The 72,089-nt window shown below is 36.7% G+C and overlaps 3 protein-coding genes, 2 long non-coding RNA genes and 1 pseudogene across 5 annotated transcripts; 4 read left to right on the top strand and 2 right to left on the bottom strand.

The window, feature by feature from the left end:
- Positions 1–4,397: 4,397 nt before the first annotated feature.
- LOC140816473 (uncharacterized) lies at positions 4,398–6,873 on the top strand. Its single transcript, XR_012114596.1, has 3 exons — positions 4,398–4,469; positions 5,998–6,098; positions 6,601–6,873. It is a non-coding gene; the product is annotated as an uncharacterized lncRNA (long non-coding RNA).
- Positions 6,874–8,640: 1,767 nt separating this feature from the next.
- Positions 8,641–9,890, top strand: LOC140816470 (probable ribonuclease P/MRP protein subunit POP5). The gene is given in 5 exon segments (XM_073175766.1): positions 8,641–8,965; positions 9,127–9,314; positions 9,445–9,582; positions 9,740–9,853; positions 9,856–9,890. Coding segments are annotated over 4 exon segments (462 nt in total). The 5' UTR covers positions 8,641–8,965; positions 9,127–9,136; the 3' UTR covers positions 9,888–9,890.
- Positions 9,891–10,127: 237 nt separating this feature from the next.
- On the bottom strand, positions 10,128–13,293 carry LOC140816057 (transcription factor TGA2.2-like; annotated as a pseudogene).
- Positions 13,294–43,804: 30,511 nt separating this feature from the next.
- On the bottom strand, positions 43,805–45,596 carry LOC140816475 (uncharacterized). Its single transcript, XR_012114597.1, has 3 exons — positions 45,471–45,596; positions 44,617–45,322; positions 43,805–44,206 (listed from the first exon to the last, which is right to left on the bottom strand). It is a non-coding gene; the product is annotated as an uncharacterized lncRNA (long non-coding RNA).
- On the top strand, positions 45,339–46,602 carry LOC140816469 (pathogenesis-related thaumatin-like protein 3.5). Its single transcript, XM_073175765.1, has 3 exons — positions 45,339–45,847; positions 46,020–46,281; positions 46,396–46,602. The coding sequence occupies exons 1-3, from the start codon at positions 45,373–45,375 to the stop codon at positions 46,541–46,543; spliced, it is 885 nt and encodes a 294-aa protein (XP_073031866.1). The 5' UTR covers positions 45,339–45,372; the 3' UTR covers positions 46,544–46,602.
- A 3,300-nt stretch (positions 46,603–49,902) lies between these two features.
- LOC140816855 (chloroplastic import inner membrane translocase subunit HP30-2) lies at positions 49,903–52,650 on the top strand. Its single transcript, XM_073176335.1, has 6 exons — positions 49,903–50,305; positions 50,765–50,880; positions 51,824–51,950; positions 52,078–52,226; positions 52,300–52,362; positions 52,450–52,650. The coding sequence occupies exons 1-6, from the start codon at positions 49,991–49,993 to the stop codon at positions 52,487–52,489; spliced, it is 810 nt and encodes a 269-aa protein (XP_073032436.1). The 5' UTR covers positions 49,903–49,990; the 3' UTR covers positions 52,490–52,650.
- Positions 52,651–72,089: the final 19,439 nt, after the last annotated feature.

Here is a 72,089-nt window from a genome sequence, read left to right as displayed (position 1 = left end):
CTTTTAAAAAAAGATAGCTTTGCTTGGTCCCTAGCAGCCCAAAATTCTTTTGACCAGCTCAAACACGCTCTCGTTCATGCCCCTGTCTTGGACTTACCAAATTTTTCTCTACCTTTTCAAATTCAAACAGACGCGTCGAGCTTGGGCATCGGAGCTGTTTTGTTGCAGCAGGATCATCCTATTTCTTATTTCAGCAAGAAACTTCCTTCACATTTGCTTAATGCATCCACTTATGGCCGGGAATTGTTCGCCGTTACCCAAGCTGTTCTTAAGTGGAGCCAATATCTATTGGGTCATCATTTTTCTATTTTAACCAATCACCATAGCCTCAAAGAAATATTAAACCAAGTTATTCACACTCCCGAGCAACAAAAATAACTCGTTAAACTCTTGGGGAATGATTTCGATATTTCATATCAATCGGGAAAAGATAATATTGTGTCGGACCCCTTATCTCGAAAGTTTGAACGCGATCCTTCTTCCCATCAGAGCACCGCTCAAAATTTTTCTATATCAATACCCACTTTTCTATTCATTTATCAACTTAATGAGGAAGTGATCTTTATTATCATAACCTTCTTTCCACCCCTTCCACCTCGATACACACTCCGTTTTACAGTCGAGATGGGTTGGTCTATAAAGGCCATAAGATTTGTCTCAGCCCTTCTTCACCCATTATCCGCAAAGTTTTGTTCGAATTCCATAACACACCGGTTGCGGGTCATGGAGGGGTGCGCAAGAAGCTGGTTCGTATTGTTCCTGGGTTCTACTGAGAGAAGATGAAATATGCTATTAGGCAGTATGTGGTAGAATGCGTTGTGTGTCAAATGACCAAATATTGCACAGACAAACCTGGTGGGTTATTACATCCTTTACCGATTCCAATGAACGTGTGAGACAATATTTCTATGGATTTCATTACAGGGCTTCCTTCTTCCAATGGGTTTATTGTCATTTTGGTAGTGGTCGATCGACTTTCCAAATATGCGCATTTTGGCACCCTTGAGTCCGGTTTTACAGACTCGACAATGGCCTCATTGTTTGTTGAAATTGTGGTCAAACATCATTCTTTTCCAAAGAGTATTGTTTCGGACCGAGGCCCCATCTTCTTGAGCAAGTTTTGGACTGAGTTGTTCAAGTTCAGTGGCACTTCTTTGGCTATGTCTAATGCTTATCGCCCACAAACGGATGGGTAGACGAAGGCCCTTAACCGATGTTTGGAGCAATGCTTGCGTGCATTTGTGATGCATCAACCTGCAAAATGGTCTCGCTACTTGATATGGCTAGAACTTTGTTATAACACCAAGTTTCTTTCTTCAATCAAAATGACGCCTTTCAAAGCTATGTTTGGTAAGCCTCCACCCTCTATACCAGCGTATGTTCCCGGGTCTTCCTCTATTGAGGTTGTAGATGCGTTGTTACGGGATAGAGATGAATTACTTTCCACTTTACGTGACACTCTGTCAAGGTCTCAAGAAAGAATGAAGTTCCACGCTGACAAACATCGCTTGGATAAGGTTTTCGAGGTGGGGCAATGGTGTAATGTAAAGCTACATCCCCACAAACAATCTTCTCTTGGCAACCAGAAGTTTACTAAGTTGAGCAAGCGTTTTTATGGGCCTTTCAAGATCATCAAGCGTGTGGGGGTGGTGGCATAAAAATTGGATTTACCGAGGGAAATCAAGATACATCCGGTTTTTCACATTTCCGTCCTTAAGTTTTGCCCGAATGTAGAGATGGTTACCTCATTACCACCGCCGGTTACTCTCGCCAATAACCAACCCCTACCGACTCCATTGGCTGTCTTAGATCATCGCAAAATTTGTCTTCCGACTTCGTGCTCTTTGCAGGTATTAGTGCAGTGGTCGGGTCTGCCGTTGGAAGAAACTTCATGGGAAGATGTAACTTTCGCCAACTATATCCGGATTTCCGCCTTGAGGACAAGGTGAGTTTTAAAGAGGAAGGCAATGATACGATACTAGAAGATGAGAACCAACAAAGGCCAACACATATGAAAGGAGCACCGAGACAATTGGTGGATTTTATTAGCCATAAATCATACTAGAAGGAAATGTTAAACCTCACTGTGTATGCAAACAAATAATTTTGTAAAGCGTAGAAGAAAAACATGATTTTACTTGTAAAGCAATTAAAGCAACAAACTTGTACCGAAGTATAAATAGTCAAATAAAATGAAGGAAAAGGGGACCAGAATTATTGACTCGACTCTCTGTTCTTCTTGTCTTCTTCTAATTTCTCTACTCTCTCTGTGAAGTCTCTTTTCTACTTGTGTAACCGCTCGAGATCGAAACAAAGGAAGGGGTGCTCTAACAAATACAGTCATAACTCTTCAATCAATTGCAATGGCATTATGCTATCACGTAGAACACCTTCATTATGTCTTTCAATGGTTAAGTTCATGTTCATATAAGTTCATATTCATCCGAGAACTAACAGGGTGAATTGAGATGCATACATGTACGCGGAAGAACCCATTGAACCCTTTAAACAAATGATACTGGCTAAAGTTATATACAAGGGAAAAAATGGGTTTTGAAATTCAATATGTGAAATTTTCAATCCACACCATGCCCTAAAGAAACCAACGATGCTATTGTATGTGCAAAGAAAGCTGGAGTGTAAATAAAATCCAGCTTTCACAACGATTTTGGTGGATAATGTCTCATAATTTTCATACAAAAAAAAAATTACTTGACTACATCCAGGGGCGTAGCCAATATTTTAAAATAGGGTGGGCTAGACATTGAAAATGTGAATATTATTTAATGTATTTTTTAATTTTTTTGTTATATTTTGTATATTATGAACTAGAGAAATTTTAAAAATCATCTCAAGAATTTAATATATCAAGATATAGGATAAATATCATTTAAAATAATGAACTTTTAAATAAATTCATAGTAAAGTAAGAAAAAATTGAATGTACATATGACATTATTCATTCAAATAATTTAGTAATGCAATTTTGAACTCTGATAATTATCACTTAATTTTATTATTATTTACTATTTATATATTTTTAGTTTATTCAATATATTTATGTAAATACATATTTATAATCAGAACAACACACACAGACAGACACACACACACACACACACACATATATATATATATATATATATATATATATATATATAATATAAAGTGTAAAATTAGAATGAATAAATATATAAATTAAGATAACCACATAAATACCGAATAAGTTCAAATGCTAGATTATTTAAAACTCATAGAAATCCATATATAAAAATTTTGCTCAACTAAAATTCCTAAAATACATAACTATATATACATATTAATCACGAGACTAGGCTGCGATAAAGCCAACCCTAGTGAAGCTATGCCCCTGACTACATCTATTGTCGCATACCTAAGTAAGAAGCCGAATCGAGAATCAACGCAGAAAAGCGATGGGTTAGACTGGCCGTAAGATGATCTACGAAGGGATGACAACTGACAGAGAAGTTTCGTCCCGCCGTAGAAGAGATTCAACACAGATAAATGTGTCTGGACGGAAGGCCCAAACATATAGGCATATAATAAGACCAATGAGATTCTAATAATGAAGCTCTCAAAACCCAATTATCTATTTTCATGCGAAAATTTATATCTCGAAATCCTTCGAATATATATTTAAAATAAATTTTTTTAAAAATTTTGAACTTTAAATCTTTATTCCCTGAAAAATTATTCTGAATAATTACTTAAAATAAAGAAATGTAATTTAGCAAATACCGACATACATAAATGTATAAATTAATTATATATACATATATAAAAAGAGCTGCTTTGAATTACCATCCCTATTTTTTTTAGGACATTGGAACCCACAACTAAGGGTGGACACGGGTTGAGTTATTCCGATATGGGTACTACCTGATTTTTTTTTTTTAAAATATTTATAAATAAATTTTTAAAATATTATTTAGATTGTTAATTAATATGTGATTGAATATTTATTTTTTAGTAGAGTGAAGAATAAAATATTTATATTATTTTCATAATATAGGGTATAATATTTTTAGATTTAACTTATGTTCATGTCTAAGTATATTATATATAAAAAAGATTCATTTATTATTCAAATAGTGAAGATCAGTGTTGAAAATTGTAATTGGAAGTCATTTACATTTAAATATCACCAGTTTATATTATATGAAACTATTTATTATTTTTATAATATGTAGTCATTATTAGAGCAACTAAATAACTGTATTTTGATTTATAATAATAATAATAATAATAAAAATATAAAATTTTGTAGACCTAATTTATAATATGATTATTACCTATCAATTACATAGTTTTCAACCTAATTTAAATACTCCCGTTTTCTCGTTCCTCGGACTCCAAAGTTTGCTCGGCGAGTGTGAGAGAGCTGCTGTGTGTATGCGTGAGAGATATAGAGGGAGAAGCGGCTGCAGTTTGGTTTTCCGATAACCGGAGTAAGTGTTCTTTTACTTTGATTTCTCCGCTTTTTCGTTCTCTGGTATGGGGATTTTTAGCTGATTTTGCTTTGGAAATTACTGAGATGTGATTTTTACGTGTGACTTGTGTGTGTTTTCTCCTGTTTGAATGGAGATTTTGTGTACTTTTGTATTTGTCGTGATTTTTTCCCGTAGATCTGACTCCCAGTGTTTGAGTTTTTTTACCCTTTCTGTTTATTATTGATGTTTCTTTTTGGGGGAGTGGATATATTTAATTGATTTGTGTGTATTTTTGTTCGATTTGGATAAGCTCTTCAATTTATTTATGTATTCCACCACGTTACAAGTGAGATATTTATACTTATAAATAAATAAATTTCTAGATTAGTACAAGTTTGGCACTTTTAACTTTTTTCTTTGAAAAAAATGTGGTAGTCCGAACCTTCATTCTTTACAGATCCACAAATTTTGGAAAATATGCATTATTTTTCTTTACGATGAGTAAAAAATATTAAAGAAATGGAAATTGAGGTCTGAGCGCAGAGTATTTATGTAGTTGATGGAAGGAAGAGGGAACAAAATTCACTTGGCTTTACTTATTTTGTGTTTTAGAGTTTTTTTTTTGTCTTCTGCAGCTTGTTAACTTAGTTGTATCTTCATTTTCAGATAGTTGTATCTTCATTTTCAGAAAAAGAGACTCGTGGAACTCAAGTTTAGATGTTCCCGAGTTTCCAAGATTTCAATGGGCTGGAGAATAGCTAATATTATAGGCATTATGAGATTTGAGAGCATTATGAGATTTGAGAGGAGATGTGTTAGAAAATACTAATATACATGGGTCAATTAATGAGCTTGTACAAGGACAAGCCCATTGACTTAAAATGAGCCTAGTCTATTGACTTGAAAATGAGTCCCTAAAACTAGTCTCTTGATTAAAATGGTCCATCCAATAAATAAAATTTCAAAAACTACTCCTTGTTTTTAACATCCCTAGCAGCGCCTAGGTGAGTGCTTAGTCCCTTGCCTAGGCGCTAGTCTAACGGTCGATCAGAGCCTAACGAATTTTAGAACCTTGGTTGAGATTATATGTGAATAAATCATCTTTGAATTATTAAAATAATGTTATGGGACGTGGATAAAGTATGAATAACCAATAACATGTTTAATTTAATTTATTAGTTTGTGATTGAAATTACGATTAAGAGATGAAATGCAAATTTACTTTCTGAAAATAATAAATGTAATAGATTAAACATGACCAGTGATCTATTTATATCTCGAGATCCTTCGAATATATATTTAAAATATTTTTTTAATTTTTATTTTGAACTTTAAATCTTTAATTCCCAGAAAAAATTATTCTGAATAAAATATAAATATTATATATTTTGAGCTTCTTATTTAATGAAATAGATTTAACTTGACCAATAGATTATTCGGCTCTGAGGGCTTCATTATTGGAATTTCATTGGCCGTATTATATCCTAACTATTTGGGCCTTTGGTCCGGACTCATTTACCTCTGTGTTGAATCGCTTCTGTGGCAGGACGAAACCTCTCCTCCGCTGTCAACCCTTTGCAGATCGTCGTACTGCCAGTTCTACCCATCACTTTTCTGCGTTGGTTCCAGATTGGGCTTCTTACTTAGGTAAGCGATAATAGACGTAGTTAAGTAATTTTGTTTTTGAAGAAAATTATTAGACATTACCACCAAAATCCGTGTGAAAGCTTTATTTTTTAACTATCAAGCTTTCTTTGCACATACAATAGCATTGTTGGTTTCTTTAGAGCATGCTGTGGATTGAAAATTTCACGTATTGAATTTCAAAACCCATTTTTTTCCTCGTATAAGCTTTAGCCAGTATCAAAGGTTTGAAGGGTTCTTCTGCGTACATGTCTGCATCTCAATCCACCATGTTAGTTCTCGGATGAATATGAACTAATATGATCACGACCTTAACCTTTGAAAGATCTAATGAAGGTTCTATGTGAGAGCAGAGTGCAATTGAAATTGATAGAAGAGTTATGACTATGTATTGGTTTATTTTTGCTTTTTATGTTGAATATGCCTAGAATTTGTTTTATTTCATTGTATGTGCAGTGTGCTGAATGTGCTATGTCTGTATAATTTGTTTTTGGATTATTGCAAGGTGTGCCAAGAAAAGAGGTGTTATGAGCTTGTTTTGGGCTCATATGGTGTAGGTAAACTAAGAAGTGCTAGCTATATTTTGTATGTATCTCTCGGTTTTCTAAAATTGACGATGGCTCATCTCGAGTACCGCATGAGAACAATACAATAATGATAACACAAAAATACTTACATTAGGTTGTGCTCACTTGCTATGATAAGGATAAAATTATTCCAATAATAATATCAATCACATGTTTACTTGTTGTTGATGGTCTGTACTAACTCATCCAAACTTATCTAATTTAGACTTTGAAACTCGATGATTTATCATAATTGAAAGATGCGATAAATAATCATTGTTTAACTCAAACTCTTTTCAATGAGAAAAATTGTATTAATATCTTATTCTCCAAAGTAACATATGAAAAACACATTTTAAAAAAATTATGAAACATTAATAAAAAATTAAATAATTTAAGATATTATACATTTCATTTGATGAATCATACATCAAATATCCTTACTAATGGAAAAAATATTTTAACTCAATTTATTAATATTTTTTTTTGAAAAATAAATAATATTGATACCCAAAAGTTTTGGTGAATGAAAATAACTTGCATGTGAATTAATAATACTTTACATTATTCAATAAAAATAACAATCTCGATTTTACAAATTCAAACTAAAAATAATATCATTATCATTTTCACCAACTTGATTTAGATGACACAGTGAACTCACATAACATATTATACAAAAAATTTATATATACAGCGAGTCAATTTGTGGGCTGTGGCTTGAACTTTATTGACTCTTATGTAAAAACAATTATTATTTTAATAATATTTTAAGATTTTATCCAATTATGACATTTACTTTAATTGCATACTCATGCAAACTGCATAAGTAAAGTCCTTGAATATACTCTAATACCGTGAGTTCTATCTTGCATCTTAGATCATGAAATTTATTAATATGTGTACAGTAAATTCTACATTTGTTCATAGTCTATTCAGCCGCATAAATAAGAATAAATGTCGTTCGAGACTAGCATTTATAATATTAATGTCATGTTTCATTGGTATGGATGTAATATTTTAGATGCTAGAATTTTCTTCTCCCTCACACAACTCAAAAAGCCGCCTCTCCCTCTTGTTAGACAAGCCTCGGCCATGAAACTACCACAACATCACCAGCCGACCGCATCTGGTTTTTGAAAAATTCCAGCAATCATCTCGACACAAATTTCTCCTAGTTTCTAATACAATCTTGGAGAAGAACAAAATTTCTGATCATAGATCTGATTAAAATGTTGAAGAAAGTTCATAGTGATTTACAAGAAGAGCTATTCCCACCTAAACACCGGGATAGTTGGAGCCAACGTTAAATATGCAAAGATAAATAAAATCTAAGTATCCTATTAATGATCTTAACTCATACAACACCCAAGAATATTTTGAATGTCAAAACAAAATTTTACAAATTCCGCTACATCTTATATACGAGAAAACGATATACTAACAATTCATATATCTTCGTTGGATTGGAAAAGGAGGTTCACTTAAGTTTAAAGAGAGGAGTGCACATAAGTAAAAATGTAGTTTTAGGGAGTTGTGACAAATAAATGGATGTGTCTGGCAGCGGGAAAGTAATTCACTTGAGTTTTGTTTTCAGAGGATAAATTTGTAATTCATCAATTAATCATAATTTCAATCACAAAACTAATAAATTAAATAAACATGTTATTGCTTATTCATATTTTATTCCACGTCCTATAAAATTATTTTAACAGTTCAAAGATGATTTATTCACATATAATTTCATCCAAGGTTCTAAAATTCGTTAGGCTCTAGTCGGGCATCGGACCAGAGCCTAGGCTGCTTAGGCGGGGACTAAGCGTCCGCCTAGTCGCCCCTACGGTTGACAAAAATAGGAGTAAGTTTTGAAATTTAAGTTATTAGATAGATCGTTTTAATTAAGAGGCTCATTTTAGTCAAGAGACTTTTTTTAAGTCAATAGATTATGCAATTTTTTACCAGTTTTAAGTCAATGGGCTTGTCACTATTTTCCAGCCTGTTGAAATCTTGGAAACTCCTGAATACCATAGAAATAACAAATAGAAAAGAAGACAACCCGATCCCCAACCCTTTTGCAGTCGCCTCTTGATTCCAGCCATATCCTTTTTTTTCTCGTCGTGGCCGCAGGTTTTGTCGGAAAGTGTGCGCCGACCCATCCTAGCCCAACCCAATCTTGCCAAAGCGATGCAAGTGGGCGCCGACCGTAGCCCAATTGTGCTTGGCCGACACTCGTTTGTGTGCATTTGAGTTTGTTGAGATCGTCATTTGAGTTATTTTTATATAAATTGTTGTCCGAGTTTTTAGGTATATTTTTAAACGTTTGTACGTTGCTTTTGATAAAAAAAATTAATTGCATGTTAATTAAATGTGATTGGAGGACGTGGCCTGACAAAGAGGAATCTAAATCTACGAGGGATTCTTATGGAGTTGTATCTTAAGTTTAACACTTATCTTTTTGCCTGAAGGTGGATCGACATGGTGGGGTTTAAGAATAGATACATGTTGATGGAGGTGTTTCTTGATCCTAATAAAGATCTTATGTTGGATGAACCCATTATAATCACTCAATTCAATCTATCAAAAGCAATCAAAGATAGCATTCAAGCGAACTTTGGCGAATGTGGTCTAGCATTGTCTCAGAATTCTTTTCAAGGTGTCTGCTCTTCCTTTGTTTGTTTAGTTCATGAATGAACAGTAGTTGTGATTATTATATCTTTAGTTTACATGCCTGTATGCCTGTGACTTGCCATCTTCAAGCCTGATAAGTTTTTGTTATTCTGCAGTGAAGTATGTGAATCCAATTACAAAAGTCTGCATTTTTAGAACTTCCAGAGAGGAGTACCAGAAGGTTTGGGCTGCGACGACGATGGTTAAGAGTATAGGAAACTGTCCGGTGGTTTTCAACTTGCTTGATTTAAGTGGTAAGTTGTGAATCCATTATCTTTTGAATCTAACGGTAATCCTATAATGTCTGGTGGTATTCAAAATATGTTAATTTTGTGATTAGAAGAATAGGGTCGATCTGAATGCACCATATTATACTTGCATAAACCTTAATTCAATTTTCGTCTCCATTAGGAAGCATCAGGGCCTGCAAAAACATTGCTTTAAAGTGCGATGAATTGAAGTTTGAACAATATAAATTATCGGCCGGTGATCGCGTGACTGCTGATGTCCACCAACATATGCAAAACTGCTGGAGAAAATCAGAGTTTTGGAGCACTGACACCGAGTGTTGGCAACTGAAGATTCTCTTTATTTTGTTCCTTCCGTGGAAGTTCTTCCATAGCCTTTGATTTTAATGCCAGGCAAGTTATGATATTTATTTAGCCTTTATTTGGTGAATTTAGGTACTGGCATCAATTTTGAATTACTGAAGCTAAACTTCATTGATTGTTTAATGATGCAGAGATCACAAACTAAATCGAGTCGAATTGATTATGCCAAACATTCTCCCAAAAATTACATTCACAACGCTATGCTAGGGAATTCAAGCTTATTCACACTTGAACCGATGAACATGTAGATTCATTTTTCCAGTATACAAGTGGATTGCAGTATTAAGAAAACAATATCAAAATGGCCCCCTTCACAAAATACAGGAGTCTAGACATATTAATAATCAGTCTCTTTACACCACCTTTTTTCTTCTCATTCAAATTTCAAGCACAAAATTACATTTGAATCATCATTTCCAATGAGAATACATTCAAAGTACCTATGTACTCAGTATCAAACTAGACCGTAATACAATCAATACAACTAACAAATTCGAAATTACACATACACCACATCGGAGTTGCACAAAGCAGTCTCCTACATTAATTCACCGAAGAACACTGCATCGGAATTCAACACCGCGTATTGGTAACATGGCTGCAATTAGAGAACAATGTTACTCTCGAGGGCGAGTAAGCCAAAGAGAGCTAAGGGCTCTAAGCCGAGAGATATAATCGCTAGTAGCAAGGAGGGCACAAGCTGACTGGCGAGTTGTCAGTATACGATGCATTTGTCTGTTGCCGCAATTTGTCAGCCTGAAACCAACAATCATGTTGCTTAAACGCTAAGTTGTTGAAGACTCACCTTAAAAGCATGTTTGCACAAAGACTACAGCAAAATAACTAACTTATTTTGCTGGTCATTTAAATAATTTCATCCTCATTATCCAAGCATAAAGTGCAATAAACTTTATGTTAGGTCAACAGATAGATAAATAGATCCAAAGATAGGTTTTATAAGACTATATTGTATTTTTGTCCTACACATTCCCCTATTTACCTAAATAAGATTGCAAAAGCAATAAGGTTTAATGTTCTCAGTAGAAGTATAAAACAAATCAAGCCTGACGAATGAAGCCCTCGAGAGTTCCCAACTTTCCCATGGACATGGACATTTGACCCATGTAGTTGGCAACATTTCCGGATGAACTCGATGGGCAGAGAGAACCGGCTAACGTCTCTGCCAAGGAGTGCTGCAATGTCTCCATTCCCTGTGACAATGCATCTTCTGCCTGTTGAGAAGACTGTTGCAAATTGTTCATGGCCAATAATTGCTGCTCAGTTAATGGTTCCAAATGATTTATAAGAAGCTGCAACCAGGAAGGCCAATATCCTACCAACCAGATATTAAGCAAATACTGAATCGAGATGTATTTATATATTGTTCGGGAAAACAAACCAAAATGAATTAAAGCTCCAGGCATTTACAAGGAGGGATTCAGTACAAATGAAAATCAGCTTAATGATGAAACTAGGGGGATACGCAAAAAACTAAAATAAACAAATGTGACACCTTTAGAAGTTCAGATGAACGGAAACCACAAAGCCAAAGGAAACACCTTTCAGCAGGTGTCTTCCATATGCTTGACAAAATATGAAAGATGTCGGTCGTTGCAGCATCCTCTTTTAACCTAAAAATGTCATCATATTATGTAGTGATTCCCTCCACTATTACGCGAAGTTCACCATCGCCAGCATGTGAATTGACAGCGCCTCTAAGCTCACTAATCTGCCAGTTGTGGTCCTCCAGACACCTTACATATTCAATATCAAATGTCAAACGCACCTAGAAACATGAGATTAATATTTTCATGAAACTAAAAGTTGCTCAGAGAATGAGACAGAAAAAACACAGAACAAATTCAATCTAATGTGTTCCGAATCCAGCCACTGAGCAAGCGATGATATACCCACTTCTCCTTTTAAAAAAAGTGATACAACCCTCTTGAGTTATTTCCTTTTTCTTCTTGAGCAACACGAACGCATTTAGCAGAAAACACTTCGATAGATTTGAATGAAACACCTCCCTAAGCATCAGAGATCAATATGAGATAATCACACCGTTTCCTCCAATTGATTGAGCTTGATCTCCTGAACTTGAAATAAATACCCCCTTCAACAAACGAAAACTCATTCACTAAGTAAAAAAAAGGCAACCTAGAAAAAACTGAAAACATTTATAAAATGAACAAAAGAAAACAAGGAAAAACCTGCTGCCTAGCTCACTGGAGTGGAGCTCTTGCTCAAGTTGCGTCAAATTCATTTGCTGCTCTCTAGTTATTGAACATATGCCTATATGCCAATATAAAGAAAAAAGAGACAAACAGATGTAAGATAATGTTAAATTCGACATGTGAAACATATCGATCATATTACATCATCAGAGGATGGCACTCATATGCTAATACGAACAAATCTTTAACTTTTTAAATTTCCAACTGCTGTATCAAAATGCAACAAAAGGATGCTAAACAGACAATATTGGTTCATTAATATGTACAAACTGACCACCAAATCTGGAATTTACGTACCAAAATGCCACGGGAATCCAAGTAATTACATCCGACCACGCTACAGGGAGGAGTCATTTACCACTTGTAATTTAAAATTTTAAAAGAAGACAACCCAGTTATGCAGCTTATGACCAGAGGTTAGTAATAGAAGAAAACTACATAAGACAAAAGGAACATTTGAAGCAAAAATGAGATGCAAATGATTCGCTTACTAAAACATATATAATCTTTTCAAATCTTGCATCATATCTTCTCGTATCAATCAATATAATATGTTTCTGCACATCTTCAACGATCAAAAGATATATATACACCAAAATATCTCCTTCAATTATCTCCTTATCTCCAAAATTTTCAAATCAATATTTCAAATTTTCTTATCAAAATAATTTCAAAAATTAAGCCAACAAAACGTAACATCTAACAGTTTCTAAAAAAATGGTCACCATTTCCCTTAAGATATTTCTTGTTGCAAAAACAAACATAATCAATGCATAGTTTATTTATGAACATCAAGAATTGTGAGTCGAGTAGTGGCACATCTGTTGTTGACATTATATTATATAATTACCATTATTTGATAATAAAATATGCATAAAACCGTCATCAAATTATGTATAATAATAGTTAATTCACACATATTTCAGTTGTTAGCATATATTCCAAAAAGAGCTAAATAAAGCAAAGTATTTGTGAGCCATAAGTCCGACAAAAATCCTTTTTGGAACAAGAAAAACATCCTCCAACCCTAATAACTACCTTCTAAAACAAGGCCTCCCACTTTCCAAACAATATGCCAGCCGAAAAGATCGTCCACAAACTGGCTCCCATGTACCAACATCTTCACACTTATATAAACTCCACCCTCTCCTTTTTCAAGATTCAGCCTCAATATCGAAAAACAAGGAAAAAGAAATGCATTAAAGTAAGCAAAAGCTTTTTGTGCACCACCCTCTTTGCTCGCTTAGCTCAATCGTCCCACCAAACCCGATAATAATCATGGGAGGCTGCGCGAGCAAACCCAAGGACTAGGATACCAAGGAGGACAAGCCAACTTGTAGCTAGGGCTTTTATTGACTCTAACGTAAAAAATCTTTATTTTAATAATATTTTACGATTTTATTCGATTATGACATTATACTTTATCTGTATATTCATGCAAGCTGCATAGATAAAGTCCTTGAATATACAATAGGTACCATGAGGTCTGCGTCGCAACGTAAGATCATAGAACTCATTAGGAAGTATACCGTATATTTTAAACAGATTCCTAGTGGAATCAGCTGCCTAAAATAAGGATAAAGATTGTTCGAACTTGAGACTAGCATTTGTGATGTAAACGACATGTTTCATTGGTAAGGGCATGGAGATGTCCATTCACACAGATGGGTGATCATATGATGACGCACTGAACAACTCTCCATCGGACTTTCCAAGTGGTTCTCACTTATCGAGTGGAATAGTCCGCAGTTATGGTTGTACACCATTAGTCCTTTGACCCGGGACAATGTAGGGGCTATATGTACTAGCATGCACTTTGATCCGTTTACCGACTCCATCGAGGGTCATCAGGTGGCGAGGTTGGGTGTTGTTTCGAAATACGTAGGAGCAAATGCATTGTAGTCAGTGATTCATCGTTCGCCTACGGGTGAAGTTATCCTATGTGATTTGATAGTGCAAGGAGTCTCTGGCCAGAACAAAAAATGTGCTTTAGGAAAAGGTGTTTTCCTAGTTGCACATACAATGCCACTATTACTACTAAAAGATAAACAACATCGTTATCGAATTCACATGAAACTCTCTATATACCAATGGTTGCAGATTCGATCGGGATATATGTATTGAAGGGACCGTATTGTACGCTAACCATGACTAAAGGTTCTTGCAGGCACTATCAGTGATACCTAGGAGATCATGGGACGATGCTACTAGACGCTCTTACCATGATCCAATGGGTGCAATCAAAAATAAGTTCTCACATTCTTGATCAAGGAGTTGATGAAAAGAATGAGGTTAATTAGGGTAAACCCGAATTAGAGTAAATGTTATTCTAAATCACATGGAGATGAGAACCCACAGCTAGCTGTATCCCTAAACCATTGAGGGTCATACAAGTATCGGGTTCTGTGTTCCCGTTGAGATAATCAAATTTCAAGGAGTTAGAATTTGGCGACTATAGTTTAATAGAGATCAAACAAGAAGTTTATAAAAGAGTTTATGAGCTGATTCCATAGGATAAAAGAAATGGAAGTTAGCTTGGTTGCTAAGGAAGGAGAGTGGAACTGCCTGTTTTTGTAAAGGAGTTTACAAAACTGGCAGCTACCAAATATGGTAACTGCCATATATGGTAAGTTTCAAATTTGGTAAATAAAAATTTTGATACTCGAATTTTCATTATATGAACAAAATTTGTATCCTTGGTACATCGGTGCTTTCGGATCATCGATCGGTGTTATAATGAGTTCGGAATTATCTTTTTTGTGAATTTGGAATTTACTAATTAAATGATTATGTTAGCATTGATGACTACTAATATGCTCAAATTCTCATATATGTTCTAGAGGGGTCTAGAATTAAATTAACCAAGGAGTTAATTTATAAATTAAATAATGATTGTTTAATTTAATTAATGTACATATATATTTTATACGAAGATATAAAATATGTGTATATGGTATTATTATATCATGTATTATTAAAAATTAATAAATACATTATATATTAATTATATGAGAAATTTAATATAATGAAATTATTAGAGTGCTTGTCGGAGATGGACTCCTAATGGGATTAGGAGTCCACCTCTATACATACCCCGCTAGAACTCATAATTGAATACCATTATTTTTTTACACAAAAACCTCCTCCCTCCCATTGAAACTCTCGGCCACCTCATAAATTTTTTAAGAAAATGGTACGGCCATATTGAATTGAAGAATAAGATTCATATCAATTAATGCAAGTCATTTGGGATTAATGGCTTAATTAAGCTTCACATTAATTATTGATTAACTATCAATAATCTTCCATCAAGAAAACACACGGCCACTTGCAAAATTTCAAGGAAAATTTTCGGTCACTTTTGTGTTCCTTCCACCGCCGTGCCGCCGTCGCTGCACCGCCTCCGAATTTTGGAAATTCGGAGACTACAGTCTCAACACACAAATTGTTTGGATTTTCTGGTGCAAACCAAACGAAGAAGACAATCTTCGATCGTGGACCTAATTAGACGATCCAAGGAGAAGAGTCGTTCGTATGGACTTACAAGAAGAGCTATATCCGCCTAAACACTGGTATAGTTTGGAGTCTAGCGTTCAAAGGTATAATCCTAAAACGTCCTATGAATGTTTTTAAACACGACGCCCAAGAACAAAAATTTTAAACTTCCGATTCGTCTTGGGTGTGAGAACACGATGTCCCAACAGAAAGCACCCGCCCCTGTTGAAGCACCTGCCTCTGCTGAGGCCCCAGCTATTGCTGAGACCTTGGCTGTCCCAGAAAAGGCTGAGGCAGAGGCTGTTCCAGAGGTAAGCATTCTTAATCTACATGGATCATGTCAATTACTTTTAAGAGTATCTCATGGCTAGTTTCTTATTTTGCTTTGCGATAACCGAGCCGAGATTTACTCTTGGAGGGAAGCTAGAATTCTATGTCAGCCTCAAAACACATTTGTACATTGTGTATCATATAACCATTCAAATGCCAAAGAAAAATATGGAGGATGGTTCTACCACCTCCACCTCTGTTGATCACAGACATAAGAGATATTCTGTGCCTTCCTCTTTATCATTAAATTACTGACTCTTAGTCCTCCTGTTTTTTGCATTGATTTACATAGGAAAACAAAGATGGAGATGAGAAAAAGGAAGGAACTTCGGTAGATCTGTCTGAACCAGCTCCAGTAGCCACCAAGGAGGAGACAGCAGCAACCGAGGCTGTCGCCATGGAGGAAAAGAAAGAAGAAGCAACAACTGAGGAAGCTGCCCCAAAATCTGAGAACTAAGGTGATGAAAAACCAGTAGTGATACCCCATGGAAGACAGGCCCATCAAAGGCCCTACTACCCTTGGCCCATCTCTAGCCCAAATGGAAGACAAGCCCATGTATCCTCCTATAAATAACAGGTTTGAGTGTTCAGTTGATTTATTCACTATATTGTTTTCAGCAGCACCCTTAGCTGCTCCCCTCATATATTCTCAGTCACTGACTTGAGCGTCGGAGGGGCTACTTCAGGACACCCTCCTGGCCCCCTCTTAACGGTCTTTTTCGTGATTTCAGGTTTGGGACCATTTCAAAACCCTGCGTCTGTATTATTGACACTTGCTGGGAGCAGCGGACCCTAAATTTCCCGTGAGTATCTAGTAGTTAAAGCTTAAATATATTGATGAAATAATAAATAATAATAATGAAGGTTAGGAATGATTCTGTATTGCGTTATTTATCATTAGGTGAAATAAATTCATAGAAGCTCAAGGAATAAAGCTGTACCGACAGAAGAATTATGGTAGTTATCGAATTCATTTGAGAGTTTTTTTTTTGGGTCTTCTACAGCTTGTTAGCTTAATTGTATCTTCATTGTCAGAAAAAGAGACTTGCGAAATTTGAGTTTAGATGTTCCAGAGTCTCTCTGCCTCTCCATCCAATTTGACACGTCATCTTGTTTTGGATGTGCAGAACTCTTTTATAAATCGGGGTTCGGAGGAACTAACATTTAACTAAAGCAATGGAGGTATTTGGCAAATCTATGGTTGCTGTTCCTACAAATGTTATTTATTTGTTGAGTATTCTGGGCCAAGATGGACCAAATTCTGTTCACAAATTGTGACTGGAAGTGTGAAAATGAACATGTTTGTGGGGACATTTACGGCTGCAGAATAACCGGGCTGACACATATTTGTGACAAAAACTGTAACCCAAGAATTTTGTATGTGTCGATAAATCAGAGGATATAATTATTGATTTTGTGTTTCAGTAATATCAATTAATTTGAGAGTACAATCTTATTCTTTTAGTGGAGTAGAATAAGATTAATAAAATATTTTGATTAATCATGAGTTGATTGGATCAAATTAATTTATTGGAGCTTAATTTAATTGAATCCGAGCAGGTCCTTTTGGTGGCTCTAATATAAACTCGGATAAATCATATGAGTTATAATTTTTGGTATATGTGGGATAAATTTATCCGGACAGAATATTACATGTAAGTTTATCATCAAATCTTCTAGATATGGAATAATATATTATGTCTATTTAAATTTATATTCTAAAAGATATTATTATCTTTTTGTTACAAGATATCACAAATATTTTTTTATATATATGTGATATTGTAACTTGTGACCACAGACAATCCTACGTTAAGAGTTTGAGAGAACACCGGAGAAGGCTTGGAGGTTTGGAGCGTAGATCTAGTGCAGAGAAAGATCGGAAACACACTTCAAAGGTAATCTCTAATTTCTGTGTGTTGTAATTAATCAATTCGTGTTAAATACGTAGAACAATCGATCCTGTGAGGAAGATATTATTGAAATCACAATAAATTAATTTTTGTGATCTGATCTTCTCGATCTTGGCTAACATATGGTATCAGAGCCACGGGTTTTGATATTGTTTTGCGTATTTCGAATTAATTAATTATTTATGCATGTTTGGTGTTAGATTTATATGTTTGTGGTTTGAATTGATTTATTTAATTTTTGAACAGTTTATGGGCTTAGTTTTTGGTGAAATTGTATTTCGTATTTTCGAGTCTGTAACTAAGGGGGTGGATTACGTCTCCATGTTTCCCATTGTTATTTTTCGTGCAATTTTGTTGTATTTTCCGGATTTGGGCTTTTCTGATTAAACAATTGGAGGGCCGGATGCAATTCAATTAAAACCATAAGGACTAGACGAAAATTTCGTCCAAAGGATTTCAGGGACCAGAGTGCATATTCTTCAAATCGTCAGGGACCTGTCTGCAATTCGAAAACCACCATGGAAATTGCAAATCTGGATCGCACAATCTAGAGCACGCGGCCACGAGGATGAGGAATGTATGCGAAGGTGATTTACGGTGCTTCTCATGTGTCGTTCTTCATGGTGGAGCGGGAGCGATTGAGATGCGAAAATCGCCATTTTTTTTGCACTGGATCTGGAAAAATAGGGCACCGATTTTCGTTTTTCGAAATGGATATGGTGTCTTGGTGGTTTCCCGATGACTGGCGCGGTGGAAATCTTCACATTCACAAGTTCCCGGTGATTCCAGCAGCGGCGGCGGCGTTGGCGGCGTTTTTTTTAGGGTTGAAGATGGGTCACGAGTTCTGGGTCTCGGGTTCGGGTTCGGGTTCGGGTTCGGGTTCGGGTTCGGGTCATGGGCTTTCGGGTCGGATCCAAAAAATTATTCATGGGCCAACCCAAATTGCTGGATTTATTATTTGGGCTGAAATTTTTTAAAATTGAAGTATTGGGCCAAATTGGGTTCAATTAGATCTTTAATTTTTTTGTGTGTCTAGGATGAGCCATAAATTTGTTCTTGTTTAATTATTGTTTATATTTTTCATTCATGATCATGTCATGTAGATTGCATAAACACCGCTTTAGGTACTCTATTGTCATGCATAAAATTTTTTTTATTCTATTCTTTAGAGAATAAATATTTTGATTAATAATTGAACTATTTTAAGAGTTAAAATAGTCATGATTTTATTAATCGGATAAAACCCAAAATTAAATTTAAATATTAAGTGTGAGAGGGTATATTTTAAATAAGCCCACGGTCTCCCTTATTAGTCCATTAGTAAGAATATATATATGCATCGTGCCAATTTTATTGGTCTCCCTATAGGAAGACTACATTTTTTTGGTTACTTGATTGGACCCATTATTATTTTATAGTAAAATTAATTGTGACCACCCTATAGGTGACATAATTAATTTGGTATTTGATAAATAATTAATTTAAGGGTATACACTTAAGTCAATGATATTGTGAGAATTTCCTATAGAATATTTTTACAATATCTTTTGATGACCAAAATCAAGCAATACTAAATTAATATTGCATGAGTTGCTAGATATATCGAATTTAGTGGGAGGGTCTCAGCCTAGCTATAAATAACATGTTTTTTCCTAAAGAAAAAATTATGTATTTTGGAGTTTTAGGTAAATTGCTGTGTTGTAGTAGTTTTTGTGATCTAAAAATGCATTTCATGCATAACACATAATCTTATTTATTGCATTACTCATTTAAATTTATTTTAATTTCAGAAAAATGACTGGAAATTCACTGTCTATGATATTAACCAACAACCAACTAGTCGGAGAAAATTACATTGATTGGAAACATAATTTATTGATTGTATTAACTGCGGAGAAACACAAGTTTGTGCTCAATGAACCCTGTCCATTGGTGCCTACGACGGAGTCCAAAGTAGCTCAGAAGTAGGCTTATGATAAGTGGACCAGTTCTGATGAGATGGCCCGTTGCTACATTTTGGGATCCATCTCAAATGTGCTGCAACAGAAACATCAGAACATGGACACTGCTACAAATATCATGGATAGCCTCCAAGAAATGTTTGAGCATCAAGGACGTCAGGCACGACAAGCAGCCATTAGAACCATTATGAACATGCGCATGAAACCTGGGATGCCCGTGAGAGATCATATGCTTGCATTGATCGCTCAGTTTAACGTGGCTGAGGTGTTAGGGGCTGAATTCAAATCAGAGACTCAGGTTGACATAGCACTTGAGACTCTCCCTGAGATGTTGTCACAGTTTAAGGTTAGCTATAACATGAATAAGCTAAACATGTCCCTGACTGAGTTGATGAAGGAAATCCAAAATGCTGACAGTGTTCTTAAGATAAAACTGGTGATGCATTTGTTGTTGCTTCTGCTGGGCCATCTTATTCCAAGCCGAAAGGTAAAAATGGGAATAAAAGGAAGAAGCCCAACAAAAAGGGTCCACAACAAAATGAAAAAAAGATCAAGGTAGATGGAAAGCCTAAGGGAAAATGTTTCCATTGCGAAGAAAATGGTTATTGGAAAAGAAACTGCCAAGGATATCTAGCTTCCAAGAAGCAGGCTAGTAGTGAGTTATCTTTTATTGAGTCTTGTTTAGTGGTTGATTCTACTGATACTTGGATTGTAGATTCTGGAGCCACTAATCATATATGCAATACTTTGCAGGGGTTCCAAGTAACCAGAAGCCTCAATGAAGGGGAACATACTCTAAAAGTTGGCACAGGAGCTGTGGTGTCTGCAAAAGCTGTTGGAATTGTTTATCTTAATTTTTCGAATAATAAACATTTGGTTTTATGACATTGTTATTATGTTCCGGAGATTACTAGAAATTTGATTTATGTTGCTTTATTTTTTAGACAAGGATATTATGTCCATTTTTCACAAATGGTGGTTGATATTACCTTGAATAAAGCCCTTATTTGCAAGGGACATTTGAATAACGATTTGTATGTCTTAAAACAAGATGACAGCTCTTTGCATCACATTGAATCCAACAAACGAATTAAATTGTCTCCCACTAATGAAACTTATTTGTGGCACTTGAGACTTGGTCATATCAACCTTAATAAAATTCAACGGTTGGTAAAGGATGGTCCTTTAAGTAATTTAAAGGTGGAATCCTTGCCTGTATGTGAATCTTGTTTGGAAGGTAAGATGACTAAGAGATCTTTTAAATTTAGAGGACATAGAGCCAATGAAGTTTTTGAATTAGTGCACACTGATGTATGTGGACCAATTAGTGTACAAGCTAGAGGAGGATTTGAGTATTTCATCATCTTCACTGATGATTACTCTAGATACGGTTATGTTTACCTAATGTCCCAAAAATCTGAATCTTTTGAAAAATTCAAAGAATTCAGAAATGAAGTGGAAAAACAATTAGGTAAGAGCATAAAAACACTTCGATCAGATAGAGGTGGCGAGTATCTATCCAATGACTTTATAACATACTTATCAGATAATGGGATCATTGATAAGTGCAAGATTTGCACTTAATTTACATTTAAATCCATTTTGAATTATGCTTGTTTCGAACAGAATTATGCGTTTTTTGGTTTGTTTATGTTGTCATTTCAGAAATGGAGAAAATAGCGAACACGAAGCCAAGGGGACTAAGAAGCGCACGACCACGAGCACGTCACTGGACAGGAGCTTGCGCGCCCCAGCGCCACTTCACGCGCACCCGCGCGCACACCCATACTTGTGCATGAAACAGAGATGCGCGCGCGATCGCGCCAACTTCCGCGCAGCCGCGCGCACAATGACACCCTTTCGGACAGAAGCTAGCGCGCCACCGCGCGAGCTTACGCGCACCTGCGCGCGCACACAGAAGCTTGCGCGCGTCAGCGCGAGTTCATGCGCCACCGCGCGCATACACCCGAGAGGAGCACGCCATCGCGCGACTTCATGCGCAACCGCGCGCAAGCCAACACAGCAGATGGCAGATGCTTGCGCGCCTCCGCGCCACATTTCACGCCACCGCGCGCACGCCGCATCCAGAAAAGGTATAAATGCACGAATCGTCTAGGTCAGAAGGGATCGGCCGCCGCAGAGAGAAAACACACGATCATCAGCCGTCACAGGAGAAAAAGACGAAGAAACGGAGCGCCTACAGGAGATAGAGATTCAGAGTGCGAAGAACCATCGCAAATACGAAGAACGACGGATCTGGGGACAGAGACGATACTTCGATTTGTTATCTTTTCCTTTGTTTCTTTATTTTATTGCGTAGAAATGTCCAGAATCACAAACATGTCTTGTTTTCTCTTGGATTTCGTGATGAACTAAACTCTCATTCTGGAGAATGACGTAACTCTGTTGAAACGATGATTTGACACCGTTATTTATTGATTGAATTCTGCTTTCGTTTAATTGTGTTCTCTGCGTTTACTGCACTGCAATTTACTGGCCATAAATTGTTTGTTGTTTGATTAATCTTATAACTCGGGAGAGGTACTAGGGTTATAGATCATTAGAGACACATCGTTGAATGTTTATAGCGTTCGGAAGGCGTATAACTTTAGCGAGGCTTAGTAAGAACATTGTATGCGCTTATCTATGAAACGTAGATTCTAATTAGGAATAATTGAATCGAAGTTGATAGATACACTTTATTCGTCACTTGGGAAAGGGGGAATAAAACAATCTAAGTGTTCTTGGCCATTAATCGATTGGAATTCAAGAATATAAATTAAACTGTGAATGATTTTCGTGGAAACTTTGTGAAATCATTTCTCTAGATACTTTCTCTCATTATTATCTCTCAATCCGGTGATTTAATTTATTCATTGCTTTCAATTAATTCGTTTAAACAAACAAATCTGATTATTGATTTTTCTAGATAAAGTCTTGGCTATTTTAATTACAAGAATTGATATACATTTTTATACACACTCCTCGTGGGATCGACACTTGTACCCAAAAGTACATTTTACTATAACTTGACATCGTGCGCTTGCGAGCAGTTAAGAAAACGCGCAACAAGTTTTTGGCGCCGTTGCCGGGGAGTGTCAAATTTGAATTTATATCAGTATTGTTACCAATTAGTCTAGATTTTAATTTAGAGCTTTTATTTTTGTTTCATATTGAGTTAGTTTTTCATTTTTTCTGCTTGACAGTGTATGCTAAGATCGCAAAGCCCTGACTTGCTTATTTTTGATCCGGAGATCGAAAGAACTGCAAGAAGATTAAGAAAAGCAAGAAGAGAAGAGATCCAAGCAATGGCTGAGAACAGAGAAAATGACAGACACATCCCGCCAGAGGCTATTCCTATCAGAGATCACTTCCGACCAGTGATCAACAATCACTACTCTGGTATTGCAAGAGGGACGATCAACGCAAATAATTTTGAATTGAAGCCCGCCCTAATTAATATGGTTCAGCAAAACCAGTTTGCTGGGACTGCCACTTCTGATCCTCACGTTCACTTGAGGACATTCTTGGAGATAACTGATACGGTAAAGATTAATAATGTTCCTGATGATATAATTAGACTGCGTTTGTTTCCGTTTTCTCTCAGGGATCAAGCTAGGGGATGGCTCCAATCGCTTCCCTTGGGAAGTATCACAACATGGTAGGAGCTGGCGATGAAATTTCTAGCAAAGTACTTTCCCCCTGCAAAGTCTGCGCAGTTGAAGATTGAGATTAGCACGTTCAGGCAGACTGATTTTGAACAATTGTATGAGGCATGGGAAAGATACAAGGAGTTGTTGAGAAAGTGCCCAAACCATGGTTTCGAAGACTGGGTGCAGATTGAATTATTCTACAACGGTCTAAATGGGCAAACAAGAGGAACAGTGGATGCTGCAGCTGGTGGCACGATTTTTGCTAAGTCTCCCGAGCAAGCATATGACTTACTTGAACAGATGACAATAAATAGCTACCAGTGGCCGTCTGAAAGGGCAGGAGTAAAAAGGACAGCTGGAGTTTATGCGGTGGATCCTATTACGTCACTCACTGCTCAGGTGTCTGCATTGACCACTCAAATAGCCGCGATGAACAAAGTGAGTACATCTGACATCGAGGGTCCATCGATGGTTACTGAGGAACTATCCACCCCTGAAGAAGCACAGTATATCAACAACAGAAATCAGGGTGGATATGGAGGATATAGAGGTAACCCTCCCCCTAACACTTATCATCCTGGATTAAGAAATCACGAAAACTTTTCTTATGCAAACAATAAAAATGTGTTGAATCCTCCACCGGGGTTCAATACATCAAAGGGGGAGGGAAAGCCTTCATTGGAAGATTTGGTAGGAACATTTGTTACTGAGTCTGGAAAAAGGATGGCGAGAACCGAGTCTCGTCTGGACAACATGGAGACTCATATGGGAAATATGGGGGCCACAATGAAATCTCTGGAGACACAAATCGGACAGTTGGCCAACGCCTTGAGAGATCAGAACAGGGGTCAATTTCCTAGTAACACGGAAGTTAACCCAAAAGAACAGTGCAAGGCAGTCACTTTGAGGAGTGGGAAGGAATTAGAGGTACAGAATCCCAAAGAGAGAGTGGACAGTGGGAAGACAGTTGAAGAAGGTGAAATGGAGAAATCCACGGCTGAAATCAAAGTTGAACCACCTCCAGTGTATAAGCCGACTCTACCCTACCCTCAGAGATTCAAGAAGAAGAGCTTGGATGATCAGTTTGCAAAGTTCTTGGAAATTTTCAAGAAGATACACATCAATATACCATTTGCTGATGCTTTGGAGCAAATGCCGAACTATGCCAAGTTTATTAAAGATGTGATGTCTAAAAAGAGGAAGTTGCAAGAGTTTGAGACAGTGAAGCTTACGGAGGAGTGTAGTGCCATCTTGCAAAAGAAATTACCACAAAAATTGAAAGATCCAGGGAGTTTTACTATTCCTTGTTTTATTGGTGGTTCTCATTGTAGTAAAGCTTTATGTGATTTAGGAGCAAGTATTAATTTGATGCCCTTTTCTATTTTCAGGAAATTGGAGCTTGGAGAAGTTAAACCAACTACTATCACCCTACAGCTTGCAGACAGAAGTCTCACATATCCACGTGGGGTCGTCGAGGATGTACTGGTAAAAGTAGATAAATTTATTTTTCCTGCTGACTTTGTGATTTTAGATATGGAAGAGGATCATGATGCTCCATTGATCTTTGGGAGACCATTCTTGGCGACTGGAAGGGCATTGATCGATGTTCATAAGGGTGAACTCACCTTGAGAGTTGGTGGTGAAGAAGTTATTTTTAACATCTATCACGCCATGAAGGGATCCAATGAGGTAAGCACTTGTAAAAGCATTAATGTTATAGACTCATGTATGTCTCTTGATTGTGCAGGAATGAGAGATCCCTTGGAGAGCTGTCTGATAGGTGCGGCAGGAACTGTCGATGAAGATAATTGGGAAGTGAAAGAGCAATTAGTGGCTCTTGACGCGCTGCCAAAAGAAAAGAGAAAAGATGCACCGCATGATGAGCTGAACGTGAATGAGAAACTAGAGGTAAAACCACCTTCCCCTGATTTGAAGGAGTTGCCAAGCCACCTGTGCTATGCATTTTTAGGTGAGAAGTCGACGTATCCGGTAATTATCTCTTCCTCCCTTTCATGTGATGAAAAAGATAAATTATTGAGAGTGCTGCGAAAGTATAAAACTGCTCTAGGATGGTCGATATCTGATATTAGGGGAATTAGCCCCACTATATGCATGCATAAAATTTTGATGGAGGAGGCGTATACTCCTTATGTGGATCACCAGAGGAGGTTGAACCCAGCAATGAAAGAGGTTGTGAAGAATGAGGTACTGAAATTGTTAAATGCTGGTGTAATTTATGCTATTTCTGACAGTAGCTGGGTATCTCCTGTGCAAGTTGTACCAAAAAAGGGTGGGATGACAGTGGTCAAAAATGAAAATGATGAGTTAATATCTACTCGTACTGTAACTGGTTGGCGAGTATGTATTGATTATAGAAAGTTGAACAATGCCACACGAAAAGATCATTTTCCATTGCCTTTTATTGATCAGATGCTTGATAGACTTGCAGGTTATTGTCACTACTGTTTCTTAGATGGATATTCAGGTTATAATCAAATTGCCATAGCACCAGAAGATCAGGAGAAGACAACATTCACATGCCCCTATGGCACGTTTGCCTTTAGAAGGATGCCTTTTGGACTATGTAATACACCTGCTACTTTTCAGAGGTGTATGATGGCCATTTTTGCAGACATGGTGGAGGACATCATGGAAGTCTTCATGGATGACTTCTCGGTATTTGGCTCTTCTTTTGATCACTGTTTACATAACCTATCCCTTGTTTTGCAGAGATGCCAAGAAAAGAACCTAGTTCTTAACTGGGAGAAGTGTCACTTTATGGTCCAAGAGGGCATTGTTCTTGGACATAAAGTATCTTCTAAGGGATTAGAGGTTGACAGAGCCAAGGTGGTTGCAATTGAAAAACTCCCTCCGCCAAAGAACATCAAGGGAATAAGGAGCTTCTTAGGGCATGCCGGGTTTTATCGTAGATTTATCAAAGATTTTTCTAAGATTACTAAACCTCTGTGTAATTTGCTTGAAAAAGAATCCACCTTTATTTTTGATGATGATTGTCTGCAGGCATTTGAGAAGATCAAGAAAGCATTGGTGACTGCACCAATCATGATAGTGCCGGATTGGGAGCAACCCTTTGAGCTGATGTGCGATGCCAGTGATTATGCAGTGGGTGTGGTGTTGGGACAGAAACGTGATAAATTCTTCAGATCAATCTACTATGCAAGTCGTACCATGGATGCTGCACAGCAAAACTACACAACCACCGAAAAGGAGATGCTCGCAGTAGTATTCGCCTTTGACAAGTTCAGACCCTACTTGGTAGGTACAAAGGTAATAGTTTTCACTGATCATGCAGCTATCCGATACTTATTTGCCAAGAAGGATGCAAAACCAAGCTTGATAAGGTGGATCTTGTTGCTCCAAGAGTTTGATTTTGAGGTAAGGGATAGAAAAGGATGTGAAAATCAAGTGGCTGACCACCTGTCAAGACTTGAGCGAGAGGAGAAGGAAGAAGAGGGAGCTATACAAGAAACTTTTCCAGATGAGCAGCTCTTTGAGGTAAACTCTGTACTTCCTTGGTTTGCTGATATTGCTAATTATTTGTCTTGTGGAACCCTTCCCCCAGATATGAGCTACCATCAGAAAAAGAAGTTTGTCCATGATATCAAGTTTTATTATTGGGATGACCCATTTGTGTACAAGAGGTGTGCTGACCAAATGATCAGGAGATGCGTAGAGGGTCTCGAAGCGCAACAAATTCTGGAGAAATGCCATTCTTCACCATATGGTGGACATTTCGGAGCATCACGAACATCAGCTAAGGTATTACAATCTGGTTTTTACTGGCCTAGTTTGTTTAAGGATAGTTATACCTTAGTGAAATCATGTGATAGATGCCAAAGGTTAGGAAACATCTCTAGGCGTCACGAATTACCACTGACAAATGTTTTGGAAGTGGAACTTTTTGACGTTTGGGGCATAGATTTCATGGGACCTTTTCCCCCTTCCTCTGGCTATTCTTACATTCTGTTAGCTGTTGATTATGTGTCGAAATGGGTGGAAGCAATCGCCACCAGTACTAATGACTCTCATGTTGTAGCGAAATTCGTACAGAAAAACATTTTCACCAGGTTTGGAACACCGAGGGCCATCATAAGTGATGAAGGTACACATTTTTGCAATAGAATTTTCAACTCACTATTGGCCAAATACAATGTGAAGCATAAGGTGGCACTAGCATATCATCCGCAGTCAAATGGACAAGCTGAAGTATCCAACCGGGAAATTAAGCAGATACTGGAAAAGACTGTCAACACAAACCGGAGGGATTGGGCATTGAAGTTGGATGATGCGCTTTGGGCTTACAGAACTGCATTCAAGACGCCTATTGGGATGTCTCCCTACCGGCTTGTATTTGGAAAAGCATGCCACCTACCATTGGAGTTGGAGCATAGGGCATTTTGGGCCGTGAAGAAGTTGAATTTTGATCTGAAAGCGTCTGGCGAGGTTAGAAAGCTGCAATTGAGCGAGATGGACGAATTTCGAAATGACGCCTATGAGAATGCAAAGATCTACAAAGAACAGACCAAGAAGTGGCATGACAAGATCATAGTTCGAAGGGAGCTTAAACCAGGACAACAGGTACTGCTGTACAACTCTCGTCTGAAGTTGTTCCCTGGTAAGTTAAAGTCAAGATGGTCAGGGCCATTTGTCTTGGAAACGGTGTCCCCCTATGGAGCCGTCGAGCTAAAGTGCCATGACGGACGAACTTTCAAAGTAAATGGACAGCGAGTTAAACCCTACTATGGGACTGAAGCAAGAAATATCGACAGCTACAAGTTGATCTGATCAGACAGGGTACCGTCGGGCTGATGACGTTAAACCAAGCGCTGTGTGGGAGGCAACCCACATTTATTTATTTTCGCATTCGCTCTGCTTCATTATTTCATTTAAATTTCATAGTTAATATTTGTAATTTTCTACATTCAAGTTTTTAATTTGAATCGCTTTATTTTGCAGGTGTTAAAAAAAAAAAAAAAAAAAAAAACAATGGATTTACAGACGCATGCGCGCCCAAGCGCGACATCTCGCGCGGCAGCGCGCTAAGGGCCACTTGGAATTACAGAAGCTCGCGCGCCCCAGCGCCATGTCTCGCGTGATCGCGCGCACAGCAACTTTGCACGAAGACAGTAGGTCACGCGCGATAGCGCGACTTCTCGCGCGCTCGCGCGTGCTACTTTATTACCGATTTACAGAAGCTCGCGCGCGGTAGCGCGATATCTCGCGCGACCGCGCGCCCTGAATTATTGCTGACAGACCCGAGGACAGCGCGCCCTAGCGCGACATCTCGCGCGCCCGCGCGCCGCGTTCAGCCCCACTTCTTTAAATACCCCTCCTCGCGATTTTATAACCTAAATTCTTCTCTCCCTCACCACTCAGCCGCCTCCCCCTCACAAATCCACTCTCCTTCTCAAATCAAACTCCTCCCCCACTCACAAATTTTCATTCCAACACCACCATCTACTTACCTCTCCACCTCCCTCACACCTCAACACCACAAACACTCCTCCTTCAACACACCCAACCACCACAAGCAACCACCACTAGCGCCGCCGCCGTCCTCCCAACGCGCCGCCCCTCTGTCGCCGCCACTCCTCAACCACCACCATCAATCCCTCGATCAAGTTTGGGAGATCGCATGTTCCGACTGGAACAGGATATGCGGGTCGAGCACCGACAGCAGGCCGAACACCGACAGACTACTAGTACTTTCATGTCTTACATGATGGATTTCACATCGGCACTTGCCCAGCGGTTCCCACCTGGACCCGAGGATGTTCCTTACCCACCACAACCAGCCTGGCCACCACAGTACCCACAGCCGATGGATGATGATGATGAAGGATCTGGGGATGATGATTCGAGCCCTGAGTTCTGACACTCGGGTGCGAGGTATGTGTTGTCATGTTTTTCATTTCTATACATTGAGGACAATGCATACTTTAAGTTTGGGGGGTAACAAATTGCTTGTTGGAATTTTTATGATTTTTTTTATTTTGCTCAGTATTTAATTTAGTTTCTATTTACTTTTTGCATTCTATATTTGTTAGGTAGAGTCATGGATAAGTAAAATGTGGGACCGATGATGAAAACTGAATTGCGATCCTGAAATTTATATGTGTTCATGATAACTTAGGAGTCACAATTATTTTGCACTGTCGTGTTTGTTGATATTATCGTTGTTTAGAGACAAGTTGCATGCCTGTGATGCTAAACGGATGAGGGAGATCTGATTATTGGTAATTCTTGCATGACATTGATTGACACTGTTGCAATCATAGGAATGAGCTAGGCAATTGTTCGCAATATCCTTGGGCCTGTGTTCTGTGCTTATTGTCAATTGTAGCCCTTTGAGCTTCAAGTTAATTGAGATGCTTAAATTTTCTTCGTGCACCTATTTCATATATCATTTTTATTGAAGATTGCATGTGATTGGTGTGTATGAGTTGACTAATGGATTGACGGAAGTCTAGAACTTGTTTGAACACTTTTCGAGGCGAAATACGGATAATATGTGACATAGGAATGATTTAGGCGATCTTTGAAACCGTTGAGCCTTCGAGCCTACCAAATGAACATAAAATATCCCTAGTGTCCCATTTTGAGCTTACTAAAAAATCAAGTGGTGTGTGTCAATGACATACAATCAACCCCCACTTGTATCTATTCTACATCCCACAACAACTACCTAATGAAGCCGATACACTTATTTTCCTACCTGATTTTGAGAGAAAGAAATTCATTGGTGGTGTAGTGATTCAAAAGCTCCTTGAAAAGAAAAAAAAAATTGAAGTGAGCAAAGAGGGAGTTGAAAATAGACAAAAAGAAAGAGAAAAAGTTCAATCAAAGAAAAATATAAGGGAGATGAAAGATATGAATGAAAAGAAAACAATAAGTGGATGGTGAATAAAAAAGAAAATGAAAAAGAGTGAAATTGATGAAGAGTTGATTATTTCTCTCAAATTTTGAATTCCATACCTTTTATTGTAGCAGTGAGCCGTGGCCTAACGTTACAAGCCTACAAGACCTATTAACCTTGTCACATTTATCCAATATACTAGTGGAGAAAAGTTGTTCAAGTTAAGCCTATGGATACCTGAAACTCATTGTCAACAAGTATAGACCTTAATCACTTGCTTGCAAGCATCTCATTTTGTGATTTCATCTTTGGCATACTTGTGTTGATCATCTTTCAAGCCAAATAATCACCGAAAAAGTCCTATGTGATCTGTGAATGCAAATGTTTATGTTGATGATGTGAAAGTTGAACTGAACTGAGGATTTCTTGATTCTGTAAGGCAAAGGGGCATTACAACTTTATTTGAGCATTCGATGGGGTAAACAAACATTGACATAACACACACACACGTGACTCTTGGGAAATCGTGAATTACATGAAATTAGATGAATCGGAGGTCATTATCACTTTTTTTTGCACATCCATGACTTTAGTAGTTTGCGTATTTTTATTCCTTCTTTATTAGCTTTTCTTATATTTTGCTCGGGACTAGCAAAAATTCAAGTTTGGGGGGTTTGATAAGTGCAAGATTTGCACTTAATTTACATTTAAATCCATTTTGAATTATGCTTGTTTCGAACAGAATTATGCGTTTTTTGGTTTGTTTATGTTGTCATTTCAGAAATGGAGAAAATAGCGAACACGAAGCCAAGGGGACTAAGAAGCGCACGACCACGAGCACGTCACTGGACAGGAGCTTGCGCGCCCCAGCGCCACTTCACGCGCACCCGCGCGCACACCAATACTTGTGCATGAAACAGAGATGCGCGCGCGATCGCGCCAACTTCCGCGCAGCCGCGCGCACAATGACACCCTTTCGGACAGAAGCTAGCGCGCCACCGCGCGAGCTTACGCGCACCTGCGCGCGCACACAGAAGCTGGCGCGCGTCCGCGCGAGTTCATGCGCCACCGCGCGCATACACCCGAGAGGAGAACGCCATCGCGCGACTTCATGCGCAACCGCGCGCAAGCCAACACAGCAGATGGCAGATGCTTGCGCGCCTCCGCGCCACATTTCGCGCCACCGCGCGCACGCCGCGTCCAGAAAAGGTATAAATGCGCGAATCGTCTAGGTCAGAAGGGATCGGCCGCCGCAGAGAGAAAACACACGATCATCAGCCGTCACAGGAGAAAAAGACGAAGAAACGGAGCGCCTACAGGAGATAGAGATTCAGAGTGCGAAGAACCATCGCAAATACGAAGAACGACGGATCTGGGGACAGAGACGACACTTCGATTTGTTATCTTTTCCTTTGTTTCTTTATTTTATTGCGTAGAAATGTCCAGAATCACAAACATGTCTTGTTTTCTCTTGGATTTCGTGATGAACTAAACTCTCATTCTGGAGAATGACGTAACTCTGTTGAAACGATGATTTGACACCGTTATTTATTGATTGAATTCTGCTTTCGTTTAATTGTGTTCTCTGCGTTTACTGCACTGCAATTTACTGGCCATAAATTGTTTGTTGTTTGATTAATCTTATAACTCGGGAGAGGGACTAGGGTTATAGATCATTAGAGACACATCGTTGAATGTTTATAGCGTTCGGAAAGCGTATAACTTTAGCGAGGCTTAGTAAGAACATTGTATGCGCTTATCTATGAAACGTAGATTCTAATTAGGAATAATTGAATCGAAGTTGATAGATACACTTTATTCGTCACTTGGGAAAGGGGGAATAAAACAATCAAGTGTTCTTGGCCATTAATCGATTGGAATTCAGGAATATAAATTAAACTGTGAATGATTGTCGTGGAAACTTTGTGAAATCATTTCTCTAGATACTTTCTCTCATTATTATCTCTCAATCCGGTGATTTAATTTATTCATTGCTTTCAATTAATTCGTTTAAACAAACAAATCTGATTATTGATTTTTCTAGATAAAGTCTTGGCTATTTTAATTACAAGAATTGATATACATTTTTATACACACTCCTCGTGGGATCGACACTTGTACCCAAAAGTACATTTTACTATAACTTGACATCGTGCGCTTGCGAGCAGTTAAGAAAACGTGCAACAATCATATCCCAATTGAGCGCACCAGCTACACCTCAGCAGAATGGTGTCTCTGAAAGGAGAAATAGGACTTTGTTGGACATGGTTAGGTCTATGCTAAGTTTCTCTAAGCTCAGTACATCCTTTTAAGGATATGCTATCCAAACTGCAATATACTTATTTAACATGGTTCCTTCTAAGTCTATCTCTAAAACACCTCTTGAATTGTGGAATGGGCGCGTGCCTAATCTAAGACATATTCAGATATGGGGATGTCATGCTTATGTGCTAAAGAGAAAGATGAATAAAATGGAACCTAGATCAGAATTATGCATGTTTGTTGGATATCCTAAGGTAACAAGAGGATATTACTTCTATAGTCCTCAAGACAAGAAGGTATTTGTAAGTACAAATGCAACCTTCTTAGAGGACAAGCACATAGAAGAGAGTGAATCAAAGAGTAAGGTTCTTTTGGAAGAGATTGCTGAATCATCTACTCCAGAGATCCGCACTGAACCTACTCATTTTGAATTCACATTTCTACCACCATTAACCACTGGTTTCCAAACAAATGAGGTGGTAGAAGACATTGTTTCCAATGATCGGTCACCCCATCATATCCAAATGGAGAATGAAGTAAATGATCAAGAAGAGAACTTAAGACAACGACAATCAATTCAAATCAATCAAGAGCCTCCACAACTTAGACGTAGTGGGAGGGTCATTTGACAACCCTCTAGATACTTACTCTATGGAGAATCATTTGATGCGGTTTCCATTGAACAAGAGGAGGATCCCATAACGTACAAAGAAGCTATGGAGGATGTTGACGCTGACCAATGGAGGAGTGCCATGGAATCATAAATGAGATCCATGTACACTAACTCCGTCTGGGTTCTTGTAGACATTCCTGAAGAGGTGAAACTTATAGGGTGTAAGTGGGTCTACAAGAGGAAGAGAGGAATAGACGGAAAAATGGAAACATTTAAGGCTAGATTGGTAGCCAAAGGTTTTAGCCAAAGAGAAGGAATCGATTACGATGAAACCTTATCACATGTGGCTATGATAAAGTCTATTCGGATCCTCTTATCCATTGCAGCTCATTTTGACTATGAGGTGTGGTAAATGGATGTCAAGACAACATTTCTTAATGGAAATCTTGACGAAACCATTTATATGGTACAACCAGACGGTTTTATTCACAACGGTCAAGAGCATAAAGTATGCAAACTGAAAAGGTCTAGTTATGGACTTAAGCAGGCGTCGAGGTCTTGGAACATCATATTTGATCAATCTGTGAAAGATTATGGTTTCGATCAAAATCTTGATGAGCATTGTGTCTATAAGAAAATTTTAGATGACAAGTTGACTTTTCTTGTGCTATATATGGATGACATCCTATTTATTGGGAATAATGTAGGGGTGATGACATCTGCCAAAATTTGGTTGCCTCAACAGTTTGACATGAAAGACTTGGGAGAAGCAAGTTATGTTCTAGGTATCCAGATCCTTAGGGATAGGAAGAACAAACGGATTTCTTTATCTCAATCTTCATATATTGATAAAATATTGGTGAGGTATGCAATGCAAATTTCCAAGAAAGGTCAAACACCTTTTAAACATAGAATTCACTTGTCAAAGGACCACAATCCCAAGAATCCAAGTGAAGTGGAATACATGAAAAGAGTTCCTTATGCTTCAGCTGTAGGAAGTCTTATGTATGCTATGCTATGCACTCGACCAGATCTTTTTTATGTTGTTGGAATTGTTAGTAGATATCAGTCAAACCCAGGACCAGAGCACTAGATTGCTGTAAAGCATATTCTCAAGTATCTTCGCAGAACTAGAGGGTATATGTTGGTTTATTCGGCTTCAGAGTTGGCACATGTGGGTTTACTGATTCTGATTTTCAAGCTGATAGAGATTCTCGTAAATCCACATCAAGATCTGTGTTCACATTGGGTGGTGGTGCCGTTGCTTGGAGGAGTATCAAGCAATCATGTATTGCTGATTCCACAATGGAAGCGGAGTATGTAGCGGCTTGTGAAGCAGCAAAAGAAGCCGTTTGGCTGAAAAAGTTTTTGCTAAGCCTTGATGTTGTTCCTGTTGCATCAAATGCCATTACTTTATATTATGATAACAGTGGTGCAGTGGCAAATGCAAAAGAACCAAGAAACCATCAGCGTGGAAACACATTGAACGAAAATATCACTTAGTGAGGGATATTGTTCAAAGAGGAGACGTGATAGTGTGCAAGATAGCATCTGCTGAAAATCTTGCTGATCCTTTCACCAAAAAGCTTACCTGCTAGAGCTTTTGAGGAACATATACAAAATATGGGTGTACTAGACATGACTCATTTACTCTAGGGCAAGTGGGAGGATGAAATAATGTTCGATAGTATGATGCTCATTGAGTACTTTTGTTATATGTTGATGACATTTTGAAATTAGAATAATGTTCATTTATTTGTTTAAATAAATTTGTTTTGAGCAATGCATATGTCCATTGTGTTGTTGTATTATTATAAATTGAGTGTTAAGTCGTTAAACACAGAAAGATTCAATTTATAATTCAATCCAAAGTTTTATTGTCCACGATCGGTAAATAAATAAGGAAAAATTATTTTTATAAGATCGTCTCAATTTTATTGAAGCCTATCTTTGGTTTGGTAATAAAATTAGGGATACATTTTGTTGTATTGGACTGGACCACGTGAGATTTGAATTCGATTTGACCATACTAATTCAAAATCACTAGATTGTAGTACATAATACCTTAATCCTGAGCGGACAATGAACTTTGATTACTAACTTGAAGTTCTTTGATACATCAATGAGTAAGACCAAACTATTGGTGAATATCTCGATGTGTTGGGAATCAAAGTGAAATAACAAAGAATATATGTTCATAATATGGAATCTGTCACCTAGTCAATAGGTATGATCATAAACTCACAAGTTCTTCTAGAAGGCAGTAAAATCTGAGCTCAGTAATTCAACATTCTCGTTGAATTTATTATGTGATGTGATCACATGGGACTGTCAAAGAGAAGATGAGGGTTGAGAAGCTATGAATATCTAATATTGGTTATATGGTCATGATACCCTGTTTTAGATGTTCTAATTGATCGACATGGGTCATATGTTGGGTCGATAAATCAGAGGATATAATTATTGATTTTGTGCTTCAGTAATATCAATTAATTTGAGAGTGCGATCTTATTCTTTTAGTGGAGTAGAATAAGATTAATAAATTACTTTGATTAACAATGAGTTGATTGGATCAAATTAATTTATTGGAGCTTAATTTAATTGAATCCGACCAGGTCCCTTTGGTGGCTCTAATATAAACTCGGATAAATTATATTAGTTATAATTTATGGTATATGTGGGATAAATTTATCCGGACAGAATATTACATGGAAGTTTATCATCAAATCTTCTAGATATGGAATAATATATTCTGTCCATTTAAATTTATATTCTAAAAGATATTGTCATTATCTTTTTGTTACAAGATATCACAAATATTTTTTATATATATGTGATATTGTAACTTGTGACCACACACAAATCATAATCCTACGTTAAGAGTTTGAGAGAACACAGGAGAAGGCTTGGAGGTTTGGAGAGTAGATCTAGTGCAGAGAAAGATCAGAAACACGCTTCAAAGGTAATCTCTAATTTCTGTGTGTTGTAATTAATCGATTCGTGTTAAATACATAGAACAATCGATCTTGTGAGGAAGAGATGATTGAAATCACAAGAAATTAATTTTTGTGATCCGATCTTCTCGATCTTGGCTAACAGTATGATAACCATAGCTCCCTCTGCAGAGTGAGCAAGCAGATTTTTCCTTTGACTCCAATTGAGCAACAAGCTGTGAAAGGTGTTAGGAGGAAGCTCGATGCTGAGAATGGTCCCACAGAGAGCTGCACTTTTAAGCGCAGAAGGGATGCACATTATCATCCCTCCCCTTTTGAGAGATCATTTTCTGCTGTTAGTCCCATCTGCAGCCAGATTGGTGATGGCATGGATATGAGCTAGATGTTACAACTTATAGTTTGAATCAGTCGTTGTCATGTTTACACTTCAAGTTTAGTTCCTCTAGGACAAGTTATGAACCAAGGAACTCATTGAGTACTTCAGTGGCAGAACTTACTGTCTGTGCTACTTTATGTTGGAAAACTTTAATGTTTATTTCCTCAATAGAACTGTAGCTGTTCCAATTCATAAGACTCGATTGTTGGATCTCGGTTTTCTCGTGCCACAAACGCTGTGGAAGTCTTAAAATTTTTTATTTTATTTTGACAATCAAAATATATTTGTTTTGGGCACTCGTATGGTTTTAAGATTAAACATTCATAGGATATTTAAAACTTTTACCTTTGGTGAACAATTTTCACTTGGCTCCAACTATTCTGGTGTTAGCGAATATAGCTCTTGTTGTAAATCTTCACGAATGTTCTTCGATCTACTTCTTTAATCTTTGAATCAGATCCACGACCAGATTACTTGTTCTTCTTCTAACTTGTACTAGAAAGTGTAGAAATTATTTTACGTAGAAATATAACACAAAGAAAAATCGACCCAACACCTATCAATATAAGGTGGCCGAAACTTCTTTCAACAACAAAAGAATTTTTCCGAGAGCTTCAATTATTGTTGTGGAAAAACCAAATGCTTCCACCGAATGCATACATTTTAATAAGGATAAGAAATCCTTATTTTAATACTAATCCTTCATTTAACTTAATTAATACAATTAATTAAGTAAATGAAATATTCTTATTGCATGCTAATCGTGATTCTCGAATATTATGCCTTTTGCGATGTATATTCTTTCTTTTCAATTCTTGAAAATGCATGCAATTAGAATAATAAAATATTCTAATTATATTTCTAAATACATGTCATATTAAATGCAATCTTGAATATTAATACATATATTTTGAAAATATTATGCATTAATAGTATTTTGCTTTGAGTGCAAGTTTTTAAAATTATAGTGTCATGAATATTTCCATAAATCAATACCATATTTAATAAAAACTTAATGGGTTATATTTTAACTCAATTAAATTATAATTTAATAATTAAAGCTCATTTAAACTTCAATAAATTAGCATGATGAGCTTATACTCTTATAAGCCCATGATTCATGCTTTCATTATATTATATCATCATAATCCCGATCGACGATCCAACATCATCGATGTGACAATTTCAACTTATTTGTTATTATGATGCACACTCTAATATCGAGATCATCAATGTCTAAATAAGGCATGCGCACTCCCTTTGATTGTTTTGGCAATCATGCTCTCAAAATGTCTATAAATTTTTATAAACTTTATTTATAAGCTTATCGATTGATCATATCATACTTATGTCTTATAAATTAAACTCATTAAATTTATTATCTCAACGGGAACAAGTAAACCAGTATTTGTGTGACCCTCAATAGTTCAGGGATACAGCTAGCCGTGGGTTCACAATTCTTGGTGATTCGGGACATAATCCTTTATGCCAGTGTACCCTAATTTGCCCCATTCTATGTATCAACCATTGATCATGAGAATGTCAGAAACCATTTTCTGATTAAACCCATCGAATCAAGGTAAGAGCGTCTAGCAACATCGCCTCATGATTCCTTAGGTATCACTGATAGTGTCTGCAAGAATCAGTCGGTTATGATTAACGTACAGTACGGTCCCTTCATCTCATTTATCCCGATCGAATCTGCAACACTTGGTTCATCGAGGGTTGCATAATAATTCGATAACTACGTGACACATCTTTGAGAATAAATAGTGGCATCGCATGTACAATTGAGAACTCTTTCTCTAACGTACATATCATACTCTGACCAGAGATTCCATGCACTATTATTTAATCAGATCACATAGGATATCTACACCCGTGGGTGAGCGGTTAATTCTCGACTACAATGCATTGGCTCCTATATGTGTCGCAATTGTACCCAATCTCGTCGCCTGGTGACTCTCCTGGAATCGGTAAACGAGTCAAAGCACAGCCCTAGCATATAGAGCCTCAGTGTTGTCCCGGGTCGTAAGGACTAATGATGTACAATCATAATCACAGACTTATCATCTCGATGAATGATAACCACTTGGAAAATTCGAGGGAGGGTAGTTCGGTATAATCATCATATGACTACTCATCTGTATGTTTGGACATCCCTATGCCCTTACCAAGAAACGCGGTACACAACAATACATATGTTAGTCTCGAGCTCAAGCGACCTTTATCCACGTTTTAGGCAGCTGAATCGATTAGGAACAAATTTAGATTATACAGTGTTTACAAATGAGTTTCAACATCGAATTACGATTCATTTGTATTAAAGTATAATCAAGGACTTTATCTATATTGATTGCATGGTTATACAGATAAAGTAAAAAAAGACCATAAAAAGTTAAATTATATTAAAATAAAGATTGTTTATTACATTTGAGTCAATAAATTCCCTAGCCAACCATTGGTTTACAGGACATCTATTCTAACATCGATATCCTAGGAAATTAATGATCCTATATGTATATGGACTTATTTTGGCGTTTGAGTTGCATTTTGTGTGTATCACAGCTTGCAGTTTGACGAGAATGATTGCATTTCTATTTGATCATGCACCGCTAACTGTGATTATAATTGCTCGTCTTTCTTTCTCTTACTTGTGCTGCGTTGTAAGTAATGTGTTTGTGGATCATTTCTTTTGTTTCTTCCTTTCCCAGGTCATTTATTTCCTTGATAATATTCAGATGCATATTCTCATATATGTTTTATCTGCTGTTTGTTTCTATTCGGTTTTGCATTTTAGCTTAATTTATGATAATCGTATTATTTCAAATCCACTGTGGATCATTGATATTTTCTACTGAGGTTGATTTCTTTTATGGGGGTGTATTTAATGTAGGAGATTTATTAATTTTTAATGACTTTTGTAGATTTTAAAAGTCGAGATGTATTCAATTAAGATTTTTGCATATTCTATATAAGTCTAGTGATATTCAAAATAGACTTTCATAGAGTCTTAAAAAGTCAAGTGTTATTCAACATTGACTTTTTAAAACTCTATAAAAGTCTAGAGGTATTCAAATTTTCAATAGATTTTTAATAACTTCATGAAATTTATTATACAAACATTAAAGCTTAAAGTACAATTATAAATGATCAAAAATCTATTAGGTTCAACCCAAAGATTTGGATGGATTTTTAAAACTTCTAACTCGTACACAAGCTATTTATTTCTCCCTCTATCGCTTAACATTACCTCTCTTCTTATCTTCTCTCTTCTCATCTATCTCTATCACTCTCTCAAATGTTCGAAATATGTCTCTATATATATTTTCATCTTTCCTTTCAAATTTTTCATTTTTTGGCTAATTGTTCATTTAATAAATTTTTATTTTAGTATCATAGAAAATTTTGAATTCTAGAATTGATTTTGTGATTTTTAATTTATAATTTATACAAATTAATGTAATATTCAATAATAATAAAAGATAATCCAAAAAATGCCGTATAAATTCTTAATAATTGAATAGTCTCGCAACATCTATGATTTTTTAAATTTTTTTATCATTTATATGTAAGTGTGATATTTTTATACAAAATTGTATTATAAATAATATTTTTTTATATGTATATTATCAATTCAAAAACAAGGTTACATATTAATCAATTGATGTATTTTTAAAAATTTACAAACATCCATACAAACCCATGTATATGCATATGTAAGTATTAAATTATTTTACTTTTATAAGTAATTTATTTATTAATATAAATAATGAAAAATTATTTTAAATTACATATGTTATATATTTCAATTAATTATTGATTCAAAGAATTAATAAAAAATAATATTTTATAATTAAGTACAAAATTTATTAAATCCTATAAAAAAATTCAAAGAATTAATAAAAAATAATATTTTATAATTAAGTACAAAATTTATTAAATCCTATAAAAAAAATTCAAAAAATTCTATAAAAATCTTGCAAAAAAAGTCTACATGAATCCACATAAATCAATTTATAAATATGTGAGACTCTGTAAAAGTCAATAAAAATCTATTATCTGAAAAAGTATTAAAAGTCATCAAAACTCTGGATTGAATACACCCCACTAAGTTTAGGAGGAAGGAATTTGTATATTTTTTTTCACTGGAAAGACATCTGATTTACGTTTTTTTTTTTGTTTTCCCTTGTATTGCAGGTCAAGGAGCTAAAACATATACCGCACGGGAGAGTTTCATATATAATTTCCAGAGTAGGTCTCGTGTGAGACCGTCTCACGGATCATAATCTGTGAGACGGGCCTAATCATAATCATATTCACAATAAAAAATAATATTTTTAGCATAAAAAGTAATACTTTTGCATGAGTGACCCAAATAAGATATCCATCTCACAAATACGACCCGTGAAACCGTCTCACACAAGTTTTTGTCTAATTTCCATCTTGATGAATGATTAAATATGCGTAATTTGTTTCATATCTTGAGAAGGTTCTAATTCATTTCCCTTTCTTCTGTCATGCAGGAGAAACAATATTTCTCTTCCATGAATTGCGGTTCAGGAGCATGTGGGGCTTTGAAGGTCAATCTATTACTCCAAGCAAGAGCAGGTTTTGCAGCTTGTGGATCCATTCAAAGACTTTACTAACATATAGAGTTTCATTTACTTTGATGCCTCTCTTCATACATTCCAACACGATGGCAAGTATTCCCATTATATAATGAAGATGTTCATATGTCCGAGCTATGCCATTCACCTGTGACCATAGTTCGCAATCACAGTCGCGGAGACCGTCGTGGAAGTCACCGTTCCAGTTCTCATGATATTTCGCAGAACGGTCACGGCGTTGATATTTTTAAAAAATTAATATAAATTGAAAATTTTGGAAAAATATTTAAAAATATGTAAATCAAAATAAATATCATTTAAATAGATTATTTGATTAAAATAATATGTCAAATATATTTTTTAAATTTTATTCACGTCTTATTTAATCACAAAGAATATCTTTATTATACATCGAAACAAGAGATTATTTTTCGAAAAAAATAGTGTGACCAATATTATTTTTCAAAATTTGCATATTATTTAAATTAATATATAATTATTGCAATCTACAACAAGTTTCACTTATATTCCAAATTTACATTTTAAAGCTATTTTTAATATATTTTAAATATATTTTCAAAATTAACTTTATTAAATATATAATTGATAAAATAGATCGAATACTTTTACGTTCTTCTATCAATTTGTTAAAAGTTCATATTATATATATCAATTTATGAAACTTTACAAATTAAGAAGAGTGGATCGAGCTATACAAATTATATATATTATTTATGAAATCATTTACCCACAATAAGAAGAGTGAAAAAAATAATAATAAAAAGAAAAAAGAAAAACAAATAAGAAGAGCCCAGAACCTTGACCTTCACACTTGGGTCGAGCTCGACCCTAACACCTCGGACTCGACCCTCCTGTATTTTATTTTTACCGTTTCTTTCATCGATCTGTTCCGTCCACTGATAACATGTCGTTTTCTATCTACGTAATGATACCCCAAAACATCAACGTTCACACTCCGGAACTTCGTCAATATAGGCCTCGTTCCCGTTCCGGAACGGCGATACCTTTTCAGCAAACCATGCCTGTGACAAACATTCCAACATGGAAAGTACATGTGCTCCCCAATATATGATGAAGATGTTCATCTGTCCGAGCCATGCCACTCATGACTCACCTGTCACAAACATTCCAACATGGCAAGTACGTGTGCTCCCCATTGTATGATGATGTTCATTTGGCCAAGCTATGTCATTCATCTGCCATAAACATACCAACAACATGGCAAGTACATGTTCTCTCCCATTATATGATGATCGAGCTATGTCATTCAGCTCATGGTTCGCCGGAACGGTTGCCTAGGATGTAGAAGATCATACCATGATGATTGTGCTTGGAACGTCAACTACCGTTTCAGTTTCAATGTTATGTTGCGGAACGGTTGTATAAAAAAATTAATAAATTCAAAAAATTGGTAAAAAAATTTAAATATAAATTACATCATACTAAAAAAATAAAATATATGAATTTATTACAAATTAATATATCAGTACAAAACTATTTTACAATAATAGCACAATAAGAAATACACACTAAAAATTATAACATAACAAAGCTAATACCATGAAGAGTGATGCGGATGAGCGAAATCATTGTTATATTCTTGATCACTATCTCGTAGATTAAATTGATTTCAAACATTTGGATATTGACGTGATTGTCCATAGAGATATTGATTAGATTGAGATGACGAAAGATCATTAGAATGAGATCACTGATTTTGTAACAGTGTTTCGTCACAACGATTATAGTATCTGAATCTACGATACACACTAGAACTATCAGCTGTACTTGAAGATCTATACTCAGGACCATGACGTCCAACACCCCGCCATATAGATGATGAAGATTCATTGTATCTATCACCAATATATTGAGATGACCCATAATCAAATCCACGATGTCTAATTCTTTGTGTACCAAATGTTGAAAAATGAAATGATTTATCAAAACATGAAAGTTATAGCCTTATATCTTATCTTTCTAATGGAATTGGCCTCACAACAATTGGATCAATATACAAGACATTATACTAAAACCACAACTACTGCCACATTTTTCATACAGTTTCTGTACTTCCATTTCCTATTTGGCTCAAGATCAACTTTCTATTATACACATTCATTTTCATAATCATCAACAACTATTAAATATAATACCAATAACATAACTATTCTATTATCATTCCAATACACATAACCATAAACAATAATCATCTACAATAACCATTACCATACCTTACCATAATGAACCATGAATATCTCGTAACCATATTTTTAAACACCAAACCGTTCCGCTCGGCCGTTCCGTTCCGCTTCGCCGTTAAATCGCCGATTCGAAGAACGGCGCTACAAAACAATCACCGATTTGCCCTGGAACTTTGGAACGGCGGTCACCGTTCCCGTTCCGTTCCGGCCGTTCCGACTGCATAACGGCCGTTCCGGCGAACCTTCAGCTATCACAAAACTGTGAAAGGAATTTCATCTCCAGAGTCGTGCTTCTGTTTGCCTTGAAGCCATCCTTTAACTTAGCAATGTGACTGATTTGGTTGCTATCCTGTTACTGTAAGAAAAAATGATACATATCAGAAAGAAGGATAAACGTGTAGGAAATGACGACGGCCATTGCCTACAATTTTTGACAAAACATGCGTACGCGGCTTCAACTTTAGAAAATTGAGATGCGTACACGCTTCTTCTTTTGAGTCTCAGCTCCCGATACACTCATCGATGGTATGAGAAACGCCTATAAATAGCAATATTGAGGTTCCTAAAGACGCACCTTACAAGAAAATTATACACCATCTATAGAGAGCGTGAAGTGCATAGAAGACATCAATTGGAGAAAAAACAGAGAACTTAAAAATTTTCAATAGCCGGAGTAAAATTCGATCCGCTTTCGCATATTATTTACCATGTTTATATATGTGCAAAACCATGATTTTTTAGAAAAATTCCGACAGTTACCACCTCTTTCTTTGTGAACCCCTATCGGGCCTCCAGGCACTGGCTTTTTTATGGCTCTGGAAATTAAATGGGGATGATGCTTCGATCACGTCTCAGGAAGCAAATGCGATAACAACTCTGTAGCTCTAGAATGTTCTAGGATTACATGTGATGAATGATACGGGTTCCCTTGATTACATATTTAAACTTTGTAATTTTAGCTGATGTTTGCCTCTCATGATCTTGACAAGGAAGTGTTAACCATCCAATTTTTTTTTTTTTTGTATTTTCTAGGCTATCGTGTACGTGTTCTGAATTTGAAGTTTGAATTTGTCTCCATCTTTGGTTCCCTGCACCTTATTAAAAAGTGCATCTTTATCCGAATCCATTGGACATTTCTCAAGTTGGCTTAATTTTAATACGTTGTGTTGTGCACCGATCTTCTGCACTCGTTATTAGTTTAGTAGGCTGACGTTATTTGTTACATTTAAATATGGTGTATCCCGTGGTGTGCCATATCTTATCTTATTGTTTAACAAATTTACTAATTTGATAATGCGGAAGTGGAGTTCTGGGATCCAACCTCTCTGCCCAATTGAAAACGAGTATTTCTGAATGATGGGTTCAATTTTCTACCTAACGTAGAAGTTGTCTTGTGTCATCATTAAATGATGAGACATATTAAAATGCGTGGAGTAAAAATCCATGTAGCTGTAGAAACTATTGGCACCTGCATATTTTGTATTGGGTGGTCTGTTTGTAAATTTGCGACACTAGGCGATTTTCTGTATACAGAGAGTGGTTTTCCGGTATAGCGAGGAAATTTTTGTCCCACTGCATTAATGGGGACAAAACTGTTCTGAGTTTGTTGAATGTATACAAAGGTTCCTCTGTATTTATGATCTAGCAGGGAATCTTAGGGTAACCTTTTCAACGGGTATTCCCTATGCATTTTACCCAAATGTTCCAAGTATATTCCTATCTCCATTCTTATTTCTTATTTCAGAGGTTGCTTCCCACACAGTCCATGGAAGACAAAAGAAAAGAAATGCTAAACCCAAATTCTGAATATTGCGGCTGATTAAGTCTGCAAAGCAACGTAATGATTTATGATTTTGCTTGTCGAAGTTCCTCCGTGAATTCTTGATCATGGTACGATACAAATATGTAGCCGGCCTATTTTCCACTACTCATGGCATCTTGCAAGCTTCTCACTTCTTTCATCATCTTTTCCTTCTTCGTTGACTCTTTCTCTTGCATCTTTACACTTGTTAACAATTGCCCTTTCACGATTTGGCCAGGGACTCTAGCTGGTTCAGGTACCCCACAGCTTCCAGCCACAGGGTTTCAGTTGGATTCAGGCCAGGGTATCGCCATTCCAAGCTTTCCGGGATGGTCTGGTCGGATCTGGGCTAGGACTGGCTGCATATTTGATGAAACAGGTACTGGGTCCTGCGAGACTGGAGACTGTGGAGGAAGACTGGAATGTGATGGCCTTGGTGCCACACCACCGGCTTCATTATTTGAGATAACCCTCGGAGTCGGAGAAGACAGAGATTTCTACGATGTTAGCATCGTTGATGGATACAACCTGCCATTAGTTGCTGCACCAAGAGGGTTTCAAATCGGATGCAACGCCACAGGCTGTCTAGCAGATATAAATATGGGTAATTATGAATTTAGCTATCCGATTGCTTGCCTGAAAGGAACTTTTGGTTTATTGGTTGAAGTATGAAAACCGTTAGTGGCCCACTTCCCATACACTAAACTTTGTGCAACAAATGTTTTCTATCATTTATCTTGGTTAAAAACTCTACAATGGAATGAACTGATCATCAGGTTGTCCTGAAGAACTTCAAGTGATTGGCAGTAATGAAGATGGAGGGGTTGTGGCTTGTAGGAGCGCATGTGACGCGTTCAGGCTAGACGAGTATTGTTGCAGTGGAGAGTATGCAAATCCGTCAACATGCAGGCCATCTTTCTATTCGGGGATATTCAAGAGAGCCTGTCCGAGAGCTTATAGCTATGCTTTTGATGATGGAACCAGCACCTTCACATGCAAAGCTTTGGAATATGCCATCATATTCTGCCCAAATAATGGGTAATGGATGCTTACGTTATATCGACCCCCTTAGTTTTTTATTCTTGTGGGTTCAAAATTTTAGTGGATGCTGTATATATATACATATCTTGGAGTATTGTCTTTTTGATGCAGGATGAGGAGGATCGATGGCGAATCGACGGCTCCACGAATTGGAGAAGGAGATCATGGGAAGATTTCAAGAATGGCTTCATCTTCAACCAAGCTATTACCCTTCCAGATCTTAACAATATCTGTTCTTGTCTCTGCTTTTTATATGTAATAGCATGTCATACTTCTGTACTGCAACAGTCAAAAAAATTACATGAAAAATATACGTATTTTCAGTTGTAATTTGATTAAAAAATATCGTTAAATCAATCAGACACAGTTGAATATCCAGATCGAAAAAGAAAAATATGTTTTAAACCCAAAACAAAAAAAGGTTTGGATTTCTCGATCCGTGAATTTAAGAAATAACTAACCATATGTTTACAAATTAATAGGAGCCTCTGAGTTAAGTAGTAAAGGATGTGAGGCAGAAAGGTTCAGTGGTGTCATATAAGCAATATAATGAAATCCAGCAGATGGAGCTGATCGTCCCAATCCGGTTGCATTTTAATTATCCGTAGCTGGGTGGGTTAACTTACCACATATATTTGAAAAATTAATATTTTTATTAATTATTAAACAATCAATTTTTCCTTCTATCCCCTGGTTCCCACCCCATGTAACGTTGATGGTAATTTAATATACAAATTATTGAGATATGTTTTTTACACATTTTTTCTATTTTATTTCATATATTACCAAAAAAAATTATATATTATTTGATAGGATCGGTGTAGACTGCTAGTGCTTCTTGTTTGCAAGTGAAGAAACGATTTTTTTTTATCAATACCGATTAGTTGAACGACTTGGAAATATTCTGAGTGTGGTAGATGCTCAGACAGGTGAAGAGTTTCACGTCTCGTGCCCACTCGCACCATTGCACAGAGATCTTTATAGCCATTACTTTGTGTTTGTTCTTACTTTACGAAAATTATTTACTCAAGTTGCTATAAAAAATCAGTTGTATCTTATTGTAAATTTATTTTAAATCTTCAATTCTACAATGTGGAACAAATGTAATTACAATTACTCTCCTTCAGAAGGCGATGGTCCGTCGTGGTCTGACCCTCGATCCACCAGCGCTGAGAATTTAAAGATGACTTCTACAAGTTCAAGAGGTGCGTTTCGAACTACCAGTGCTGAGCATTTTTTAAAATGGTTCCTAAATGTTCAAAAGATGACTTCAGTGATAGAGAACTTTGTCCCACATGCATGTTCAATATGTGGCTCTCACAATGTAACATTTTATCATGTATGATACTTATTTTTCGGTGTTTCTGCTGCTGATTGTCTATGATACCATTTTGTCAATCATTGGTCCTAGTTCTACAGTTGTGCGACTATATAATGAGCATCTATAACAACTATTTTGTATGTGTGCTCGCTTTACGAAAATGATTAATACAAGTTATTATACAAATCAATTATATCTCATTATATACTCTTTTAAATCTTTAATTTTTCTCAAGTGAAACAAAGATATCATAATTTACACAAACATGTGTGAACTGACGATTATACAAAAAAGAAAAATTGGTGATTGATGAATGATATAGCAAGACAACTATGGAGCTAGGGAGCAGATAATTTTGTATTTGTGCTCGATTTAACGAAAATGATTAATACAAGTTATTATATAAGTGAATATATCTCATTATAAAATCATTTTAAATTTTTAATTTTTCTCAAGTGGAACAAAGATATCATAATTTACACAAACATGTGTGAACTCACGATTATACAAAAAAAAAAGAAAAATTGGTGATTGATGAATGATATAGCAAATAAGACAACTATGGAGCTGGGAGCAGATATGATAAGTAATTAAATTGTGTCAAAGCATATATTAAAAATTGAGAGTACATCTCTTGTGGGACAGTATTATATATTTATAATCGTGAAACGAGTCGCTCCGGTCTATATTTGTAATAAAAGTAATAGTTTTGACGTAAAAACTAATATTTTTTTTATGGGTAAGATCGGGCCGTACATCCATATTACAAAATTGACCCGTGAGTGTGATAAAACTTAAAATAAAGTGAACAAATAATTTGTTTAATGGAATTCGAATACTTAATTTCTTCTGCCTCTCCCCAATGAACAATTTTTTTATTTATTATACGATTCGTTCTAATTTTGTTTTTTCTTATGTTTATTCATTAAATTTTTTAGGATTGATTAGTGAAATGGATTTCTCAAGGTAAAAATGTACATAATTGCCAAAAAGTACCTGAAAGCCTTCTGATTAATATTATTTTCAATTGTAATTGTTTGATATAATTAGGAGACTAATTATTGAATAAATGCTATTTATCCATATTTTTTGGCATTAACAGAATTACAGAATTATGAAGTATTGTATTTGAATGGTTTGATTTAATTGTATTCCTTTTGAATGTAAATTTCTTATGTTGACTTGTTTTGGGCACTATCATTTTGTACTTTTATATTATAAAATTGTTCACTTTTGTATAAACAATTTGGATCTATATTTTTCGAATAAATGTTTTTGGATGAAGCATCAATCACTTCATCACGGTGTTAATACATAATGAAATACTTTGCTCCAGTTTCAAATATATTTAGTCCTTAATTTTCATTATCAAATTCAAGCAAGTAAATTTTCACATAATTAAATTTGTTATAAAACATATATTTATACTAGTAAAAGATGCACACGTGTTGAATGTGTTATTATTATTTTTAATTTGATCAAATAACACTAAATAATTAACACGAAATTATTTTCAATTTAGAAGAGTCGTTCGATTTAAAAAATAAAATTTGTTTAGAATTTTTTCCTATGTAAAATAAGTGGGTGACTTGAGGAGATTTTTAGTAGGTTAAGAATGTAATTATGAAATTAAATATTCTGATATCCTCTAAAATAATTACTCTAAGGATCTCAAACTTAATAATATAATATAAATATAAAAAAATAAAACACTCGTAGAATTTCATTACACATAAATAATTTACTCAGATTTTATAAAAAATACGACAATCAAAACATAATGTTTCAAATATTTTTCTTACTAAGATAATAATTGCTCTCAAACCACGTGTTGCGGTAATAAATTTAAAAAAAGATGCTATCAAATATGATAAATTCATAGTTTTGAAGATCTTTGATATGTCCAATATAATGTTATGATAAATATTTGATAGCAATTATTTTGAAAAATGTTAGTTGAGATGCAAAATAAGCTATCGATCATATAACTGATATTGAAGTAAATATCAAGTGTTAATTGTAATGCAATCTTTTACGATAGAAATTGTTTAAATTTTGTAATTGTGTTTTTACTAATAAATAACAATTGAAACTGAGATATATATAGATAGGATAGGAATACGTGTACCTAAAAATTTGGGTTATTTCTAGCCCTTGGATCAAACGTAGGGGGTCTTGATATCCGCCAGACTGCGACGTGGTCGAGCGACCCACGTGATTCTCCCATCAAGCAGTGGGGGTGAAATTGTCAATTCCCTGAAGCCGTTTGGGCGCAATGGGTGAGGGTTTCCGACAGATAATCAATCAAATTATAAAAACCCTAATTGTGGGTTTTTTTCGAGTTATCCAATTGCCGTCCAGCCTCTTCTTATTGATTCGTAGAATATGGGCGAAAGTAAGCAAGGAGTTATGGTGTTGGGAATTCCGACCAAAGCCGGCGGTTTCACGGGGCAAGCGGAGCAGAATCCAATAGCTTTGGCGCAGGCCAAATTCAGGGAGGTGGAGACGAGATTCAAAGATTGGCTAGCGAAGCAGTCGTTGGCGGTGGAAGCCGCAGTCGTAACCACCACAAGCGCCGTCCAAGGAGCTGCCATCGGTGGTTTCATGGGAACGCTCACTGGTGATGTTTCCTCCTTGGTTGCGCCGCCGAACGCTGCCGGCCTCAATCCAGAAGCTATGGCGTCTCTGAAACAAGCTCAGGTTCCTTTTTCTTTTTTTAAAAAAAATTTCAATCCTCTCCCCTCCCAATCGCTGTACTTTACTTTTTTATGCGTATATACTCTTTTATTGGTTTGTCTGCTTCAAATTATTTTTTTGTGGGTGTATCTTGGGTTATTGAATTTTCTTCAAGACTAAATTTTTCTGCACCTTTTGCGACTCATTCCTGATTTTCTACGAACCTTCTGCATCCATGTGTGGCATGGAGAACATATCCTTTCGATAGTGCTGAGATTTCTTGCTATTCTTGATTACTTAGGGTCGATTCGGTTGCTTTATCATGATTTTGATTTGATAGGTTTGGATACCGCATTTTGTTTTATGGCATTTGGTTTACTTTTATCCAAATTTAACTGATTGTGAACTTCTTTTGCTTAACATGCTCGTGTGCATGATAGATTTTGTGACAAGTGTAAGGTTACATGTCATGTTTGTGTTCAGGCTTTTGCAGGAGGTCCTTTGGTACAAGCACGCAATTTTGCTGTCATGACAGGCACCAATGCTGGCATTTCTTGCGTCTTGAAAAGATTGAGAGGCAAGGAGGATGTTCAATCTAGGTCTGGCTATGTTTGAATAGCATTTCTTTATGTCTATACATGTGATGTGTTATGGTAAGTCTGGCATTTGATGTGCCTCAAGCCCTTGTTTGTTTGTGCTTGTGCCTGATCACGGATATTAGAAAGTGCCTCACATATTTTTTCCTTGAAAGTCAGTCAAGCATTTTTTCCCTGTTTTTGGGAATGAGTATCAAAATTGGTTACCTAACTGTCCCGTATTTCCAAAATATTACCTTTTTATGTAGTTTCAGCTAATTATAAGTTGTTTTTTGAAAATAAAAAGGTTATGTTAATAACTAATGAATTTGAGTAGAGTTCATTGAAGCTGTATTCTTTGTCATTGGTTCCGACAGTGAGGGGTCAAAGTATCATGGTAGCTTATGTAGTGGATTTCTTATTCGATTACAGTATGCTAACCAATCAATAACAACTGCTCTTGCATTACAGTGGAGAACGATTCAAAATGTGATCTATTTCATTTTTTTTCTTGTTACAGCTCAATCATGAGATATTTAGCTTACACTCTAAATCTCCCGTTTACCTGCAATATGGTATTTAGATGGTTTGTCCTTTTGGATGTAAAAGAAATTATCTTCAATGACATTGTCAAACATACTGAATTGAGGTGTAGTCATTGAAGAACTTGTGAAGATAGAGGGCACATAATCAAACTATCATATTAAGGCCCGAGCTTGTCTACGAAATTAAAAGTGTAGGCTCAAGCACGAACTCTGAGGATTCTGATTTTTGAGCCTCAGGTTTTGGACCTCAACCCTGGATTCAAGTAGGATATTTTATGGGATACTCTACTAGAACCGATTTTTGTTACTCGTTGATCATTCCTCATTCGGCAGGTTCCATGACATACACATACATGCTTGGATGGATGTTTGAATTTTCATAATTTTTTCTGTGTATTTAGCTTGTTGGTTTGTGATTGCAGTATGGTTGCAGCTTTTGGTTCTGGTGCCATGTTTACATTAGTAAGCGGTATGGGTGGGCCGAATCTGGCAGCAAACGCTGTTACCTCTGGCCTTTTCTTTGCACTTGTGCAAGGTGGAATTTACCAGGTGATCCAGTTTGCTACTAAATAACATCCAGCTCTTTTCAGATATTCATAATATCGATATCTCCGTTATTGCTCATAGGCAATAGTCAATGTCCCTATCCTGAGAATTTTGGTATCGATTAATGCAGCTGGGACAGAAGTTTTCGCAACCACCAACTGAAGATGTGAACTACGTGAAAACAAGAACCATTCTGTGTAATCTTGGCCTGCAGAACTACGAGAAGAATTTCAAGAAAGGGTTATTAACAGACAACACTTTACCATTACTAACTGATAGGTAAGTCGTTCAATGTGAGATTTGATATGTCCAACTTAAACTCAGCGCTCAATATTCATCGTTATAATTTCAGTGCTCTCAGAGATGTGAAAATACCACCGGGACCAAGATTGCTTATTCTCGACCACATAGAGAGGTATCATCCATTCTTAATCTGCAGAACTCTGTTGCAATATCATAATGAAAACTCGTCTTCAAATCAAGATTCTTCTTTTCTTCACAGGGACCCAGAGTTGAAAGAAAGTCGAAAGGCTAATCGCTAAGTACTCTGATACGAAACATTGTCGACGTCCCTTTGCTCTAAAAGAGTTGATTCTTCTTCCAGATGAAAAAAGCATCAACAATTTTGTTATATCGTCATGTCCTGTGGTTTTGTTATGCTACATGTATTCAACATCTGTTCGATAATATTCGATTTCCATTATCTATAGATGTCTATATTATCTGTTTGATACTTAATAAAGTATCGCTGGTTGGTTAGAATGTTAAACAAGTACATGTTCGCAAAATTGAACAGAATATGAAACAGGTACACGTTTGCAAAATTGAATAGATTTTTCATGTTAAAAAGAAAAAAGAAGAAAAATCATCAGATTTATGTGTACAAAAAAAAGGAAAATAAAAGTTGAATCTTAATTTAAGATATGGTAAATTATTGGAGGAGTTCTTTAGCGTAAGAAGGCTGTATCATCAACTCCAAAATCTGAGTCGTGTATTCCTTTGCTTGTTCCACAAGGGCACAGCCTCCGCCTCGAGCTGGTGGCACAGCCTCCTCTGTCACCGTCACTCGCTTCCACGCGTGGATCAACTCCTTCCCTGAACTCTTTTTCAGTTACATTTCCAACTCATTCCTCAACCGCCGTCCGCAGCCGTGTGCTGGTAACCTGCCTTCGCCTGTGCTGTGGAAGCAATCACAACACTCGAAGCCATAGAATCTGAGTTTTTTTTAATATGATCAGAAACTACCTATACTATTTGTAATAAAAAAAATTTAAAAACAAAAAAAATATATTCCACTGAAAAATATTGATAAAGTTTTTAAAATTATATCTAAATTTGACCCACCTTCAATAATTTAAATACAAAATAATATTTGAGTTGATTCGATTTAGTTAATTCTTATAGAATATTTAATCTTATATTATTATTGAAGACAATACAAATATAAACACTTATAAAGAGCCAAATAACTCTTGATAACTGTTCATTAATATTTACCCACAAAAATCCTACGAGATATTTTTTTTCTACGAAAATTATTATACCACTTTTAATTTTTAAAATCCAGTTTATACAAATCGAAAATAATTTTCCCAAATTGACATTGATTAACTTGATTTTACAAAAAGTGATTCATGAAAACATAGTTGTTCATATAGTTTTAAACTAACCACACCAACTATCATTTTTGTAAATGAAATAGGAGGTATGTATAAAAGGATGCTTCTTAATTATATTAAATAAAAACAGATTTAGATTTTAAAACATACATTCATCTATATATTGAATGGTATATAAAAACAATCAATTTGTTATATATATAATTTAGTTTTCTGAACTTTATAAAATGATTTATTTAGGAGTTCTAAAGATTATTAATTTAATTTACTTTACTTTATAAAAAGATTTATTTAACGATTGAAGCTTGATTAGGGATGTAAACGAACCAAACCGTTTGTGAGCTATTCGAAGCTCGATTCAATAAAAACTCGTTTAATGAGGCTAGTTAAGATAAACAAACCAAACTCAAGCTTTACAGTATTCGGCTCGTTAGCTCGTGAACATGTTCGTTGGTAAGTTCATAAGTAATCTTTTAGATAAAAAAATAATAGTTTTGATATTTGAATTATTGATTCTGCATATTATTTATGAAATATATAGAAAAATCTATTAAATTTATTTATTATAATAAATTTATAAATTTTATTAAGAATAATATATTTTTCTTTAAATATATAATTCACTTTTTAATTAATTTAATGAAAATTTAAATGTATAATTCATATTTATTAAGCTTGTTTAGGCTTGAATAAGCTCGTGAGCCATGCATATGTTCGTTAAATAAAGCTCGAGTTCGGCTCGATTATAAACGAACCAAGCTCAAACATTCAAGAGTTCGGCTTGGCTCGACTCGATTACATCCCTATGCTTGATGACATGTGTTGTTCTTCTTTATTAAACAAAGTATTATTTCTTTTCTTTTTCTAAAACACGTCATTTATGGCCTCCTCCAAATTTTCAATTGCGAGGGAAGGCATTTTTTATTTGCATACGATTAGGGGTGAGCAAAATCTCGGTTAAACCGAAATAACCGACCGAACCGAGCCAATTCGGAAATTCGGTTCGGTTATTTCGGAAATTCGGTTTTGGAAGTTTAAAAAAATCGGTTAATTCGGTTAATTCGGTTCGGTTTCGGTTTTCGTAAAAAAAAAATCGGTTAACCGAATTAACCGAATAATAAATTAATTTTTTTGAAAAAATAGATTTATTATATAATTTATAATATTTTTAATGTTTTTATATTTAATTTTATTTTTTAAAAAAAAAATCGGTTAATTCGGTCACTGACCGAATTAACCGATTTTAATTCGGTTAATTTGTGATCGGTTATTAAAACTAATTCGGTCGGTTCGGTTATCAAAATAAAATTCGGTTCGGTTCGGTTATTGGCAATTCGGTTCGGTCGGTGACCGAATTAACCGAATGCACACCCCTACATACGATTGGGTTTCTCGTGAAAATATATCACAAATTTATATCTATGAGACGAGTCGATTTCGATCTATACTTACAATAAAAATTCATATTTTAATATAAAAACAATTTATTTTATGATTGATCTGTATCATAAAATTGATATTCGAGACAGTTTTTGCAAGGACCGTGTATCGTATTATCGTAAATCTTATGTGATTATCGATAAACTATGAAATTGTCATGTGATTATGTATTTGATGTATATCGTGACAGTGAAAATGAGAAAATAAGTATCAGATATGAATTGACGTTGTAAGAGCTCGAGTGGAGAAGCCGGACGCCAATAAGTACAAAATCGATATTTTGTACAAAACATCTGGCGCCCGAGCGGTAGAAAATGACCACCCGAGCGCCAGTGTACCAAAAATGGGGAAATTGGACAGAACATGTGGCGCCCGAGAGGTAGAAGATTACCGCCCGAGCGCCAGTATAGCATATGAGAGTACTCGGACAGAACATGCCGTGCCCGAGCGGTAGTTTTTGACCACCCGAGCGTGGTGCAAATCAAACTCGGGGATAGAATGTCTCGCGCTCGGGCGCGAGAATTCTACCGCCCAAGCGCGAGAGCGGTGAGGATAAGATTAAGATTTCTGTTCATTTCTTCCTTCACCTTCCGTCAGCAACTTCGAGAGATAAAGTTGGGAAATCAAATTCTTTAGTCCGAATCGACTTCGAAACGCTGTCCAAACGCGAAACCAATTATATATTCGGAATCTTCACGTCGAGGGCTTCTGATTGAGGTAAATTTCTTCTGGTTCCAGCAGCTCTAAATATCAAAGTGCTGGAATAACATGTATTTGAAGTTGAAATTCCTGTATGAAATAGAATAGCCGACAAGAAACTCGTATTCGAAGTCGGAATTGAATTATGTAATAATTTCGATTTGATATGAACTTTTGAAGTTTCAAAAGATATTTGAAACTCATATTAATGATTTTGAATGATGTTATTGATTGAAATGAGTATGTTATTGATGTAGATAAAGTTTATACCGATATCTTCAGACTACATCAATTGAAACGAAGAATTGAGGTATGTTGCGACCGGGTAACATACGACAGGTATCTGTATTATATGATATATGTTGGATTGATTTGATTGATTGGATTGAGAATATATGTCTATATGCCTTATTTGTTGTGTTTATGTGGCATACATGACTTTGAGATTTGAATATCGATGTATAAAATAAATGTTTTGTTATCACAAATCGTTTGATGCATACATCCATACATGACATGCACGTTGAGCTATGATCCTTGGATACCCTGATATGATTTGATTGGATTCTGGGGTTTGTGAACACTATGCTATGTTTGGTATTACATGACCCTTAAAACATAGACATTTGTGGCCCCGACGATTGATTGAGATTTGGGATTTGATGGCGCTTTGTCGATGCTATCATACGAGTATCCCTTAGTGAGGTCGGTGTGCCAGCTCGAGCATTGATTTGATAGCGATTCGTTTGATTATGACATGTGCTCAGTGGATGGGCATTTGGCCTGATATTTAGAACCCGTAAATTAGACTACGTATAAGCCATGCATAATTCTAATGTTTTAAAATAAAATGATTTTAGTATTTTTGCATGAGTATTTATTCTTTCCTTTAAATCTAATTATTTTATGCAGTAGTTTAAATTTTTATCTTTTCAGTTAATTCAGTGAGGCCGGACTGAAGTTGAAGTTTTGAGATAAAATTTAAAATTTAGAAAACATTCCCAGAGTTTATTTTAGCTAACTAGTAAGTTGAGGTAAGTAGGAAATAAGTTCATTTAGGTCAAATAATTAATGTGTTAATTCACTAAATTATTTAAAGGATAGGTAAGACTCTAAAGATATAAAATACACTGACTAAATAATATTTCCCTTCCATTTATTAGATTATTTTCGGCCACCCCTTAGTGATTAAACAATTCTTTGCCAACTCACCTTTGACCCTTTACTTGTCATTTCTTAGCATGATAATCCTTTCATTTATTAATCACCCTTAATTAACTAATATTAGATGATTATCCTAGCCTTGGTGGACATGTAGAATCGGTCACTCCTTTTCCCTCTCCAACAATCATTTTTGATATCCAACCATTTCAAATTCAAAAGAGAGGAAGACTTGGTCTTGCCACCCCTTTTATATTGCAACTCCCTCACTCTCCTAACCATCATTTCCTCTCCCCTTGCACCGAAAATTTGAGAGCATTTCAGAGCATTTTCGTGAGCCTCATAGCTTGAGTAAGAGAGAAAATAATTGAGTAGAAGGAAGATCAAGAAGATCACTTCGCCTCCTCCGTGCCGCGTCTTCGTTTCGTTCGTTTTCTTTTCAAAACGAAATCAAGGCATGTTTATATTTTTATTGACTCTTCAATCAAGTAATATTATTATTTTAAAACATCGCATGTACACAAATTTGAAGGGGAAAACCAAAATACATGACAAAATATTTTCGAAACCAAGGTGCAGATTTTCGGTTTTCCCTTGTGCTCTAACGTTTTTGGTTGTTTCTGTCGCTGCATGGTATGGCTCGATCCTAGGCTCCCAAGGCTACATCTAGACATGTATTAGGACATGTTAGGACCATATTAGTCCGTTCGTTCAGCCCCATACTCGCTGGAAACTCACTATTGACAGCAACGCATCCTTAGGGCCATATTGTGCTTCGATTTTTGTTGCTTGCTGTCAAGGGAGAGTTTCTGACCTTGGCTGCCCTAGGGGCCTATAGCCATGGTTGGAACACTTCCATATCATCTATAGGACGTGACCAAGATGCCCTTTCATGGCTTGGTTCACGTCCCAATCGATTTCAAAAATGAACAAGAACAGCCCCTCGGTTTTTAGAAGAATTCCGGTGTTGCGTGTGTGTAATGTTTCGAAATTATGGGTGTTGGTGTGGATCTTGGTTGGCTCATTAGCCCTTAGCCACAGGTTCATACCATTCCCTTGATGTCTAGATCATGCTATGATCAATCTAATGGTCAATGGAATGGTCCATGACAGCCGAACAATCGCAGCACCCCACGTATGAAGGTGTGCTCTCGGGTGGAATCACTTGGCTTGTTTCGGTTGTGGTTCGAATTGTGCTAGGGGTGTTCATCGGTCGATTTGGTTCGGTTTTCGGTTTTTTATTTCGGTTTTTTCGGTTTTCGGTTTTACAAATATATAATCCGATATCCGAACCATTTTTCTTCGGTTCGGTTCGGTTTTCTACCGAAATGGTTCGGTTATTCGGTCGGTTATTTCGGTTTGATACAATTATTTAAATTAATAATATAAATATATTATAAAATATAATATGTTATTTTTTAAATGATTTCTTAATAAAATATTTAAATATAAAGTACAAATGAATTACATAAACAACAATCAACTAAGTATTATTCAAAATAATTCTTCATTCACTAATATCATCTCAATAAATAATATAAAATAAAAATAACATTATTAATTTAATTAAATTTCGGTTTTTTCGGTCGGTTCGGTTTTGACATTTATAATCCGAAATCGAACCAAATTAATTTCGGTTTTAACATTTATATCCGAATTATAAAATTCGGTTTTCGGTTCAGTTTAGTGTTCGGTTTTTTCGGTTTGGATTTTCGGTTTTTTCGGTTTTATCCGAAGTTTGAACACCCCTAATTGTGGCTGGCCTAGGGCCCTTAGCCATGGTTCAAACCATACCCTAGGGTGTTGGTAAGATGTTCTGGTCGGTGGTTAAAACCCCAATGGCCAATAGTCTCGCAAACGAAGCAATGTAAGAACAAGTGCAGTTGCTGGAATTTCTGGACAGCAACTTGCTGCTTCGGATCAGTGGCTCGTTTGAGTTCTTGGTTGGCTTTTAGCCTATGGCCTTGGACTAGACAGTGCCTCATAAAGTTAGGAAGGTAATGTTTTTGGCCGTTTGTGATTCGGATCATTTTAGAGGTCGTACGAGAAATTTCGGTGCGATGTGCCAAATTGACTCTCGAAAGAGCGTTTCATGTTTTGGCCTCCATTCACCAAAATTTCGGCCCTATCCATTTTAAGATCATTATTTCATCATTTTAAGTGTATTTAATCATGACTAAACGATGGTTCGGTGTTGGTTCGGGTTGGCACGGAGTCATGATTTAATACGAAGTCGTTGGGCGTAATTGTCTCGTTTTTGGATTCAATTACAAAGTTTGGTCAAGAAAATCATTTTCATATTTTTCATGTTAAATTTAGGTCGCAGCGAGTCCTGGGAACGATCCAATCCATGTGGTAAAATAATACATGATGTTTCATCATGCCATTTAATTATATTACGTGCATAAAAATATAACATATTCATTTTTGAGATTTATGTGATATTGATTGTGGTCATTTCACTATCATGGGATCATTGTATCATCCGGTCGTCAGTTATCGGTCAGTTCAGTTCAGTTCCACCCAGTATATTGTGGCATTAGTCTGATCAGACGTTCATTACTTCACCCGGTCGCCAGTTACCGGTCAGTTCAGGGCAGGTGCCACTTGCGTAGAACATAATCTCAACAGAAAATTTATGACATGTTATTTTATGACAGGGATCGATTGAGCAAGCATTTCACTTATGCCTCATGACATGATATTTTACTAACATGCAATTTTATTATATTATTTACTCGTTATTTACAATATATGCATGCTGAGTCTTTAGACTCACTAAACTTGATTGTTGTAGGTACTGATGATGTCGGGGCCGAGGGCGGGGACTAGTGAGCTAGCTTGTGTCGGCAGTAGTGGAACCCAATGACCTCATTTACATCATTTACCATTTTTATGCTCAAACTTTTTTATCAATTGTTGGATTACTTTAACTTGTTATTTTGCGAACAATAATTTCTTCCGCTGTTATTTTGAACATTAAACTTGATTTATCAATTTATTTTGTGAATGAGGTATTTTAATTATTTTTAAAAGAAAATTTTAAATTTTTCCACAAATTTTCAAACGCGAATTTTCGGGTCATTATAGTCTCCACGACATTCATGCATTGCATACCATATATCATTGTTTAGATACTTGTCGTATATATGATGGTTGTTCCATACGGAGCTTTGCTGACCCCCAAGGGGGGCTATTGTTGTCTTTGTGTGTGGACAATGGCAGGTACTCCAGGATATCAGGAGGCCGGAGAGGGTACTTCTGGAGGGAGTCACAGTTTGGGATGAGGTTTTATGTTTTGTTTCCCAGTATATATGTATATGTATCTATATACCAGGGCATGTCCCGAGGATATGAGTTTTTTGTATGTGACTGATTTTGATTATGTGTGGGCGTGTTTAATGATATGAAATTAAATACTATTTTTAGTATTCAAATTATAGAAGAGATATTTTGGGCTCATTGTAAAGAAATTTAAACTCGTTTTTCGCTGTAATTAATTAACTCTAAGCAGATTGCATTGTAATAACGATTAAAACATAGATATTTGTGGCCCCGACGATTGATTGAGATTTGGGATTTGATGGGGCTTTATCGACGCTATCATACAAGTATCCCTTATTGATGCCGGTGTGCCAGCTCGAGCATTGATTTGATAGCGTTTCGTTTGATTCTGACATGTGCTCAGTGGATGGGCATTTGACCTGATACCTCCACAACATACATGCATTGCATACTGTATATCATTGTTTAGATACTTGTGGTATATATGATGGTTGTTCCATATGGAGCTTTGCTACCCCCAAGGAGGGCTGTTGTTGTCTTTGTGTGTGGACAATGGCAGGTACTCCAGGATATCAGGAGGCCGGAGAGGGCACTTCTGGAGGGAGTCACAGTTTGGGATGAGGTTTTATGTTTTGTTTCCCAGTATATATGTATATGTATCTATATACCGGGGCATGTCCCGAGGATATGAGTTGTTTGTATGTGATTGGTTTTGATTATGTGTGGGCGTGTTTTATGATATGAAATTAAATACTATTTTTAGTATTCAAATTATAGAAGATATTTTGGGCTCATTGTAAAGAAAATTTAAACTCGTTTTCTGCTGTAATTAATTAACTCTAATCAGATTGCATTGTAATAACGATTAGGAGTTAAAGGGCCCCACACAGAGTGGTATCAGAGCATAGCTGGGAATGGTCAATTGAGTCTTGTATACACTTGAATAAGCACAAATGAATTGTGCGTTTGTGTTTGATTTATTTGTATTACTTGCTCCTACTTGATTTAGTTGAGTAAGTTATTGATGAGATTGATGATATGAGATGATGATGATGTGAAATTGATATTGATTTGTGATATTTATCATATTATTTGTAGATGGATCCCACAAATGAAACTGCGAGTAGCAGTACTGAGAGAATAGTTGGGCAATTTGAAGGATTGTCCATGGATGTAGTGATGGCTCGATTCCAGGATCTGAAACCACCGAGATTCTTTGGCACTGAGAGTGCTGAAAGAGCAGAGGCCTGACTGAAAGATATCAAGCAATTATTTAATATTGTTGAATACTTCAAGGCTCGGAGACTGAAACTTGCTCTTTATCAGTTGAAAGACCGAGCAAAATCTTAGTGGGAAGCCGCTGAGATTGGATTGAAAGAAGCCGGGATTGAAGTCACATGGGATGTCTTCAAGGCCCAGTTTTTGGAGCAGTGTTCCCCTCCATCTTATTATACTGCCCAAGAGAATGAATTCAATAATTTGCAGCAGGGAACGATGACTGTTGCAGAGTATGCTTCAAAGTTTTCTACGTTGTTGAAGTATGCACCTCACGTAGCTGGGAATGTGAAGGCAAAATATAACAGGTTTGTGAATGGATTGCATCCTGCTATATATACTTATGTTGTTTCTGGGTTGCCTACCAGCTACGCAGAGATAGTGGAAAGAGCCAAGGCAGCTGAGGCTGGACTCAGGCGAGGAGATCCACAGTATACTCCTCCACCACCAGTGTCAGCTCAACAGCCTACATTGCGTCCAAGGGGTAAAAAGTTCAAGAAGACTGGTTCTGTTTCTTCGTCTTCTTCGAGTTCTAGTGGATCCCAGAGAGGGAGCCATGTGCTTGCTCCTTACTGTAGCCACTGTGGGGTAAACATACTATCGAGTAGTGTCGAGGTATGTTTGGTACTTGTTATTAGTCTGGGCAGGAAGGCCATTTCTCTCGAGTATGTCCGAATAGGGGTACGACTTCTTCTCAACCCCAGCCAGGATTTAGAGGTGGCCCCAGTATGATGAGACATGTTGTTCCTGTTCCATCTTTTCAGCAGTCGAGTGTTCCGCGATATCGAGGACCGGGTGGTCAGAGTGACCAAGTTCCTCCTCAAGTGAGAGTGTACGCCATGATCGAGGATCAGGCGAGAGAAGCTCCTGGTGGCGTGATTGCAGGTACTTGCACGCTTTGCGATTATCCTGCACGTGTTTTATTTGATGCATGAGCATCTCATTCATTCATATCTCATGCATTTGTTGCATTTCACGATATTGAGTGTACCCCGTTGTATGATACTTTGTCGATAGCCACGCCAGCAGGGAAGATTATTTTGTCTGAGCAAGTTGTGCATAATTGTGTATTGATATATGAGGATAATGTGGTATTATTGAATTTGATTGTCCTCCCAATGCACGGCTTTGATTGTATTGTTGGCACGGATATCTTGATGACAAATCGAGCTTCTGTTGATTGTTGTCATGGAGATGTTCGATTTCGACCGATTGATGGACCCAAGTGGAATTTTTATGGCAAGGGTTCCCAAGCCAAAATTCCATTGGTATCTTCCTTGGAATGTCTCGACTTTTGATTAGCGGAGATGAGGGTTATCCTATCTACGCTATTGATGTCTTTAAGAAGGAGACTTCTTTATCTGAGATTCCTGTTGCGAAATAATTCCCGGATGTATTTCCCGATGAGATTCCTGATTTTCCTCCTCATCGAGAAGTTGAGTTTAGTATTGATCTTATGCCGGAGACTGGTCCTATATCTAAAGCTCCCTATCGCATGGCACCATTGGAATTGAAAGAACTGAAAGAATAATTACAGGATCTTCTCGATAAAAGATATATTCGACCGAGTGTATCATCTTGGGGAGCTCCAGTTTTATTTGTTCAAAAGAAAGATGGTACTATGCGAATGTGTATTGACTATAGGCAACTGAATCGGGCTACTTTGAAAAACAAGTACCCACTTCCTCGTATTGATGCTTTATTTGATCAGCTTCAGGTTACTTATGTATACTCGAAGATTGATCTACGTTCTGGGTATCATCAAGTACGTGTTTGAGACGAAGATGTGCCCAAAACTGCTTTTCGTACGAGGTATGGCCACTATGAGTTTTTGGTTATGCATTTTTGTCTCATTAATGCTCCTGCTATATTTATGGATCTAATGAATCGTGTCTTTCGAGATTATCTTGACCGATTCGTTATTGTATTTATCGATGATATTCTTGTCTATTCGAAATCGAAAAATGAGCATGCTAAACATATGAGACTGGTACTTCAAACTCTTCGTACTAGTCATTTATATACTAAATTGTCCAAATGTGAATTCTGGATGGACAAAGTGATATTTTTAGGCCACGTCATTTCGAGACATGTCATATCTGTTGATCCTGCGAAGGTCGACGCTGTATTGAATTGGCCAAGACCTAAGAATGTTCCTGATATCCGTAGCTTCATGGGTTTAGCTGGTTATTATCGTCGTTTAATTGAAGGATTTTCGAAGATAGCTAAACCTATTACTCAACTGACATAGAAGAATCAGCGATTCATTTGATCAGATGAATGTGAAGCTAGTTTTCTTGAATTGAAGACGAAATTGACCACAACACCTGTGCTTACTATTCCATCAGGTACCGAAGGATTTGTAGTGTGTAAAGATGCGTCAGGTAAAGGTTTGGGCTGTGTTCTGATGCAACATGGCAAAGTGGTTGCTTATGCGTCTCGTCAATTGAAATCTCATGAAACTCGTTATCATGTTCATGATCTTGAATTGGCAGCCATTGTGTTTGCTTTGAATATCTGGCGCCATTATTTGTACGGAGAAAAGTTTGTTATCTATTCGGACCATAAGAGTCTGAAATATCTCTTTTCTCAATCTGATCTGAATATGAGGCAACGCAGGTGGATGGATCTCCTGAAGGACTTTGATTGTGAGATTCAATATGACCCTGGATCGGTGAATGTTACTGCGGATGCCCTTAGTCTTAAGGTGCATGATTCTGTGTTAGCTTTTGTCATTGTCACCAAAGTACACGAGGATATATGTACTTCTGGCTGGACTTTTCACTCGAATTGGAATTTTGTCACTGTCTCAGCATTGCAAATTGAGCCTAACTTGATATCCAAAATCCGAAAGGCCGAACAAAGTGATGCTCAGATCCAAAAGTCGAAAGAGCTTGTATCTGCAGGACATCAGTCTGGATTTCAGATTTCTTCTGATGGTTCTTTACGACTTAATGGTTGGCTAGTAGTTCCTGATGATTCTGATTTGAAATCCGTCCTTCTTCGAGAAGCACATTGTAGCAAATACAGTATTCACCCTGGAGGTCGGAAGATGTATTTGTCATTGAGACCTCAATTCTGGTGAAAACGTATGAAGAAGTAAATTGCTGAGTTTATATCTAAATGTCTTGTCTGCCAGCAAGTGAAAGCCGAGAGATTGAAACCGGGAGGATTTCTCCATAGTCTTGAAATCCCGAAATGGAATTGGGAACATATTGCTATGGATTTTGTGACTCATTTACCTCATTCGCCTAAATACTGTGATGCTATTTGAGTTATTATTGATCGGCTTTCGAAATCTGCACATTTTATTCCGTATGAACGGACTTATCCTTATAAGAGAATGGTCCGTTTATACATCGAGAATGTAGTGAGACTGCACTGTGTGCCAGTCTCAATTGTATCTGATCGTGATCCCAGGTTTGCTTCTAAATTCTGGGGTAGTTTTCAGGAAGCGATGGGTACACGTTTGGCTATGAGTACTGCTTATCATCCTCAAACTGATAGCCAGACTGAGCGTACGATTCAAACGTTAGAGGATATGTTACGTGCGATTGTGATGGACTTCAGAATGGGATGGCAAGATGCCTTACCACTTGTTGAATTTTCTTATTATAATAGCTTTCAAACGAGTATTGGTATGACACCGTTTGAAGCTCTATATGGGAGACGATGTAGATCACCGTTATTCTGGGATGACATTGGTGAAAGACAATTGACTGGACCTGAAATGATACAGGAAATGAATGATAAGGTTCAGTTAATTCGGCAGCGGATGAAAGCTGCTCAGGATCGTCAAATGAGTTATGCGAACAAACGAAGACGACCCTTGGAATTCCAGAAAGGTGATAAAGTATTTTTGAAAATATCTCCCTTTAGAGGCACTGTTTGATTTGGCATGCGAGGGAAATCATCTCCTCGATATGTTGGTCCATACGAGATACTTGATCGAGTTGGTGATCTTGCTTATCGATTGGCATTGCCACCATCCTTATCTGTCATTCATGATGTGTTTCATGTTTCTATGCTGAAAAAATATGAGCCAGATCCATCACATGTACTTGCACCTAACGAGGTTGAACTTTATCCTTCTCTTTCCTATGTTGAACAACCTGTTCGCATTATGGATCGAAAGGAAAAGATATTGCGAAATAAATCGATTCCGTTGGTTCGAGTATAATGGACATGACATGGGGTGGAGGAATCGACGTGGGAACTGGAAAGCAAGATGCGAGAATCATATCCGCACTTGTTTGATGTTATTCCACATGTTCCATTGTATTCAATGTATTCTGATCCGTTTATTGATTTTAGTTTTGATATGTACAATAACTGGTGACCCATATATGTTAATATATAAAGATGTTTGAGATTTCGAAGACGAAATCTTTTAAGTGGGGGATAAATGTAAGGACCGTGTATCTTATTATCGTAAATCTTATGTGATTATCGATAATCTAAGAAATTGTCATGTGATTATGTATTTGATGTATATCGTGACAATGAAAATGAGAAAATAAGTATCGGATATGAATTGACGTTGCAAGAGCACGAGTGGAGAAGCCGGACGCCAATAAGTACAAAATCGATATTTTGTACAGAACATCTGGCTCTCGAGCGGTAGAAAATGACTGCCCGAGCGCCAGTGTACCAAAAGTGAGGAAGTTGGATAGAACATGTGTCGCCTGAGCGGTAGAAGATTACCACCCGAGCGCTCGTATAGCATATGAGAGTACTCGGACAGAACATGCCGCACTCGAGCGGTAGTTTTTGACCGCCCGAGCGCGGTGCAAATCAAACTTGGGGACAGAATGTCTCGCGCTCGGGCGCGAGAATTCTACTACCCGAGCGCGAGAGAGATGAGGATAAGATTAAGATTTATGTTGAAACATCTACTCATTTAAAATGCGGAAATATTTTTTTATTTTTATTTTATAAATCTCACACTTTCGAAATAACATTTAAAATAATCGTACTTATTGACCAATAAAAATAGCGTGATTTAAAATAACCAAACTCGTCCAAAATCATACGTAAACGTAAACATGTGAAAATCATAAAACAATCAACGTATGAAAATATTCATCTCATCGCAAATCTCATAAAACAAAATGCGGAAAACATGTGGTCCTCGGGCCGTGTCACCGCACCATGTCTGCCAACTCAGAGTTCGGCACCCCGAGTCCCCTCATCATTAAGCTCACCTGCATCACACACGCCTAGTGAGTCTAAAGACTCAACACACCTGCACCGTTAATAGCAAATACATATACATAGCACACAACAGTGAAAATTATCATACTCAACATATCTTTCATGAACTTAAAAGCATTCGTGAACGTATTGTGTAAAATCATATCGTTTTTCATGAACTTTAAAAGCTTAATGCCAACATACCTTTCATGAACTTTAAAACATAAACAGAAAAGTGTCGTGTAAAAATCATGACGTGTCAAAACAGCTCATTGTTAATCATCATTCATCGTTTATCATTCATCGTTCATCATTAATCATTCATCATTTATCATTTATCCTTCATCATTTATCATTTATCATTGATGAATTCAGTTCATTAGAGGTGACTATCGTACATCATCATTTACGATGAATCCATCATACATAGAACCGCGGTACCGGGCGGCTGTCGGACATCAGTGACAGGATTACCTATCCACTGTGCCTAGGCCTCATCATCATCATCATCATCATTATCATCATCATCGTTTACATATACATCTTAAACATTTACATATAGTTCGATAGTCACAACTAACTCCCATCATTCAAAACATAATCATTTTCATTACTTATAAAAAAATTCATGCACCCATGCAATTTTCTTTAAATTCCAGCATGCAACGTTTAAGCTCATAAAATCTTAACAATCGTATATCATGATGCATGAACAATTAAAAAATCATACATTCGTGTTCAAGGCGCTGGTAGGACCAAAATCTCAGCTCGGGTGCAAAATGACCATTTTGCCCCTGGAAACCCAAATATTATCGTTTTAACCCTGGACCTCTAAAATTAACCCGAAGCTTACCAAACTTCTTAATATATCCCAAAACATTTTAAAATCATTCCTAGACGTAAAATTAGGCCCATTTCATAATTTATTCGATTCGTTTAAAAACTTGGACCGGGGTCCCGGTTTTAACCCGAATCGACTTGAAACTAAACCAAAATTTTCCCACATTTGTTACCACTCTTAAAGCACTCATTACAGCCTTTAAATCCTTCACATTAAGCTCCTAATTCTCGGCCCAACCTATTTTCATCCATCAATTCTCGGCCACCCCCCCCCCCCCCCCACTTACCATATCATTATCCAACACATGGCTCCACCCCTTCATTTATTCGGTGCACCTTCTACCATAACGTGTCCAGCTTGTAAGACTCACCATTTAGACCTTAATGAACTTCCTAAACCATGCCTAACCGAGTCATAATTATGCTACACAAGCCAACGCAGCAAACAACCAACCTAGCATATCTTCTCTCGGTCAAGCTAAATTCCCAAGGATCGATCTTCTCCCTCGACCAAACATCCATGGCTCATTCCTAACCTCTTACTAGACTCTACAAGTTCTGAAACACAGCTTGGTTCGAGCCCATGCATCGCAGCCCGCCCCAAAACCTTAAATCTTGCCAAACCGAACACATACTGTAACGAACCGTACTTCTCATACTTAAAATTTGCGGAAAAATTAAAAAATTTCTTAAATAAAAACATCCACACGGTCGTCACCCATCATTCATAAAATATCTTTAAAATCAACCATCACAATTAAAGTTTGCTAAAAGAAAAGCTGTCTCACATCCAGAACATAAAATCAGAGTATAAATGTTTTCATGTTTAAAATCTTAAAATAACGTAGGCGGTCCTCGGGTCTAGCCTTCCACTCAGTCCAAGCCTTCCCCTTGGTCGCCACCTCCCGTCTCCTCATCAACATAGTCACCTGCATCGATCAAGTCTAGTGAGTCTAAATACTCGACACGTATAAACTGGGATAACGAGTACTACATAATAAAATCGCATGCATCTTAAAAATAGAACGTACATAATTTGAAACTTGAGCTTGCATAATAACTTGAACTTGCATACATATATAGACGTGCCATAACCTGAAACTTTCAATGATCATAACTGCATACTTGAGCATACTAAAACATACATGACTTCATTTTGCATAGAGGATGTTTCAAAGCAAGTGACCCATACATAATAAACGCCTGATCAGACACACCACAGTACTGGGCTGACAGGGACGTATCCACTGTCGCATACATGAGATCTCCGTTTATAATTTAACGGGCTGGTTGGTCCCCGTTCATAATTTAACGCTTTCCAACCACGATCTAACACGTTCATAATTTAACGGGGCGGAGAGGTCCTCGGCCACGTTCATCGACTTCCAAACCCATTCATAATTTGGTCACAAGTCAATTAGCATACCTCGAAAACTTAAACATATTTTCTTTGCACGTCATACATACTTACTTGGCGTTGAGGGATTCGTTGGACTTCGGTCGGGGCCGTTGCTGCACATACTAACATGAATTTGCATACTTAACTTGCATAACTTATCGTAGAAATCATACTTACTCTCAAGTTCAATCGATACTTAGGACATTCTAACATTTTCCATAACACGACCCTGGATAAACCTTGCACTAAACCACAACATCAGACCTCAAGTGTGTTATAACATTTTTCCCAAAATGTGAAGGACACGGACCCCGTGCCCAGGTCCGGCTCCGGGTCCGTGTAGGTACTGGAAGATGGGTGTGCAGAAAAGGGGAGACACGGACCCCGTGCTACGATTCGTGTTGGGGTCCGTGTAGACACTGTAAAAAGGCATCGAAAGGAGGGGAAGGCACGGACCCCGTGCATAGGTCCGGGTGGGGGTCCGTGTAGACACTGTAAAATGGCACTACGGAAGGACAAAAGGCACGGACCCCGTGCAGAGGTCCGGGTATGGGTTCGTGTACCCACTGTGAACGCGAAAATTTTGTACATGTTTCGCTTAACTTTCTAGAGTCGATTGCCCGGATTATGAATCGACACCACGAGACCATCTTAGCATGCCATAACATCAAACCAAAATCGTACAACACCCAAAGCAACGATGCTCACCCTACGACACATACAATTCAAAAACGTGGCAATTGACACCGAAAAGTTTCCTACGACTTCTAATACATTTGAGTGCCTATTGACACTAAACGACGTAACAATTAGCATCCCAACATCATACTAATCATACCTAGACGCAGCGACGATCACCCATCGATCCCAACGAAGCCTGCAACATAGAAACTTCAAAAACACAATTTTCGTCAAAGTCGCAGTTTGCGCAGTCCCACGAAAAATGCCATAACTCACTCAATTTTCATTTAAAAATCTCGAATTATATATCAAATTGAAGGCGTCGAAAAGTTCTATAATTTTCTAGTTGAAAGTTTTCTCAAATTCTGTACCGAAAAATCGCAGTTTTCACCAGAACAGTAAAAACGAAAATTTTAGATTTAGAAATCGTTTCAAAAGTTATCCCAACGTATTTGCGCAAACCCCTACACATCATACACATGATTTTAAACGTAAATAACCACACACGCATAATATGACAAGACCGATGCATCAAGAACAGATTATACGTGCCTTTATGATGATAAACGTTACCGAACGACGACACCGAAGCGGAGATAGAAGCGAGGTTGATCCGGGACTTTTGTGGCGCTAAAATTCTTTGAAGAAAATTCACAAAACTTGCTGGAATATTTCAGAGGAGGGGGCGGCTGCTATGGGGAGAGGAACCCTAGAATTCCTCTCTTAAAAATATAAAAATCTGAAACGTAAGGTGAGTGTGTGTGTTTAGTGTGTGTAAAAACGTGTAAGTGTGTGTGTGTGTAACGTGTGTGTGTGTTTTAATTAGGAGAAACTCTAGCTAAATAGACTATTTAAATTACTAATAAAGAGTTAACACACACTAATTTGATCAAACTCTACAATTAAAATAATTACACACCAATTTTAAAAGTTTCAAACTCTTAAATCTCTAAATGCATAATAATACTTTAAAATATTAAAACTTAATAACTTATTAAAAATGCCCCATCCTCAACTTAGAATAAAATACCACATTAAAATTGCCAACATCGTCGCCGGCCTTTTCCTCGATCCCGCTTCGAATAATCGCCTGAAACATAAAACTCGAAAAACAATTTAACGTGCATCACATAAACATAATTAATTTAAAATAATGCATTTAAATAAATCATGCATGGCTAAGACTCATTTTAAAATTAATTATATGCTTTAATACTTAAATAAATGTATGGATTATACGTGTACTGAATTTGGGCACTACACATACCCTACAACCAACACCGATCGGCCCCTCAAAGTAACACACCTAGGTCGATCAAGCTTCGACTCCAGCGACTAATCCCCATCCCTCTCGACAACAACAGCTCCCTGGTGAATCCATACAGCAGCCCCCTTACACGAAAATTCAAAAAGATCATGAGCACAACCGAGGGAAATGAAATAGACACGTAAAAATCGTAAATCTTTAATGCTCGTGGACGGATCGAAACTTTCAATGCAAAACACATTCAGTAGTATATTAAACGAGTGTGATGCAAAAGAAATGATACAATGCGTGCCTTGATGATGTATATACGCGAGGATATCGAAGGACGATGGCCGGAGGAATTTCTCTTTGCATGAAAATGGTAGCCGAAGCCTTCTTGAATTTCCTGCTGTGAAAACCGAGGGGAATGGTTCTGAAAATGAGGGGTCGGCTGGTGGGATTATAGGCTTTATGTTAAAGTGTGTTTAAGGGTTAATTATATAGATAAAATATTTGTTAATGGGCCTAAATTGTTTAATTAAAGATTAAAAATATAAATAAGCCCTATAAACCCAAAAGTAGGCCCATTAAGCCCAAACCCACTCTCGAAAAATATTTCGAGTTGGAAAGATTTTGAAAATATTAGCCGAACCCTTAAAAAGTCCACCGATTCGATAGAATTTGCGTACCGTATAAAAATAAAATCTTGCGGATAAAAGTACCCAAAAATTTCCATTTTTTACAAATACACTTAAAAATGCTTTAACTTAATTTATAAAAATAAATCGTGTAATAAAACAATTTTTCTGAAAATTCTCCGGTCTCGATTCCTCGTTCGAGCGCAAAATGCAACTTAAAAATCTTTAACGCATGAACCTTTAAAAAAATCATGAATTAAAAATACAAATTGACGAAGTAAACATACATTTAATGTTTTAAAAAAAATTAATCAAATACTAAAGAAATTTAATAAGTTGCATGCATGTGGTTCTCGTGGACTTTCAAATTTTCGGGACGTTACATATGTTCATTTCTTCTTTCACCTTCCGTCAGCAACTTCGAGAGATAAAGTTGGGAAATCAAATTATTTCGTCAGAATCGACTTCGCAACGCTGTCCAAACGCGAAACCAATTATATTCGGAATCTTCACGTCGAGGGCTTCTGATTGAGGTAAATTTATTCTGGTTCCAGCAACTCTAAATATCAAAGTGCTGGAATAGCATGTATTTGAAGTTGAAATTCCTGTATGTAGTAGAATAACCGACAAGAAACTCGTATTCGAAGTCGGAATTGAATTATGTAC

This window comes from Primulina eburnea, chromosome 16 (genome assembly GCF_022965805.1).
Source record: "Primulina eburnea isolate SZY01 chromosome 16, ASM2296580v1, whole genome shotgun sequence".
Lineage (NCBI taxonomy): Eukaryota > Viridiplantae > Streptophyta > Magnoliopsida > Lamiales > Gesneriaceae > Primulina > Primulina eburnea.
This window is presented reverse-complemented; position numbering and strand designations above follow the sequence as displayed.

Coding starts and splice junctions, on each gene's coding strand:
- LOC140816469 (XM_073175765.1), top strand. CDS start 45,373: ATGGCATCTTGCAAGCTTCTCACTTCTTTCATCATCTTTTCCTTCTTC. Junction 45,848..46,019: donor TCTAGCAGATATAAATATGG/GTAATTATGAAT, acceptor ACTGATCATCAG/GTTGTCCTGAAGAACTTCAA. Junction 46,282..46,395: donor ATATTCTGCCCAAATAATGG/GTAATGGATGCT, acceptor TTTTTGATGCAG/GATGAGGAGGATCGATGGCG.
- LOC140816855 (XM_073176335.1), top strand. CDS start 49,991: ATGGGCGAAAGTAAGCAAGGAGTTATGGTGTTGGGAATTCCGACCAAA. Junction 50,306..50,764: donor CGTCTCTGAAACAAGCTCAG/GTTCCTTTTTCT, acceptor GTTTGTGTTCAG/GCTTTTGCAGGAGGTCCTTT. Junction 52,227..52,299: donor TTACCATTACTAACTGATAG/GTAAGTCGTTCA, acceptor TTATAATTTCAG/TGCTCTCAGAGATGTGAAAA.